Source organism: Mytilus californianus, unplaced genomic scaffold (assembly GCF_021869535.1).
Source record: "Mytilus californianus isolate M0D057914Y unplaced genomic scaffold, xbMytCali1.0.p SCAF_7, whole genome shotgun sequence".
NCBI lineage: Eukaryota > Metazoa > Mollusca > Bivalvia > Mytilida > Mytilidae > Mytilus > Mytilus californianus.
This window is the reverse complement of record NW_026262723.1, coordinates 71649576-71710523: the sequence shown is the minus strand read 5'-3', so window position 1 is coordinate 71710523 and position 60948 is coordinate 71649576. Positions and strand designations below refer to the sequence as shown.

At 32.1% G+C, this 60948-nt stretch overlaps 2 protein-coding genes across 3 annotated transcripts; both read left to right on the top strand.

The window, feature by feature from the left end:
* The first annotated feature begins 691 nt into the window (after positions 1-691).
* LOC127710124 (uncharacterized) lies at positions 692-35797 on the top strand. 2 transcript variants are annotated; one of them, XM_052215873.1, is made up of 11 exons: positions 700-902; positions 4983-5081; positions 5922-6017; positions 9769-10203; positions 13722-13916; positions 20784-21002; positions 22014-22118; positions 25359-25448; positions 31841-31897; positions 32508-32586; positions 34451-35797. In XM_052215873.1, the coding sequence occupies exons 1-11, from the start codon at positions 821-823 to the stop codon at positions 35451-35453; spliced, it is 2460 nt and encodes an 819-aa protein (XP_052071833.1). In that variant the 5' UTR covers positions 700-820; the 3' UTR covers positions 35454-35797. The 2 variants fall into 2 exon arrangements, with proteins under 2 accessions (XP_052071834.1, XP_052071833.1); XM_052215874.1 differs by lacking the exon at positions 32508-32586 and having other exon boundaries at positions 692-902; positions 34451-34509.
* A 7268-nt stretch (positions 35798-43065) lies between these two features.
* LOC127709518 (uncharacterized) lies at positions 43066-48859 on the top strand. Its single transcript, XM_052215123.1, has 6 exons — positions 43066-43137; positions 44238-44349; positions 45535-45632; positions 46782-46850; positions 48002-48137; positions 48825-48859. Exons 1-6 carry the CDS (start codon positions 43066-43068, stop codon positions 48857-48859), a joined length of 522 nt encoding a protein of 173 aa, XP_052071083.1.
* Positions 48860-60948: the final 12089 nt, after the last annotated feature.

The window sequence follows — 60948 nt, the reverse complement described above, 5'->3', positions numbered from 1 at the left end:
TAAAAAGAATATTCACCATAACTGAATATTTCAATTATTTTTTTGCTGTTTGCTTTATGGTTACACAAAGAGGTAACATTCAAATTGAAAGGGATATATGTGTTAGCTTTCCTTATAAACAACTGAGCTTTTCTGTTTATGAAATATTTATGAGGTATATATTTTTGGTAGTAATGTTTATACATTTTTTACGAACAAAATATTTAAGCTCTCTGATTTACAAAATGTGCTCAGAAATTTATTCATGTTTAGAAGGTCGGAAAATCTCGATTAATTTGAGACGTACATCTAGAAGAAAACAAAATTACATGCAACTTTTTCTCTATTACAGCTAAAAGGTTCACTGTCATGTATTCGGAGAGTGATTTGAAAGATCACTTTCTCATAACTCGATCTTCAGAATAGTTCAAAGGTGATAATTTCTGATCTAACCTCATTTCAACATATTCCCACGTTCTGTATCGATAACAAATTTTCCGATTATTTTTTTATTGCTGCAATAACTTTTAATAATTGATTGACTAATTTTTTATTTGTTCTCAACCATAATCTACATAGAAAATTGTCCTTTGACAGTAACAATTTGCTGCCTTATCTAATCATCTTTAAAAAAAACCACGACATAAGTATTGAAGAAAAATTAACATCCTTCAACTTTTAAAACTATTTTTTAAACTTCCTTTACGTCTAGAGAAATACTTATGGCGTGACGAAACTGAATAATAATTTGATCTTTTGTGAATACAATCGTATATATTGCATTGAAATAAGTATTTAAACTTCCGCACATTAGTGGACATGTTTGAAACTTTCCTTAAATATGGCGATATACACGATATTAATTCATTGTTCTCTTCTGTTTATTTGGGAAGCTGCATATTGTTCTGGAATAGAAGAGACGGGTAAGTACTGTAAAATGACACATTTACTAAAGACATGCATGTTAATAACATCTAGTGATAGTTATAAAAACGTTATTACTAAATTTTTGTTGTGTAGAAATGTTTTTTTCTGCCGTAGAAGCGGTAAATGCCAAGATTTGGGAATCTTGTCTGAATACATGAATAATTGAGGAAACGTCTTCAAGTGCAATGGGAAGACACGAAGAATTTTTCTGTCGAAAAACTTATTTGTCAGCATTCTAGAGAAAAAAATAGATCAGATTGTTCTTGTCTACCTTTTAACATTCTTTTCGTGTTTTAGTATTTCATATCATGTATTGTATTTGATTAACCCTTTGAAACACGTGTATTAACGCGAACAAATAATTAGCCTATTGTTGGACAAAAATCTATCGTATTAATATATTATATCGAAAGCAAAGTTCATGAGTTGTCCTGGTCGTATTAAAAGACACTAATTTATTGTAGTTCATGTCTTATAATGGATAAACGCATTAAAGGAACAAGTGATCCAGTTTAATTTGTTATTGAGTCCTTCCTTTTTAGATATGTTTTTGTTACAAAGCTACCGTTTTACTTCCTTATAGCCATTAATAGATCGAAATACCATATGTTCCCAGTTCGAATTTGGTCTTTTGTCATTTGTAATTTGTATTTCGTTATACCTTACATTAGCATTGAAGATACCTTATTTTAATAAGTGTCAAATTTGGGAAATGTTAGTATTGTCTTCTATTAAGGAAAAGATACTACCAATTTCCTTGTATGTTGGTAGTTATAATTTCAGAGTCGTGCCGGTCAGCGAATGATAGAATGGGTTTGAAAATCTAATTGTTTTGTATGTGGTTGATGTATTGTTCCCACATATTTATTCGAAGTACAAATACATTATTTTTAATGAAGATCAAAGAAAGATTAAACCCGAAGTTATTAGTAGAGGAATCTTGGTTCGGTTTAGTTCATCGTTGTAAATTTTGCAGTAATCACTGTTTGATGATGTGGAACAATAAGATGGCAATTATTTAAAACTAACAAGTACACGTGTTTTCCCCATGTTTATTGCATTGTTGTATAATTCGCATACCGTATCTTTGTGGCGTCTATTGAATACCTATATAGCATATGTGTCAACAAAAGCATTATGCTGCTAAGTTTATCAACACTCAATATAGGACCACAGAGTTACAGTGAAACTCTACTGTAAAACGTTATAAATTGAATTACGATAATAAATAATACAAAGATCTCTTAGAATACGTACATGTAATATCAACATTTATATCTTGTACAAAAGTAAAACAGTTGACCTTTCAGGCCTTTACACGCTGAACAATCCTCAAACACAGTTTAAAACATTACTCTATCTATGTTTAAAAAAGGGAATGGTAAATCTAGACAAAAAAGATATTGTTTTTAGCAAAGACAAATCAATCTTTGTTAAAACACTCTTTTTCTAACGATAAATCTCTAAAACTACCACCTTCCCCATATGTAATACATTTGTTGGACGCATTTTTCAATGGATAGTCGATAACCTTAGGAAACCAACTATGCCCGTATTCTTGTTCCTTTATTCGTATAAGGTAGGCTTTATCCATAGCAATTTTAAGAAGAAGTCAACTAACATCCGACAGCAATATCAGTCACATAAGTCGTTTCTTTCAACTGAAAGGATAGCCATGAATTTCTGTAAAGTTAACCATTACTTAGAAAAGCCTGTATATATATAAAATATTACATGTATTTGACCCTGTACAGAGTTGTTGCAACGTTTTTTTTTCTAAAGTCAAAGGGTGTTTACAATCCAAACACGAGGCTTTGGATGCGTTTTATTACATCCAGGACGGCCAAACGAACACACTTCAACCCTGCTCTTACTGCCAGATGGAAGTTAAGATGGCCACATTTTAATACTGATTCATAAAGAAGAAAAAGACACTAAGGTGGCAGTAAAAGATCTTAGAATGAATATAAAACTGACTTAATATGGCCGAAATGAAAAGGAACGAAAGATCAGAAAACACTTAACGGAAAACTAAAGATTAAGGAAACGCTACTCTACAAAAAACCGGAGCAAATTAAGGTGATCTTGACTGGTCAGTAGTTCCTTATACGCTTTAGACGTGTTTCTCTTATTGAAATACGTAAATGAGTCAAATGAGCTGATTATGCATCATAAAATAGCGGATTGGTTAGTGTTTCACGTTTAGACATCAACAAATTCCTAAACCACAAGTTCATCTAAGTTATCTTACCCTTAAACTTGACCGAGTGTGAATGTGAAAGGTTGGAAATAAAGATTCAGGACAAGGATCGACAAAACTGGTATTTGTTTAACAATATTGAAACATAGCATTATATATAACACTAAAAACTATGGCAAAAACAATATGAACCCCTTAAAAACATAGCAAGGGATGAACTAATGTGCACTGTAAGAGTAAGATTGAATATTTCATTATTTGTTTTGGTCCAGATTTATAAATGATCTCTTGCTGAATAGTTCAAAGTTTGGTCACTACCTCTTAATGTTTAAAATGGAAACAACACGTTATACATTTCATGTGTTCGAAGCGCTTTCCTCGACTTATTTTTATCAGGAACGCTCAAAGACAAATATTGTATACGAACCGAAACAGTTGAAGAGCTACAAGACCAAACAGACCTAAAAAAAAAAAAAAAAAAAAAAATAGCCAACTACATCTCAGGTCAACTTTGCCAGAAGGTTTTTTTTTATTATTTTTTATTATTTATCTTAGACAATCTTAGAAAGATTTGTGATAAATCATGTCAGTACCGAAGTTCTGACTACTGAGCTGACGATACCTTCGGGAACTGATAGTTTACCAGCAGAGGTATCAACGCAGTGCTGAATAAAATGAAAAAAAATACGTTATAAATTTCCGAAATAACTTCCCGTTCATAAATTAAGAAATTATAAAGAAACTAAGGTTCCCACTCCTCAATCATTTTTAAGAATCAGTTTTTTGTGTTTATGTTCTTTTTAGGAAGGTAAGGAAATTCCTGTACCAAGTCCATTTTCCATTCGTTTGATGTGTTTGAGATTTTAATTTTGCCATTTGTTAAGTCACTTTCCGTTGGGAATGTTCGTTGGAGTTTGGTATTTTCGTTATTTTAATCTGACCCAATTCTGTCTTCTGTTTCAGAAACATCAGTGAATACGCTTATCATCATATTTTTAATTGTCATGAGCAACATAAAGGCTGCCAAAGGTGGCACAGGGACTGCTTACCATAAGCCAGTATAAGAGTTCCTCCCGGGTATTGGTTGGATTTGTGTTGCTCAATTAACTTCTTAAGTGTTTTGTTGATCATTGCTTGCGTTTTCGTCTTTTTTCTTTCTTTCTTTCTGGCTTGGTTTGGTTTGTATTTTCTTCTACTGACAGATTGTGTTCTTGATATAAACTTACCTTTTATACTCCTTAAATTATTTAGATTAGAATTACTACTGAATTTATACAAAAATTACAGGAAGATAATAACAATCATTGAAACACAACAAATTAGAAAGTGATATTTTAACCATGAAATGAACGAAGTCTAAGAATTGCAAAATTTACTGTGTGCATTTTTTTAAAATCATTTCATTTTGTTCTTTTTGCATCATAAGTAAGATAATGGTAAGATAATTATATCGGCGTGTCAAATACAATATCTTATGTTAATTGTATACATGTAATCAAGGTAACAATAATCAAACAGGTAAAATGTTCAATCAAAAATTCGTTTTTATTTTGTGATTCATTCCCGCATGCAGTGTCTCAAAATACATAAACATAGTAAAATTGCAAATCAATCATTACACTGCAGAGGAAAACAGAATCGAACTTTTCCCAACAGACGATTAGGAATGGTTGGTAAAGATATCGCCATGTCAATTGAATAAGATTAAAATAAGTAATATGGTGGCATATTATCAAGCTAATAAAAATTTCTGTGTATTTGTCTGAAAAAAATATCAGTATATAAATATGCTCATATCTTTTTACATTTCCAATATAAGTTCTGTTGAATACATTTGGAAAAGATTCATTTTGAATTGCTCAGTCTTTTTTCATAGATCCGTCGTGTAGTGTTAAGTGTTTGAATGGTGGAACATGCCTCATTAATTCATGCAACTGTCCTAATGAAAATACAGGAAACATTTGTGAAATCAAAAGTAAGTTTTATTACATTAGAATTATAAATGGCTCATCTTTCTTCGGGGATCTAAATAACATAAATTTTTTAAAAAAAATCAACCTATAAAATACGACGGTTAATTACATTTGTTTTTTTATTACAAGAATATTACAGAATTAATTTTCAAAAGGGTAATGTTCCCTTCATTTCTAAAAAATTAATTTTGGAGAATCGACATGCAAAAAGTCTTTGTGTCACATATTCTCTTTAGCATTGAAACGTAAGTGGTAAGTTAATTTTAACGGCGTGTCAATGAAATATCTTATGTTAACTGTATACTAGTATAAAATAAAATTGAGATTGGAAATGGGGAATGCGTCAAAAAGACAACTACCCGAAAAAAAATCAGAAAACAGCCCAAGACCACCAACGGGTCGGGTCTTCAACACAGCAAGCATATCCCGCACACGGAGGCGGGCTTCATTAGTATGATGTGTTTTTACGGTTACAAAAATCAGGTGTAATGTTCATTCAAAAAGTTCGTTTTTATCTTGTGATTCATTCCCGCATTAAGTTTCTTAAAATACATAAACATAGTAAAATAACATATAAATCATTAAACTGCACAGGGTAACAAAATGGTACTTTCCCCCAATCGACGATTAGAGATGGTAAAGAGATCGTCAAGTCTTTTTGCATGAGATCCAAAAACGAGTATCATGGTGCCCTTTTATCAAGTTAATGAAATATATGTGGATGTGTCGGATAACATTGATCAGTACATAAGTATGCTCATGTTGTTTCACCTAACGAATATCAGTTCTGCAAAATACATTTGGAAAATATTTATTTGTATTGTTCAGTCTTATTTCGATAGATCTATGTAGTGTTCGGTGCTTAAATGGTGGAAAATGCATAATCAACGCATGCATCTGTCCCGATGAATATACAGGAAAATATTGTGAATACGAATGTAAGTTTAATCATGTCAGAATTACACATGACTCACGTGCTTTTCCTTGGTTCTAAATAAAGTTGACAAAAACAACTAGAGAGGTGATCTAGACTACGAAGTCACAGATACCCTTCTAGCAACAACTGCGAGATCACGATTTGGTTTCTATAGCAGCATACTTTAAAGTATATTAATATATTGTAAAAATTTTGCCATAGTTCAAAAGTAGTGTATAGGAATAACATTTGGTCACTATACATTTAAATATTCTTTAGAGCTATGAAGTGCAATTCAATATAAATATGAAAAAATAGTAGGGGTGCAGTAATGACTATAGAAACATTCCTTACTTAAATATTATCTTTTCTTTATCCAATTTCAAGGCATGTGCTCATCTGCATGCTGATGTTTAGACAAACAAACAATATAAACTGCAAATTCTATCGTGATTTCAGTTTTGGAAGGAATGAAAGAGTAAATTCATATAATAAAGAAAGTTTTGTAATTTTTTTCAGCAATCAAGTACCATAAAAAAAGTTTAAAAAAAATACCGAACTCCAAGGTAAATTAAAAAAATGCAAAAAAGAGGAAGTCTATAAAAACTGAAAAAAATAAACGCTATCAATCACCCAAACTTGTAAAAAAAACCAACTACACTGCAATATCCGAAAAAAAAATTGTGAGTTAAACCTAGTTATATAACTAGTTCCATAACTCTGGAACGGTTAAAGCGAAAAAAGAAAATCAAAGTGGACCAGTATTTAGTGGTCCAAAGCATTCTATCAATATTTTAATTAATTTCAAAAAGCTTTCTCTATTTATCATCTGCAAAACAAAAGTGTGACATACGGACAGACAATCAGATGGACATGAAAAGTCCTATATACCCCGACTTTGTAGAAAACAAACATTCTTATATAATATGATTGAGAAGAGAAGTTAATTTGAAATTTGTTTTATTATTGGTATCGAAAAATATAAGTTTCAAACAGGCCATTTTTTCTTTCATTTCTATAGACCATTGTTTCTTTGAGATTCAACATACAAAAGATCTTTGTGCCAAAATATTATTTTTAGCCTCGTAACGTAATTAGTTACTAACTTATAATGGCGTGTCAATACAAAGCAATTCGTTAATGATTCATTCCCGCATTCAGTGTCTCAAAATACATAAACATAGTAAAATTGCAAAAATTAATAATTTCAAACTCTACAGTCAAACAGATATATATATAGATTCAACCACTATATCGAGTGTAATACGATATTTATCCACTCGAGACAGTTAATTTTCAAATTTAAAACGCGAGACTCGCTGAGCGTTTTTTTTATATTTAAAATTCATCTTTTGAGAGTGGATAAATATCGTATTGCACAAGATTTGGTGGTGGAATCTGTTTCTCTAATGATTTTTAAACGATCTATGCAGACAAATTCGATACTTTCTTTCGAATGATCTGCAAAAAGATGTGTTCTTTCTATGTGACGTCATCAGGCATGGTCGCCTTTTTTCATGACGTCACAATAGGAAATTCAGAGGAAAGCAAGAAAATTTGATTTCATAATCAAATTTTGACCAATGCAGAACTGAGATCAAACGAACCACACTTTGATAAATAAAAATAATCAAGAGGTCAGAAAAGGATAAATCGTGTAAGAATTAGAGAAATATTTTTCCACACCGACGATAGGTGATGAACAGAGATCGTCATGTGAACGGAAGAACTCAATATAAAAAAGTTTTGCAACATAGAATCTCATATGATATTAGGAATGAACGGTGCAAATTTCAAGTACATGTAGTCATCACTTGGAATATTTTTTATCTAACAATTTCTTGCTTTTGATGTCTTTTCTTAACTACATGTATAAACCTTTTATTTATGAAATATCTAATTTTATTCACACTTTGGAAAAGTTATTGTTACTAAGTTATTTCATCTTTGAAGCTCGACAAAAGCATTTTTTATTACTTGAGTAAAGCTTTGTAGTCTGTGATCCTCTGAGTGGGATTTGATTTCCACTACTCATTAATTTTTTTAACGACAAAATCTCGAAATCCATCCTAAGCTTTAAATATCAGAATGAGCTGATTAGTATACATAGTTAGTCTATAATTATAAATTATGGGAACAAACGCTTTACCAAACCGAATCTTAAAAGTTAAAGACTTAGGGTTCTTTGTAAACCCTTTAACCCCTTTATATTTTTTTTAAATCGTAATATGAACAACCAAGTACCAAATTGAATATTTAATAGTTTCTGTAAATGTAATGTTTAAAAAATTTTGGAATTATTCGAAGTTTATCTCCACAGGGCTTAGACAGCCTTAGCCGTAGCTGGCACAACGTTTCGGAATATTTGGGTTTCAATGTACTTCAACTTCGTAGTTGATTTGGCCTTCCAACATTTTTGATTCGAGCATCACGGATGAGTTTGATGTTACCGATACACGCTTCTGGCGTACCAAAAGAGGGACGAAAGATACCAGAGGGACAGTCAAACTCATAGATCGAAAACAAACTGACAACGCCATGGCCAAAAATAAAAAGTCAAACAGACAAATAATAGTACAGATGACAAAACATAGAAAACAAAAGACTAAGCAACACGAACCCCACCAAAAACTGGGGGTGATCTCAGGTGCTCCGGAAGGGTAAGCAGATCCTGCTCCACATGTGGCACCCGTCGTGTTGCTTATGTTATTACAAATCCGGTAAATAGTCTAATTCGGTAGGTCACATTCGTGAAAAGGGAAAGGTATTGTAGTTACGACATAAGGAACATATCCGATATCATCTGTGAAACGGTTATTCCATAACGGTCAACCAACTCGTGATGGCGTCCGTAAAATTTACGAAGGGATGATACAATTCTTTTAATTTATCCCTTAAAAATTTGGATATGGAACGTTGCTGTAGGATTTTAACATAATACTGTATCTCCATTTCTGTTGTGATTCTTTTTAATAGAAAAAGAATATCATCTGAGATACCTGCAGAATCAAAAATTCTCTTCTGTATACTTAAATTGTCAACTTCATTGAATACTTTGAAATGATTCTAAAACACTTTCATTAAAGATCGGGACACTTATTTCGTTTGTTAAATACTCTGTTCATCATCTTCCAAAATGCCGCTTGAAACTTTTTGTTGACAATTTGTATTTGTCCTTTTTATTGATCGATCGTAATCTTAACCGTATTTATCGAATGTATTTTTAGTTTCGTTAGTTTTACTATATCTGAATCGACTGCGAGGTAAGCTAAATTCTGTTCGTTGTGATTACATTTTTGACAAACCAGGGGTTCAAGTTTGGATTGCAGTAATTCTTTTACCGTCAATGTTATTCTCAAAGAAGCAATGAACCACGAGTTGTTTTATTGTTAAGTGTAATGGAACTTTATTGGCAGATATGTATGCAAAGTCGGATGTTATATAAGACGCCTAATTGCATAGAGAATAATTGAGAAAAAAAGAAATTTAAATTTGTTTCAAGTATTATTTTCCCAACTAGGTCATTGAAATAGTTCATAGGAATGTATTTTTAAATATACATATACATATATGTGTGTGGGTTTTTTTTGGGGGAATATTTAGATTTGGATAGACAACCATTAAGAGAAATTAAATTTGCTACGGCAAATAGAAATTTGAATTTGTATCAAGTATTATTTTACCCACTAGGTCATTGAAATAGTTCATAGGAATGTATTTTTTAAATATACATATACATATATGTGTGTGTTTTTTGTTGTTGGAATATTTAGATTTGGATAGACAACCATTAAGAGAAATTAAATTTACTACAGCAAATGAGACTAGTAATTTTAGTGTACCGTACTTCAAAAAAGTTGTCAACAAAGACTCTCTGTATCTTACCGTCTCTAAAGGATGTCCACGTAATGTAACACTTTTGCAAAAAATAGTCAACCGTACAATTGAACTCATAATGGAAACTAGAAATACCACTGATACAATAATTAATATAAATGATTCAAGTATGTTCAGGATCAGTGTGAGTTGCCTTCACTTTCACAACATTTCTATCAGCTGGAAAGGAGGTGTTTTTAAATTTGGAACAATACATTTGTTTGATAACAAACTTTTGCGAAAAACAGTACAAAATTATTCACAAAAGGGAACTATGTATCAAGCAATATTTTCTTCTGGAGTAAATACAGAATGGACATTATACGAAGCAGGTAAGTCATGTAATTATTAAGATAATTTGTCGGTTTTCTATGAATTAAGAGTCGAGCGATTACCTGCTCCTCTATTTTACTGCAATTGACTCGTTAAAATATGTTCCTTGAATAGAGAACACGATTAAATTCTGGCTCGAAGGTCAAGTAATCTTAACCTCTTACTTTAACAGAAAGGTCAACATTTGTTAGATCTTCATTTAATGCAATACATGTTTTTTTTTCAAAACCATTCTGATAAGACGATGTTAACTGAAATCGTATGGTTACTGTTGTCTTTGGTACTATAAGAGCGTACTATCCTGTGTACTTTGCATATTTGGAAAAGAATTTTTTTTTTAAATTACCCAGATTAACGCTCGATCTTGAAAGCGAACCAGGAAAAAATGTCGCGCATTTACTTTCTGAATCATTCAATATGTTGATGATGCTAAACCCGCACTCGATGCCCTTGCATCTTCGTCATCCTGGCCGTCTTAACAAAAGTAGATGAAACTGATTTAAAGACATACCTGGAATAAATAGAAACTTATAAAGACGACAAAATTATACGAAAAGGAAGAGATGTGAAATGAAGGTAAATGTTCACAAAGGAGAATGAGTTTTCCTTACTGACACGTTCACCCTTAAAGATGACATCAAGACAATGGAGGGAAATGCTGCCATGTACGAAAATGTGGCGGATACGGGAAATGTATGGATACGATGGACAATTTGAATTAAAACATTATCAATAAAATATTCAAAACTTTCTAAATAAAAAGGTTACCCTGTTCATTAACATTTGAAAGGTGGCAGGAGCATAATTATTCAATTGCTTAAGACATGACTTTATTGAGTTTATACTGATACAATCATAATGGTGTTATAAATATTTTTTTTTATCTTTTTTAGTAAAAGGAACTTAAAATTTTAATAGATCACATTTACTATCATAATTGGAATGGCCCTTTTTTTTTATCTATCTAATCATAAATTTTAGGACAGCTAAGGTTGCAACTGGCTTTTTAGTGCAGTCTTTTCCCTCTCAAAATATGCTTTTTAGCATATATATGGCGTTTTGTTGATTTTGTTTTCGCCAAATGGCGTTCTAACTAGTCTTGAACTCAACTTCATATGGACCCTAATATATGGCTTGGAAAGAATGACCAGGGCAATAGTACCAAAACTTTATCACTGGGGCAGAATGATACTCTACCTGATATTTCTGTCATACCTCTGTTTCGTTTTGCACCAAAGGACAGCATAAAAAGCACGCATATTTTTGAAAGAAAAAAAAAAAAACGTTTGACTTTCAGGAAAAACAAATTTTGGGACCAAAATAGCAATAACATGGCCTCCGTTCCGTATTCAACAAAGTTGTTGTCGTACGTTGGCTGCTCTAAAACCAACGGGCCAAACAAAATGCAAAGATATCAATTTGTCTATAATACCTTCTCTATTAAGGAGTTCATTTTCCTTTGTTTAATTTCAACTGGATGCCTGATTATATTTTAATGGCTAAATTATTCAGATAACGAACTTCCAACAAAGTTAAATTATAACTTATCAAGTTGTATCATATATGTTTGTATAGAAAATCAATGAGTAAATTTGCTAAGTTTCCAAGGAGGACAGAAAACTTATTATAAGGCAAATCATTACTAGAATTGGTAATCCAAAAACAAGTGAACATTTTATAATTTCTTACAGAACTTTACCTTCAGGTCTGGAGTTGCCATCCCTGGCTTAATAAACAATTATTATATCATAATAAAAAAAATCTTATTCTGGCATAATACACGTAGGACAAGTATCAACAGGTAAACAATTAAAGTTGAATCAATAACAACTTCATCGAATCGAATTGCGTATGATACAATAGCAATGACCAGTCGATATTTTGTTAACTCTAAGCAGCCATTAAAAAACGCCTAAATGAAGGCGCACTAGAACGATATTCCAGAGAAGCCATATATCCCAGTGAGCGAATACTCTAGACGGTCGGACCACAATCCCGATGGCTTCGGTCGTATGAAAGTCCTTATAATTGACCAGAGTAATCACTGCTTTGATACTCAAAAATTGGATAAAGGAACTCAACGTTCTCCACCAAGATAAGCTGTATTCTTGAGTTAGTATTGATGGAATTGATGGGATGTTCATTGGGACATTAAGATACACAATCAATGTGTATAAATTGTGCTATACGTCAATGAGACTGTGTACCAATTATTGAAATAAATTAACAAACGCCATCAAGAGGGTAAAATAAAGCCTTCAACAATAGTTAGGTGTCAAGCTGTAAATCGTTCCTAAGTATGCACACAATTATACAAGAGACAACAAAAACTTTTCATAATGTATCATTTCATTATGCATAGTAAATGGTTATACTTGTATATATTAAGCACATGTTTTAAACTACTAGCACACGAACAAGGCTATAAAAAAGAGCGAATGAAACACTCTGTTCAGGAGTATGATCGTCATAATAAAATGATTGATTATTACAGTTTCTGTTTCTCAAGTAACACTATTTTACCATGACATGGATCCCAAATTTTAAAAATCCTATTCTAATTTTGTCATGCTCCTGGTCTTAAACCTTTCTGAAAGATGACTTGTTTGGCAGTAATGCAGCCAGAACAGGAGATGGGTATTGTATCGGCACACTTTATATAAGAAATTTGTAGATAAAGCGTAGTTTTATAAGAAGATGAAGTAGACCTTTCCATTGGGGAAATAAGAGTCATAAATTTTAATATTATTGCAACATTTTACCGATCATTTTTGAAGATTTTGGAGAAGATCTAAATGATTTTTGAGAATCCACATCTGATGGCACCTTATGTTGAGTATACGTCATTACGTGTACCTCATCACAATACTTTTACCGTATAAAGAACGTTTATAGTATTTTTGAAAGATATTCAAAAATATAGGCGAGCCCGCCATATCGTTCTTTATGTTGATTTATGTGAAGTTTTGGAATAAAAAACCGACAAAAACACGTGCATGCACAATGTAGAGACTAATAGTTATCACAATCAGGCTTCAGATTAACTTTCTTTACTAGGGTGGTGTTAATTAGATGTGAATACTAAAGCTCTGCCCTTTACTTTCTAAATTTGGTAGAGTAAATCCTTTTGTTAAAACATGATAAGGTAGATACAAATATCTTGTTTTCGGCAAAGACAAATCATACTTTGTAAAATAACCACTTTGATTCAAACAAAAACTTCCCTGAAATTAGAGTTAAAAAGATGCTGGATTTTTTTTGTTGACCACGTATAACGTTTGATGGACATATTTCTCAACAAAGAGTTGACATTCCATAGGACAAAACACAAATTATCGGTTGTTATTCATGACCATTAAGAATGACAATCTACTGTAGTTTTTTCCTGTCATCGTTTTGCTTTTTTTGTTAAACGTTTCTTTATATATATCTGGTATGAAAATATTGCATAATACTCTCTACAGATCCATGTGCAGCTTGAAGTATTAAACTATTTCAATTTAAAATTCATTTGTAGATGCTGACAATTCCAGCGTCAGTCTTAAATCCTCCTCGGGTCAAATATATCAAGTTTGTCCAATTTTTGAAGAAAGGAAAGAATTTCGTGTCACTGTTCTCAACATAAGTTCACGGTGCAGACAACAATTGGAGATGGCGACAGAATGCACAAATGACCGCTTAATAGTGAAATCTAATTGTTCTGCTATTAGAGGTATTTACTTGCATTTTTCGATTTTGAACTTTCAAGTAAGTTTGATAACGAATGGCATACATGGCAAACTGGCAACATTCAGATTGGCTGTTTAAATTAAGAGCAGCAATATTGCTAGCATTTAAAAAAAAATATGATAATTTTTAAGTTTACGTGTCTGAGCATTAGAAAAATAAGGAGCAATCAAAGATTAACTTTAAGTAGATCTTTCATCAATAAATATTAACTCAGTAATATGTCTTTTGTATATTGCTAACTATATATTCACGATTATGTAAGGTTTATTTTAAAAATTGTCATAATAAAATGTTATCTAGTTTTCGATGGTCCGTCACTGTACTTTAAATTAGATACTATAATACTATCGATTCCAAACACATTTCGCCGGAGTATTTTAAACACAATTTTTCCATGTCAATCGATACCGTTCACAAACATCTTTCTCAACATATAAAAATAAGAAGATGAGGTATGATTGCCAATGAGACAACTCTCCACAAGAGACCAAATGACACAGATATTAACAACTATAGGTCACCGTACGGCCTTCAACAATGAGAAAAGCCCATACCGCATAGTCAGCTATAAAAGGCCCCGAAATGACAAATGTGAAACAATCCAAACGAAAAAATTAACGGTCCCATTTATGACAACAACAAAAAACAGATACAACAGACAGAGACCAACGACAACCACTGAATTGCATGCTCCTGATTTTGAATAGACACATACATAATTTGGTGGGGTTAAACATGTTTGTGATCCTTCGACCCTCTCCTTACCAATAGTATAACAACACAACATAAGAATATGCCAAAATACAGTTGGAAATGGCTTGACTCATACAATCGGCTGGCGGCAGGAGAATTTTTACCGAATTGACCATTTTTTTCATCTGTTCGTACGCATGCCTATTTGTTTTCGGCGGCTATGCTGCGCGAAAATTTATTTTCACTTTGTACACATTTGAATTCTCAACTAACCTGCATTTCATTTTGCAGAGTATACATTTTCATCCTGACTTGTGCAAAGTCACCTATTTTCAGTTCATACGAGGCCAATTTATCAAGTCATTCATTTTCAAAATCTCCCCCCCCCCCCGCAAATTCGAAATCAAAATGGTCGTCCCCCTACTGAAAGGACATCATCAATAGTTTGAGAAAAGTATGATCATAAACACAATTACCGTAAAAACTAGGATTATACTGGTACATCATGCTTAAATAACTAACTGAATTATGTCGAAAGTCTTAGAGAAAAGGATTATACATTCTTTACATGCCTATCCCAAGTCAGGATCGAGCAGGTATTTGAGTTGCTACCGTTGGTTCATGTCTGTCATATTTTTTTGGTAAACTGTTTTGTTATAAATGAGGCCGTTAGTTATCTCGAATGAATTGTTTCAAATTTTTCATACGGGGTCTTTTATAGCCGACCATACGGTATGAGTTTTTCTCATTGTTGAAAGCTGTACGGTTGCCTATAACTGCTTACTTCCACGTCATTTGAACTTTGATAGACAGTTGTCACATTTGCAATCATACCACTTCTCCTTATTTTTATATAATACAACAAGTATTACGTAAAATGAACATTATCAATTGTCCATGTAAATGAGGTATGGTCAGATGAACTCTGCCACAAAAACATGTACATCTTGCTATTATTCCATACACCAAATATTTATGACCAACTACTTATAGTATCTGATACGGACTTGACCACTGAAACTTAACCTTGTTCATTGATCCATGAAATGAGGTCGAGGACAGGTTAACCATGTCTGACGGAAATGTAGACCTTGCAAAGATACCATATATTAGTATCCAAATTAAGTTATCCTAGAACTCATGATAAGTGAGACTTTCACATGACGAAGACAAGCTATACAGTTTCTAGCAGTCACTGAACCATGAAAATGAGGTCAAGGACAGTGATTATATGACAGACGGGAACTTCGCAACACAATGGTTTTATATACAAAATGTGAATTAACTCCTTTAATATAAAGCTATACAAATGGTTTACTGCGTTGCCGCTGCCACCATCAGATTGTATTATGTATGCCTCTCATTCTGCGACCTGCGTCGAATGCGATTTAAAAAAAAAACTGAAATTAGCTCTCTAGCCCAGACCTGATCGGTTGTCTTTCAACTTAACAGTAGACAATGAAACGTACTAGCTACCAGTTTTTCTACGTTGTATCAATCTGATTAAAATTATGATCTATATTAACTCGCATGCTCGTATATATAAGCTCATAATTATGAGTATAACGAAATCAGAGAACTATATTTTAATTAGATTGATGTTGTTGACTAGTGTTTGTAAAATATATCGATGCTGTACATAACCCTCTTTATGAAGATAATCTTTGACTTCATGTCAATTGTAGGCCAATTTATGATCAATAAGTCATATAAGTGTGTAAGATGGAGTGATTATACTGTTTCTAATTGTCATTTATCAACTTCAACAGACAACCCTCCCCCTTTTTCATCGCTTCCAGTATTTCTGATTTCTATACGGCATAAATTTACTAAGACCTGCTAATTCAATCCATTCTGCGTTAATATTACACCATTTTTTTTTTAACTAAGTACAATTTAATATGTTTCAATACTCATTAAAAGAAAATTGGATATTTACCCAGAAAATCATTACGAACACCGTCTATCAAATGTTGGAAAAAATAACATTTTGGGAGGGCAACTTATAAATGTTAATATCTTAAAAAAAACATCTCTAGAGATCACTTGTATCGAATCTTATGTAAAAATTTCGAATATCAGTATTTCGATGAGGCTTGTTCTCCTCTTTTTAATTATATAAAATACAGCCGTGTGTCATTCCGTTAACCCAAATCGATCAAATTTGTTGACTGAACACCATACTTGTATCTACGTTGGCTATTCTTTTTTATGAAACAAAGCAGTATCAATTCTTTCAATTTGTCTTTTAGTTTGGAATGGGGAATAGGGTAGAAAAGACAAATGTTTTAATACTATTGCAAGAAGAAAGAGACTTAGATTGTATATACTCTAACAGTTCTTTCGAATGTTTAAGTATCCACAATTGATTCACGCCACCCTTAGTAAAGAAGTAGGGCTAATTTTCGATGAATGTGATTTGATGTTTGTGACATTCAAGAAGTTGTTGAGACCTCCTGGAATTCGAATACTAAAGAGTCTATATAAAATACTTCAACCATTTTCAACAACTTTACATATCTAACTAAAAGTAAATATATAATTATTCAGCGCTAAATATTGCTGTAGAGGACAAAACTGTAAAAATTATATGTGTTGTATAGAAAGATATCTTTAATTAAACGAATTCAGTTGAAACATAAAGACAATTTATTAATTTATTTCTAATATAATTTTTGTTTCGGTGAAAACGGCCCTTCTTATATCTTTTTGGACATTAACACACTTTTGCTAAAATCTATCAACATTGCAGTTTTGTGTAAAAAACATTTATTATTTGGTCGAATCTTCGAAATGACGCTAAAAGTTTGTTAAAACCTTGAAGAACACAGATGAATCGAAAACGGTGAATTTGAGTAAAATTAATATTGTTATGAGAGTGGCCATGGTGTGACCTATATTTAGAGAAAACAAAACTCTCCCTATTTTTGAACTTATTATTTGGGGATTGGAAGTAAAACTAGAGCTTATGCCTTAGACGAGAAAAAATCTGATTGATAAATACGACGATTTTGAATAAGTTTTGGAAATTGATATTTTCATAACTTACGCCATTCTTAAGTTTGATTGTTTGCCACAAGTTTATTTAGAGTATTTAACACTTCGCAATTTTGCGATACCTCCGGTGATGGAAATTTTGATTGCTACATGTATAAAAAAAAGAACTATTATGATATTGTATATTTATCATTCTATGTCGTTTAACTTTTTTCTTGTCCCCCTGAAAATACGTACATATGTGTTACCAACGCGGAAATCACTATGTGATCCGTGTAAACTCATCGAACCTTTAAACAAACTTATTAGTAAAGGTTATCTTACCAATGTTGTAATTAGATCTTTGAATATAGTTACATTGGCACAAATATCGATTTTGTCATCAGCAAATTAAAACATAACAAAATTTTTATTCTTTTCAAACGTTTTTTTTTTTATGTATAAATACATATCCACGTTCATTTTCTATATAGAGATTACTATATCTATATATAACATAGTCAGCAGGGTTTAAGAACATCCGTTGTTCGACCTGTTAGTCAAATGCGTTTTGTTTAAATATATTTTTTCACTTTTTTGGTCTTTTGGAAAATGTTGTTTGTGCTGTATTTAGACCCCTCTCCCTAAAAATTTGTTTGACATGCACACGTATAAAAATTGCGGTTTTTATCCAACGCAATCATAGGTTTGAACGTTGTGTTCAATTCAGACTTGTTTATATTTTTTGTTTGGGCTTGTATTATATTTTCCTTCGGGTTTATATGATCCGTTCATCCTATTTCGACTCCTCAAAATTCAAGAGTCTATCCTAAATTGAGGTAAATTATATGGCCTTCCAAATACCGTTTCGATCCCTAACATCACTGAAGAGACATTAATTGGATATGGTGTACAAATACTTGCACCTCATGTTTGTGGTATACCATCTTTTCCGCAAGTTTATTGTTTTCTGTTTGGTATTAAATTAATATTAAGATCCATTTTGTTACATCTGGTGATCAATTTATTTGGCAATCGCCAATGGCAGTCAGCAGGGTTTAAGAACATCCGTTGTTCGACCTGTTAGTCAAATGCGTTTTGTTAGAATATATTTTTTTCACTTTTTTGGTCTTTTGGAAAATGTTTGTGCTGTATTTAGACCCCTCTCCCTAGAAATTTGTTTTACATGCACACGTATAAAAATTGCGGTTTTTTATCCAATGCAATCATAGGTTTGAACGTTGTTTTCAATTTAGACTTTTTAATATTTTTTGTTTGGGCTTGTATTATATTTTCCTTCGGGTTTATATGATCCGTTCATCCTATTTCGACTCCTCAAAATTCAAGAGTCTATCCTAAATTGAGGTAAATTATATGGCCTTCCAAATACCATTTCGATCCCTAACATCACTGAAGAGACATTAATTGTCGATATCCGGATATGGTGTACAAATTTTTGCACCTCATGTTTGTGGTATACCATCTTTTCCGCAAGTTAATTGTTTTCTGTTTGGTATTAAATTAATATTAAGATCCATTTTGTAACATCTGGTCATCAATTTAAGGGTTTAAGAACATCGGTTGTTTGACCTGTTAGTCAAATGCGTTTTGTTAAAATATATTTTTTCACTTTTTTGGTCTTTTGGAAAATGTTGTTTGTGTTGTATTTAGACCCCTCTCCCTAGAAATTTGTTTTATATGCACACGTATAAAAATTGCGGTTTTTATCCAACACAATCATAGGTTTGAACGTTGTTTTCAATTTAGACTTGTATATATAACATAATACATCTTTATTAAAAGGTTAACTCCTAACTATCCTACTGCCTGTCGATACTTTTATTTTGGCATTGCACAAGTCATGTCTTCTAAGACTGTCCATGACGTTAAAACACTAAATCCCTGGTATGTGTTTTAGTCGATTTTAGTCTCTGATGCATGATTTTTTATTATTAATTGTTTTTGGCTTTTAACTAGCTTTCAGTAACTGCGAGTACTCTCAAATCGTACTTTCGTTGTTATTTGACTGTTGGTACAATTTGATATGCATTTTTGTTATTTAATGTTTACTTATGTTGTGTAATCTCGTCTCACTATTTTTAATATATACCACCTTTGGAGTGTTTGGTATTACGATAAATTTTCACTTCTGTTCTCGTACTATGAATAACAAAATTATTTATTTTGTAAAAAATATTTCTGTACTCCATGTATACATTACAACAAAATTATTTTTATTTACCTGTGTACGTTATTTTATTTGGTGGCATTTTATCCAAGGTTATATGTCTTTCTGATATTGTTTTACATCTAACCCCCCCTTTTTTTTTATTAATTTTGTATTTACATTGTGTCATAGATCAAATTTATTCGTTCAGTGTATTTTCACTTGCTTTTGTTAATATGTCTTTTGATTGAGTTAAGCCATTTCAATTGATATTTTATAGTGTGTCTTTCTATGTTGTGATGTTACACTATTGTTTCAGGTTAGGGTGAAGTTTGGCGCCTATCAAAACGTTTAAACCCGCTGCATTTGTTTGCACCTGTCCTAAGTCAGGAACCTGATGTTCAGTGGTTGTCGTTTATTGATGTGGTTCATAAGTGTTTCTCGTTTCTCGTTTTTTATATAGATTAGACCGTTGGTTTTCCCGTTTGAATGGTTTTACACTAGTCATTTTTGAGGCCCTTTATAACTTGCTGTTCGGTGTGAGCCAAGGCTCCGTGTTCAAGGCCGTACTTTGACCTATAATGGTTTACTTTTAAAAAATTGTGACTTGGATGGAGAGTTGTTTCATTGGCACTCATACCACATCTTCTTATATCTATTATGTAGACCATTCTCAATCATTACAAATTGGAACGAAGAACATATTGTTAGCAGAATTGCCGATGACATTTTCAAACATGTGAATACATGAAATGCCCCACCCTCCCAAAACTAAAGTAATACTTTGGTCAAGACACAAAACAAAAAATACATCTTTACACTGTAAGCTTTGCAAAAACTCAATTCTAAAAATACAGGAAAGCTTTATTCGAACGTAAGTCATAAATTCAATACAATTATATAACAAAACAATATACCATTATCCTTATTTTTTTTATATACAATTAAATTGATGATTCACCGTATTCGAATAATGTGCTATTACCTCTGTTGACATCTTACATATTTTTTCAGATAACTGCCATGGTCTACGAGAGATACTTTGGATAACAGTTTGTACAACACCTCAACCGAATTCTTGCAACAGATGTAAAATTAAAAATTTAAGATTTGATCTCACCAAAGCCTGTTCCGTTGCTGCAGACAGTGACATTGTAACTAAAATACGGTTAATTACGTCTAATACTTGTATTGCAGCGACACAGTACATAATTATGTGGAATGAAATTAAAGGTATATATATTTGACAATCAAGATTGTTTAATGTCCTGATGATCTTTTAAAACTATTTGCTGTTTTAATATTTTGTTGTAATCTAAACGTTTCAATATTACCAATTATGTTTAGACGCACCAAGGCAAAATACATCCAGAGAGTTCTTTATCAAGCATTTCACGAAATCCTCAGATATCAAAGTTTTGACACCATCTAGTAGTCTCTTTAAATCTATACAATTAATGTTATTATTAGTTTTGAATTGACCTCTACAGTGTGATTTTCTGCTGTCGTAACATCGTTGACTTTTGGTGAAATAACGGATTCAAACATATTATTCTGCAGACGTTACACAATAGATCACACTCAAAATTTTTTAATGCATGCATATTGTGGTATATTTTTGTGTACACTTGAGTCCTTCTTTCAGTTATAACAAATATTACAGACAAATGGCAAATTTGTTCACTTAGATCCCAACAAAATTGCTAAAACTTGTAAAACATTTAGCACCCTCAAAATATGACTATTCGACTTAACCCATAAATATCAAATAATAGTGCTATAAGTGATAATATTTTCTGTTATAAGAAACCGTCGCGCATAATAATAATATTACAAATTACTTATGTAGAGCTACAAATAGTTCTGTGAGGAATATGTTGTACAAAATAAGACGTTGCCCTCACGTCTTTTTAGGAATTATTTTGAAAATATTTGGGCATATTCAGAAAAGAAATGATGTTTACCATAAACGTTATTCGGAACAAGCTTATCAATTACTAAACATACAACACAGATACAAACTTAAAAATCATTGTTTTAAGTCATTATTGCCTCCTCTTTTGTAAGTTAGTTTCAAATTTATGCAAATGTATCAACATTTTGTTTTTAGGAGGTAACGGTATTTTTGTATAAAATAAGTTGTTGGTCTTATTATTTTATAGCTATATATATATATAGTCATAAGGTCATATCATACATTTCTGCTTATAATTATTGTGTTTTCTTAATTAACTTGTACATTAGTTGAACATGTTGAAGATCAATCGTCGTCAACAAGAAATATACCAACTACATGGCCTTTCACACAAACATCAACATATGGTGAACATGACCTGTTTACATCTTCAGGTAATATTCTAGTCGATTTTAATTTGGTTTTATGAGGGAGAGAAGCGTAGGGGCGGAAATTGCAACCGTTATGGATAAAAAGTAATATTAATGACGTAAATAAACTCATCATAGATACTAAGCTTTTATGTACGCCAGACGCGCGTTTCGGTGACGCTCGAATCAAAAACGTTAAAAAGGCGGCCAACGTAAACAGTTGTAAAACCAGATGGACATTAATTCGTGTATTGTTTGCGATATGTTTACAAAATATTTTCATTTTAGATTATGTAAAGCAAAATATCGTTCCATACTGACTAGGAGTTGTGGAACAATTCGACAATTTGAATTATGTCTAATGATTACTGAAGTTTGCAATTAAGGATTTTATTTACTTTATTCACAATGCTTTTCTCCATAAAAATGGTACCATGCGCTACAAAATTATAGTTTTGGGATATAATTCTACATATTTTGTTAAAAATGAGCCTGAAAATAAACTATGCTACACCGAAGAACAAGTGATCAGTATGCTAGAGTTTCTCATTGACAACATATTTGTTGAATTTGGTGGTCAAACTTTCCAGCAGGTTGTTGACATTCCTATGGAAACCAACTCTGCATCTCTTCTGGCCGACCTTTTCTTGTTTTGATATTAGTCTGTGTTCCTTCTGACACTTGTAAAAAAGCAAGAAGATCAAAGAAGCTAGATCATTTGATTTCACATACAGGTATGATGAAGTTCTTTCCATTAACAACCTAAACTTTACTGATGGGGTCCCATTAATGTATCCTCTTGAGCTAGAGATGATTAAAGAAACCTCAGATATACAGCTTCCTCCGCCTCATTTTTAGACATTTTCCTTGAATTCGACAACAGCGGTCATCTTAGTACAAGAATCTATGACACACGAGACGATTACAATTTTGAAATCATAAATTTTCCACACCTTAGCAGCAATATACCGTTGAGTCGTTTAGAAAATTTCGAATATGGAAGTCTTGGTAACGCAATTTTACTTTGATGTCATTTGATACATTTGTGGGATTTCATATTTAAATTTGATATCTATCCAATTTAACCACAAAAGTAGGTCTATTTCAGGAACATTTCAGGTAAACGTGTAAATCATAAACAAGCGTCACCAAATATGACTTTTTTAAAGAAGTAAACAACACAAACTAACTTTCCCTTTGCCTAGGCCTCCCTTGTTTTTCTGAGTCTTTGGTGCAGGAAGCCTTATATATCAATGAACCTATACTTTCAGCTTTTTAAAACCCTTGATCAGCCAGTAGAGTTACTCTTTAACTTTTGTATGCATGATTCTTCTCGAAATTGTTACAGCTGGGTCTCTTCGAATTTTTGTAACATTGCAATGATAAGTTGAGCCATCTAAGACGGAATGTAGTAGTATAAATTAAGGCAACAGTGGTTTACCAATGTTAAAATCTCATAAATCTTTTAAAAAGACGAACCAAGTTAACAAACAAAAACAGAGGGAATCGGATGAACTCTAAAAGAAGCATGACGGGATGCGTCGACAGGGAAAATAGAGGGGCCTGATGGGTTATTTTCGTTCTTCGTGATCGGCGCATTTTCGCTATCGTGATCCGTTTTTCTACAGATTTTTTTTTTAATATTTTCGTGATCCGTGATCATGGAAATTTATTTTCTGTGAATCGTGATTGACAAAAAAATCAACTCGTGAATCGTGATGAGACCCCCCACCCCCACCCCATCAGGCCTCTCAAAATAAGCTCATCATAGATATCATGATTTAAATTTGATACGCCTGTCGCGTCTACAAAAGACTCATCAATGACGCTTGGATCATAAAAGTTAAAAAGGCCAAATAATAACGAAGTTGAAGAGCATTGAGGACCCACACGTTCGAAAGGTTTTGGCAAATACATCTATGATAATCTATTCATGGGGTAGAACATCCTCAGTATTTTGAAAACTCTAAGTTTTGTAAACAGTTAATTTGGATAAGCGTAACCTGCTATGCATACATTCCCCGCTATGCTAATGCACACTCAGGCAAAATGTCACAATCGAAAATGTAAGAACACAATCGGTCAAGATACAGACCTTTCTGGTTTTTAAATATCTAAGACTGCCAAAAAATGTCTCTAAAGTGTTGAGACATAAACACATCGTATTTGTTGTCGATTTCAGTCGTTTTTTCGGAGCAGTTTTTGCGTGAGGAGCACTTACATGCTTATGAAGTCATGCACAAATGCAACGTATCAATTGAGATATGTAAACACCATACGAAATGGGCAGGGTATATGTTACTGCTGAAAAATGGGAAATTGACGATTGGAAAGTAGAAATCATCAAGTTAGTCCTTCTAGATTGAAGTCGTCCATCTGTGGCAATATCAAGGAAAAGATCAAGATATGTAGCAGAAATTTCAAATTCCGGTATAATCCTTTATTGCAAGATCACTGCAAGCACTCACTGAATTGTGGGTTATTGAGTGACAAGACATCAATACATCTCAAAGTGAAATAAAAAAAAAAAAATTTTCTGTAATTCTTTGGGAAGGCTTGTAGGGGTGCACAATCAGCACTTATTGAAATACCGACTCACTGTTGAAAAATCAATTCACCATGCAAACACAACAAATAAGGCCCGAATTTTGATGATATTATCCTCGGTGTATTTATTTTTGGAATCAGTGCTATGCTTCATAAAGTAAAATTTTTCATGGTTTAATAACAGAACTTTGTATCTACGAACCCAATTTTTTATAGAAAAGACCCTGTTTAATGTGACGATTTATTGCTTGATTTGGTCTTTTAACTTTTTTATTCGGGCGTCATTGATGGGTATATTGTAGACAAAACGCGCGTCTGTTGTACAAAATTGTAACCCAGGATCTATGATGAGTGCTTTTTTTTTAGATCTTTCAATTGATATGATTGAGCATGGTGAATATAAGTGTGATGCGTACAAGAATCAAAAGTTTTGATATAACTGCAAAATTGTAAAGCTTGTGATTGGAAATTGTGCAGTAGTTTTTTTTAATACTTACGAACCCACATCTTATTGACAAGGCTGGTTAAGCATACCTTATCCCATTATGCTGAAGGCCATCTTTTACTGTAGAAAGAAACAATGGTGGTTTGCTTTTTAGAAATATATTTAGTCGAACATCTTGACGACCTATCGACCCTATCATCTTACTACATTTTAATAAGATATTTTTTATCCATTCAACAAATTACTGCAATATTTTTTTGTGTATTTTTTAGTTGAAGGACAGTCGTCATCAACACACTCATTACAAACTACAAGGTCTATAACACCAACATATAGTGAACATGTACCATATACATCTACAGGTAACATTCTATTTTATATAAATACGTGATGTGGCAGAAGGATAACTTTGATAACTGTTTAGATGATAGAGCATTATTTTGGGACGAAATGATAGAAACATGTACTTTCATTAATATAAGACTGTCAGCGTTGGATATAGTATTCTATGTTCGTTTGTCTACCCAACGAAATAGAACCCCTTGCGATTTATCAAGTTTGGTCCAATCTTTATTATGAACTTTTAACATTTTGTTTGTATCTATGAAGTCAATCTCCTTTTGATTTTGGTGTCTTAATTTCACCCTAAGGTAACATTTGACGTCTTTAATTAACTCTTGTTTGCATCATTGGGCCCTGTTGCAGATAAGAAACAATTTGAAGCTCTACAAATACAATATAAAAATAAGAAAATGTGGTATAATTGCCAATAAGAAACCTCTCTACCAGAGACCAAATGACGTAGAAATTAACAGCTTTATAGGTCACCGTACGCCGTTCAACAATGAACAAATCCAATTAGTAAGCTATACAAGGCCCCCAAATAACATAGGTAAAACAATTAAAAAAACGACCTGATTTATGTACAAAATAATAAACGAAAAACAAATATGGTATACAGCAACAAACGCCAACCAATGCATTACAGACTCCTGACTTGGGACAAGCACATACAGAATGTCGCGGGGTTAAGCATGTTTGCTGGCGCCAAAACCTTCCCCTAACCTTGGACAGTGGATTAACAGTACACAATAAGAACTAACAATGAATATCAGTTAAAAAGGGCTTATCTCATCAATTCGATACAAAGCACAAACAAACTAACAAAAATACAAAAGACGCAAAGTGCAGATCTGAGAGTACTCGCAGCTACTGAAAGTTAGGTCAAAGCCAATAACAACAAATAAAACAATTATGTATCTTACTCTAAAATATCCATCAGAACACATCCAACATATAATGGATTTAGTGAAAGACGTCATTAACAGTTAGAGAAAAACATGACATTGTGCAATGCCAAATTATAGGTATCCACAGATTGTATGACCGTGAATGTGCATGTGTGTCTAACAATAATATTTAGTCGGGTTTTAATTTATTGTTAACAAAATCAATATTAATACCGATTAAAAACAAGATTCAAAGATTTGATTACACTGTTGAATTGGTAACCTTTTAGAATAAGTCAATATGACTAAATTTACGAGCTCTGTACACAACAGCACCGTAAAATTTGGGATATTCTATCCCGTCTGTAATAAGTTTTCTGCAGGTACAGCCAAACTTCCTAACCAAATCTTTGTATCAAAGATTATTGCTGAAGGTTTTAAGTAATTTGAGAAAACGAAATTCTTGACTTAACAATTTTCCAGTTATATATAGATTACGTTCATTGCAATCCAAAACGTCACTACAGACAGGAGCATAGTGAAAAAGTTGTGATATATAAACACCCTAAGATGGGTCCAAAGGAACATCATCGTCCAAAAAAAAGGAAAATAAACAATAAGGAACGAAAAACCGTCCCTTTTGTCGTAAATATTTTTGTAGTGTTTCCCGTGTAAAACTGAAATATATAATCTAGGATAGGACAATTATTGCTGTATAAGACTATAATCATGAATTCACAAATCCGAAGGGACGTCTTTGAGTTACCTTCATCAGGAACTGTCAGTGACAAAAATTTGAAAGCCAGGGATGTATAAAAACGTACAAACGTTACCAGCTATAATACAAAAATGACCTAAACGAATAGCCAAATTCATCGAAGGTAAATTTTTAACTGATAGAGTTAGTTTTTTAAACAATTTATTAATAAAGAACGAGGATTTTTAGAAATTTATATTACAAATCATGTCAGTACCGAACAACTGACTACTAAGCTGATGGTACACTCGGTTACTAACAGTCCAACATCAGTAGTATTGACCCACCCAGTGCTAATAAAGACGATAACACTTTAGGAATTGTGCGTCCCATGACATGATATTACATAACAGGATTCCCAAAAAACTTTTTCAACATTTAAACTTGAAATAAGTACATTTTTCTGTGTAACGATAGAGCAGGATCTGCTTACCCTTCCGGAGCACCTGAGATCATCCCAGTTTTTGGTGGGGTTCGTGTTGCTTGGTCTTTAGTTTTCTATGTTGTGTCATCTGTACTATTATTTGTCTGTTTGTCTTTTTATTTTTGACCATGGCGTTGTCAGTTTGTTTTCGATCTATGAGTTTGACTGTCCCTCTGGTATCTTTCGTCCCTCTTTTAATGATTCTTACAAGGCCGGATGACAATCAAAGACCATAAGACGAAAGGAAAAAAAAACAGACAATACCATACAAAAAAAAGAGACAAATAACAATCCAAAACACTAGACAGAAGATATTCGTGTTGCTCATTACAATTCAGTAATAAGTAGCATTTTTTTGTGATCTGACAATCGAGGAATACATGATAAGTCAGTAGCTACGACAAATGGAACATATATGTGGTCATTTGTGCTAACAATATACTTAATTATGATGGCATGCGTAAATCTCTCGAATGGCTGACATCATCTTAACCATTTGGATATTGCTCTTATGAATCCTGAAAAGAAGCTACCCTATAATAAGAAAATAATGAAAAGAAACGCAAGAACTCCATCTGCCGGTGTTGCTAGAATGTTGCTACACAAAAAAAAAGTGCAATGAAAATTTAAATACTTAGTAAATTCTATAAATGTAACAAAAGAGAAGATACCAAGGGGTAATCTAACAATATTTTATGTCTGTTAACTAAATCAAAATGGTGTCAATAACACTTCGAAAGGGTGGCCAACTTTTGTCGTAAAGATTTGTTTTTTACCGACCATCATTGTCAATTTCTAGATGTAAGTCAAGATATGAGGCTGAGTTATCTGTATTTGTTGTATCCTTTATCTCAAGTCCGATGGGATAGATTTGTTCAACATAGTCACCAAATTTTGAATTATTTAGTGAGGGAACATCATCTATATAGCGGAATGTGAAGTTGAAGGATACTGCTAACTTCTTTTTTTTTCTTCTTAAGAAGTTCCTGTATGAAGTCAGCCTCATATGAATTAAGGAACAAGTCGACAAGAAGAGGAGCACAGTTGGTTCCCATAGGAAAGCCGATTTTTTGTTGAAAAAAACGTCTTCCAAACGTAACAAATATGTTGTAAATCAAGAAATCAAGCATCTTGATAAAGTCAGTTTTAGAGAATTTTTTGTTTGAATCAAAGTGATTTTTTACAAAGTACGATTCAGCCCTCCGTAAGATAAGATAAAAGTTGTATCTACTTCGGCCATTCTTTTTTATGAAACAAAGCAGGACCAACTTTTTCAATTTGTCTTCTAGTTTGGAATGGGGAATACTTGTGTAAAGTGTAGAAAAGTCAAATGTTTTAATACTATTGCAAGATGAAAGAGTCTTAGATTGTATGTACTCTAAAAGATCTTTGGATTTTTTTAGTATCCACATCTGATTCACGCCACCTCTGGAATAGGTAGTTTCACAATAACTTTGAAGCCCGGCTTTTACTGCTGATAAAATTGATGTTAATAACTTAGAAAGAGGTTTCGCGGAGCACTTGGAATATCCAGTAAAAACCTCTAACAGGAGGGATTGTGGTTGATTTTCATATGATGAAGACATTATATTTCATTTAGTTTAATTGAGATGTTGAGCTGGCATGTCAGTAACTGCTAGTAGTCCTTTGTTAATTTATATTTATCGTTGTCATTTTGCTAAGTTCTTTTGTTACCTATTCTAACATCGAACTCGGACTTCTTTTAAACTGAGTTTTACTGTGCGCTTTGCTGTGTGTTTTTTTTTATCCAACATTTGCTAGAGGTATAGGGGCAGGGTTGAGGTCCCAGAAAACATGTTTAAGCCCCTTCGCAGTTTTGCCCCGTCACAAGTCAGGAACCTCTAGCCTTGTTAGTATGTTTTTTTTTCATTTTTAGTTCATTTGAACGTTTCGGAGTTTAGTTTGGCGTCCATTACGCTGAACTAATATATATAATTGTTAACGGGCCAGCTAAAGCTCACCTCCGTGTGCGGGATTTTTTTGCTGCGTTGAAGACCCATTGGTGACCTTGTGCTATTTTCTGCTCTTTGGTCGAGTTTTTGCCACTTTGACACATTCCCCGTACCATTCTCTTTCCCTCCGAAATGAATGCCGATCTTCAATTATCTCAAAGCCGCTTTTTTACATCCTGCTATTTGGACCATTTGTTGTTTGTTTCTGTTTGCAAATCTAATTGTTCAAAGGGTCGGGTGTTGGTGGTTGGTTTGGTCTGTTTTGCTGACAAATATTTTTTATCAAAAACAGTTATCATTTCAATATATAACTGCCTCATTTACATTTGCATATTTCACTATCCAAAAGTTGTAGTCTGGCTCTTATTTGTCTAAATAAATAAATGTAATTTGATGCTATCAATCTGACAAAGTAATACGACTTCTGGTCAGGCAAATTAAAAAATATATATTTCAAACCATTATGTAAATTTTTTCTCAAGTTCCTTTCTATAGTCTATAGATCCCCTGAAATGACTGTGCACTTACAAAATGGGAAAATTTTGAATTTTCCTCCAGTGCAAGTTTCTAAATGTTCACTTGGGATGTGTCTGTGTCCCGGTTGTCGTATTTGTTGCTTGTGAATCCTGACTCCGTCGCAAATATTGTTCCCTGTTTGTTAAGTATAATTATCTTTGCAGTTTGGGCAAGTTATGCAATGTAACAAGTTTTCTGACTTGCATACTAATATGTTTGTGTTTATATCGTTTATATTAGTGTTGTCAACAATTAATCGGTTAACCGGTTAACATTTGGAAGGACCGAATATCGAATACCAAAAGCGCTCACCGGTTAACCGGACCTTTTTTCAATTCTAATAGATTTGAAATGAATGTGTATTGAAATCATTAATAAATGTATAAAATGATAGTCTTGCTAATTAATTTGACAGATCAATTGTCCAGTATTTTGATTTCTACTATTAACCCTGAAAACACTCCAATTTTACAAATGTAATTAACACAAAGAAACTTATCTATCTGCTAACGGCAAGATCTCAAGTAAAAATAATTAGCGTACATGTTTTTTCGAACTGTTGTAAGCTGGTTAAATTTTACGATCTACTTCATTATTTCACTTTGATATAATATTGCGTAGACCTACATGTAAATATGCCACCTCCGTCTTCGAAGAAGTGTGTCATACTTTAAACGAAATGCCGACTCAAAAGGGGTAAAACGCAAATTATGTGAACGGAATTAATGTATAATACCGTGTGGTACGAGTAACACGCTTAATCATCTCAAATTGAAACACTCCACATAGTTTTTTGAGACACCAGAGAAAATGAAACAATCACCGGTTTCAGACTTTGTCAATTCGCCGATATCAAAAAGATTTTTATCTTCTAAATCTGAAGTTATAACAAATGCCATAGTTGCTCTGGTAGTATTGGATTATTAAAAATGAAACTCCACCAGCATATACTTCAATTCATCTGATCATAAAACCGTGTATTTATTGTATTATCATTTAATACTTTTTTTCTGGTTCGAATTTGGCTTTTGTTAGATGCTGTTTAATACCTTTAGGATGTCTTCTGCTGTAGATGATGGAATCTTCTTTTTCCAAATTTTTTCATAACGTCCATTTGAAATATAATCGGAAGAGTTAATTTTACTATTTTGAAAGTGTTTGGTAGTGACGTTTCGTGAGTATCTACGAACGATATAAGATCACTGTTGTTTAGATTTTCTGGTGCTCGTAACTGTGTGCCAAAGTGTTAATTTTCTTATCCAAACTTTTTCCAGAGTGATTATCTCCTACTTAGATCAAGCAGCGTTATGGTCAATAGTGGTAATAGTCAGTCGATTGAGATCTGCCCTAATTTGGCCTGATGATCTCAAGTGATGACGGAGGGGAAGGTCTGGCTTAAATTCAGTCACTACGATGGCCGCTCATACGTTTGTGAAATGGCTGTCCTGACTCACCAACATATTGTTTACCACATTTACACTGTAGGAGATTTGTAAATAACATTGCAAAATATTGTGTATTTCGTTCCAGTGTAGTGACTGTTAAAAGTCTAGGTATTCAGTATTTGCTTGCAAGTCACACATCGTTTGTCCCAACAACCCCTGCAAGAGCCCGCTGACGAAAAGCCTGGTTTTGAAGATAAATGGGGTCTCACCAGCAAGTCTTTAAGGCTCTAAGGAAAGCTATTACGTGTGGTTCAGGAAAGATCTTGGATAGTTCCGGATGTTTTATATAATATATATTATTAATATATACCCGTTCTTGTATATAATTAAAGTAGCACAGCAAAGCTTTCAACGTTAGTACAAAGCAGAACAGTAATGACTTTGAATTTTATGATTTCTTTTACTTTTAGCCAGCAATATAAAGGACAAAGATTCTCATTCCATGTCAGACAACCAAAAAGTTATTGGTAAGTCACAAATAAATAAAACATAATTGATAATGACGTTTCATAATATAATATTATATGATTTGTAAGCCTGAATTAAAAGGGGCGATATTAAGATGCAAAACGATGCTTGAAATCAAAAACTCATTAAAGATATAGCCATCGTTTAATTTTGTATGTGAAACTTTCTTTTTCTTTGTAAGTTCAAATCAAATGCGAAAGCGAAAAGTTGTCCTAAATACATGTAAAACAATCAATGCCTAGAGGAAAAATCGTAAAGAGTAAAAGATTTTAGTATCAACATTTATAACACTTTTGTTTGTACATGTTTGTAGTTACTCATTTTAACACTGCAATTTAAATGAGAACAATAAACGTGATTTTTCAAATCATTCTTGCATATGATTAGGAAAAGCGCTACGGTCGCACGAAATTTATCAAGTGTTATTTTCAGTCATTTTATTTTCTGCATTTTACTTCTTTTTATTATATTACTTGAACAAATCGGTGATTTCAGGTGCTCCGAAATTGTGAACAGATTCTAGTCCACATGTGGCACCCGTCGTCTTGCAAAGAATAACAAGGTTGAAACAAATAAGTGTATATACGCTAATAATAGATTTCCATTCAGGTTTGACCATTGGTGCATCTGTTAGTGCTGTAATAATTGTCATTTTACTGATTTGTCTTCTTATAGTTATAAGACGAAGGTAACTATCTTTTTTATCGATTTGTATTTTGTATTACATTGATTTCAATATTACTCGTTACTCAATCTGTTTCTTGAATTTCACAAGGGTTTCGCACTATATATCTTCAGATACGTTTAAGATGTGTTTATTCGTGACGATTCACATAAAAAGTCCCAGTACTCGAATGTAACTATGATCATGCCTGAGTCGGATTTTAGATGAGGTACACGCCTATACAAGTGACTCCATTAAAACACATAATTCTAATTTCGAGCATACAATTCATCGCTCTTTGTCCTAAATTAAGCGTGTTTAGGAGAAAAGCACAAATTCCAAGTTGAAGTCTATTGTTGAATCCGCCATGTATTAACTACAACAACAACTTTCCACGTTAATGACAAGGTCACTACATCAAAATGACAGAAGACTGGCCTGTCAAGGTTACACATTAAAACAGTTGATTAAAAAAGTAAAACTTATTTTTTGAATCATTAACCTCATCAAAGTTTGTTCTTCTACAACGAATTCCATAACAGAGCACATTTACGGTAAGAGTCACACTAAAACTTTTAACGCATGGTTATATTCAAACTTATATTGGTATAATACTTACACACTAGTGGACGAGGATGCATGCGTTACAACTGAACAAAAATATGAAGTTGTTTTATCCTCTTTTAAAGATTTTAAAATCATCTGAATTTGGCGTAACATTGTTTTTTTTTAAATAGACTGTAAGAGAAAGGGTCGCATGCTAAGGAAGCATATGCTTTCTTTTTTTTGTGGAACTCGATATCACTCCTGATATCAAAGAGAGTTCGTTTGGAGAAAGCCACAACAATGCTTTGGATGATCGATGTTGATATGTCTGTCATTTATTGTTAGATAGAAGTCTTTCTATTTTCTTTTAATTTTGCTTTGTTTCCTCATTTCATTTTTGATTGTCCCTTAAAATAGTTTCTTATGCATGTTCTAAATAGTAACCTTTTAAAAATCATTTGTCAATAAAAAAGTAAAAACAAAATTACCAAACTATGTTTATCAAAAAAAAGGGGGAAATTTAAAAAAAACCTGACAAAACCAAATGTTCAACTATATTAACCAACGGAATGATTAAAATCAACTGTCATATTCCAGACTTCGTACATGCATTTTCCAAAGAAAATATTGGCTTGGTGTGATCTTTATTGTATCAAACCAATCTAAAAATAAATCAAATTTAGGGAAAAGTATTAGACAACAGCCCAAACGTGGCTAGAAACACATATTTTAAGGTTGGCACATGGCCTTCACTGGTCGGCAATAACCGTTACAGTACGATTTGGAGTAAAAAAAAATAGATCAAATATAATCGTTTCTACCCTTTTGTTAAAAACTAAATTTTCAATATATTTTTTTTCATAAAAAGACATTTTGGAATAGTAATTTTTAAACAGTATTTACAGCCATGAAATGGAAGGAAGAACACAATAATGACAAAATTGCATACACTATTTAATATTTCACTTGCTCATGCTGAACAAATTCCATAACCCGCACCGAAAAGATATTCAGGAATAAAATGTGGTATATAATTATCTACTCGCAAGCAGACAACTGTTTCGGATGAAACTCTTTGTCCTCTATTGTAATTTCCCAGAATACTCCTAAAAATAGTCTATTAAACGCTATGCTTAAACTTGAAAAAATTAAGTCATCCTACAACTGAAATATACACTGATAACCAATAATATTTTCGGGGAATTTACAAGTTAAAATGAGTTTAAAGATAGCTAATTCTGCATAGAGATGTCAAAACATAAAATTCACTAAATTCCTTTAGTGGACATTTAATTCCTAGCAAAGTTTATCATTTCAACATGTTCAAAGTGTATGCTTTCAGATCATTAGAAAAGAAATCAGACAAAAAGAACCAAACCATACAGAACTCCGAAGATGGAAATGATTACACTAGACGACAGAATATTGCCTTACCTATGCAAGGAGATTTGACAGAATACAATGAATTAGCCATGTGTCGTGATAGTCATCAATACGGAGATTTAAAATCGGTGGGAACAAAACTACACGAGACAACCTATGATTATATCGGCCCTAACATACACAAACAAGAAACAGATATTTGTAAAAATGATGAGATAAACTCTACAAGGAATCCAGGTGTTGAATTAATTCAAGAGTATTCAGTACTAGACCCAAATGAGAAAACATCAAATACAGTTAATGTTATTTTAAATGCTGGAAGGGATTGCGATACATATGCAGTTCTCGATCCTGATGAATCCACCAACCACCTTCGTTCTGGAGCCGTCAACAATGATCGATTAGATATACCCGTGTGTGAATCTAACAATAAGCACATAAAAGAATCAACATGTTCTTATGCTAAAGATGAATCCTATGCAGTTCTTGACCCAAATATTACAGGCTTTGATCGAACTGAAAACGATGAAAAAAACGAATCATCTGAAACTTATACCGTACTCGACCCTAATATAACTGGATTTAATCGTTCTGATCTTACTCATGGATCCGGAGGTATGCCGAACTTGAAGGATCATTTAAATAAAAACGGCTTAATTCAGCCATTTGGGAATGGCAATGATTACGAGTTTGCAAATCCTATAGCTGGTGATCCGTCCTTAAAGTCATGTTTGCCAAGTTACAGAGATCGAACAAATAGTGGAGGAAGCTATGGTACTTATCAAACTGGCAATACTCACCGACGTCAAGACATCCATCAACAGAATCCTGAAGAAAATGTTTACAACCGCACTGTTGATGATGTATATGACTCAGCCTTCCATAAAAGGATGCCAACCTCTAGTGATGATATCTACGATCATTTCTCTGGCGAGAAGATAAATGACTGTGGTAAAACCTAAAAAGACTAAACGTTGATAAAACATAGCATGGAAATGCGAATATGAAACTTATATCTATCAACATATTTCAAAAGTATATAATTGCCTTATGAACTGATATCATAAACACTTTTTTATAACATACCTACTCATTACATTTGTACCAAATTATTATTCCTATAAGCTCATCACAGTTTCATCATCACTGTTCAAAACTTTCCGATATCGCATTTATTAAGTATTTGTGCATATTTTAGTCGTTGCTTTGGAATGATTGTAAAAATTAAACTAACATTTTACAAAACTAAAAGTTCATTCTTATCCATCATCAATAAATGATGCATTTTCTAAAATGCAATTTGTCACTTTTAAGTCTTTCCCAGGTTAAAAAAAATGCATACAAGTATACAAAATATATGTAGTATCCGAGTACCACACACACACACACACACACACACATAATCTAGCACAAATCCATTCAATCAAGTGAGCACCACACACATATGCATCCTAGATTTGTAAATGTTTGTTGACCAACTCTTAGACATTATCAATGTTATGGAAATAGTCTTTAAAAAAAATAAACGTTACCAATAATAACCACAAAGAAATTGAAAACTAAAATTGCACATAAAACTGAAATAAAAGAAACATTACTTTACATTAGTTAAAAATGAAAATAAATAAATAAATAATCAGGAACACAGCTTAGAGCGTCACGGTTGATCTACATGTACATTGTATATATTAAAAACTCATAAAAATACCATTCTTATAATTTGGTTATCCAAACGCGAGTTCTGTCTACTTAAGACTCATTGGTGGAGCTCGAATCAATACAGTTGATAGGTGAAATCAAATACGATGATTGATTGTTGGTTGCTTAGCGTCCAGTGGTAAATATTTCATGCATTTTCAGGACGGTAACACATTAACAATATATACAATAGGTAGGTCCGGTGATAGAGGACGTTTGAGATGAAGGGCGGGGAAATTTGGACTGCCACTGGAAAATGAGGGTAAATTGGATACAGACATTTTGGCTTGCAACAGTCCAACTACGGGTTGCAAGGGTTCTTAATGTACATAGACTATATGGCACTCTCTCGAGGCATCAGCTTTTACGTCCCCATTCTGACTGGACGTGGTTGCGTACTTGTACATCCCACACAGACAAACGGACGCCCCACTTTTGCAAGGGTTTTACTGTCGGCCGAAAGAAGACCAAAGTGACCATATTTCTATTCCTCAGTCACACTTGAGGCCAATTCAAATACGAAGTTGTAGAGCATTGGAGACCAAAAATTCCGAAAAATTGTGCAAAATACGTCTGACATGATATATGCCTTGTGATAGAAACCCTTAACGTTTCGAATATTTAAACATAGTGAATAGGGGAAAGTTCCGTCGATTGAGAGTGCTGCGGTTTCGTCCAGAGAGATGTAAAAAGTTTTTATTTCAAATCTTTATTTTTGCCTTTTTGAAATTTATAAAGAACGAAGAATGAGAAAATTAATGGCAAAATTTGCATCACAACAAGAGCTCTGTAGAATCTTCATGAATTGCATATTAATAATTTCACTGCGGATACATAGATTGTCGGAATATGCATCTAGTGGATTACAATTGGTGCCGTTTAATACGATTAACCTCTCCTGTTGGACAATTTTTATCCATCAAACTTTCGAGATTTTGATTAACTAATTTCTTTTCTTCATGTTTCAAAGATTAAATGAGTCAGTATTGGAATAAAACATTTGAACTGCAAAGTATTTACTATCACGTCTGTGACATTTCCTTTGTTTGCCGAGTGTACGGAAATGTTTAATTCGTTGTATAAATCGTAAGAAATACGTTACCTAAGCCCTAAGGCTTCCCCAACCAGGTCATCGTTCTCCTCATATTATCACCAATCATATTGAACTAAAACAGAAATTGTTGTGCGATGTTTGTCCGCACCAGATTTCTTTTTAATGGTAGTTTATAAGCTATAGCTATACAAAAATTTCAGACCTAGAAACAAAGTGAATTAATATAAATTCCATTAAAAAAACTTTTGAATTATTCAGCATTAATGATTTTATTCGATTTTAGTCACTGATTTTGCTAAGAAATACGTCAGATATCTTTTGTTACCATACCACTTGCAAGCTCCTACTGAAAAAGATATTAGCTTAGAATAAACTAAGGTCGAGAGAGTTGAGACCATAGTTTCTTCATAACTTGACTACTGTGCTGATGATACCCTTAGGCAATGGTAGTCATCCAACAGAGGTATTGACCCACTGCTGTAAAATGTAAACAACACTTTATGAATTTCATTCGCCCGATGCGCTTTTCTGGATTAAACATAACCAGGAACATTCAAAGACGAACATTTGAAAGCCATTAAAGTGTATGGACTAAAACAGTTAAAAAGCTATATGACCAAAATGACCTCGAATAATAGCCAAATCAATCTAAAAAAAAAGAGGCGAATGATACTAAAGTGACATTCAAACTCGCAAGTCGAAAGTTAACTGACACACACCATGGCCAAAACAGAAAAAGATCAAATAAAACACAAACAACAAAACATTACATAGAAAACTAAAGACTAAGCAACACGAACCCCACCAAAAACCGGGGTGATCTCAGATGGAACGAAACGGTAAGCAGATCCTGCTAAAAGAGTGGCATCCTTCATGTTGCTCATGTAAGTACAAACCCGGTGATAAGTCTTATTCGGTAGGTCACATTCGGGGAAAATAGGAAGGGATTGTGGTTACGATAATTGGAACATATCCGTCGTCACCCTTGAAACAGATATTCCATAACAATCAACCAACTCTTGAAAGGATGATTTCAACTTCACCACTTTGAACTCTTGGTATAATGGCTTCCTTGTGAGCAGCAACCTTCTATCAAGCAAATCATGATAGAAAATACAAGGCCTATGAAAAAGTAAAATAAAAAGAAATACCGAACGCCAAGGAAAATTCAAAACGGAAAGTCCCTTATTAAATGGCAAAATCAAAAGCTCAAACACATCAAACGAATGGAAAACTAACTGCCATGTTCTTGACTTGGTACAGGCATTTCCTTATGTAGAAAGTGGTGGATTAAACCTGGTTTTATAGCTAGCTAAACCTCTCAACATATGATGCACACTTAACTGTATTTGTGGTATCGTTGTTTCAAGTTCGATGGCATAGATGCGTTCAATATAGTCACCAAACTTTGAATTATTTAGTGAGAGAATATCATCTATATAGAAGAGTTAAAGGATAATGCTAACTTCTTTTTTTTCTTCATAAGAAGCAAAGCTCAGTTCAACTTTGCCTGAGGGAGTTGAAACCTAAGATTCTTTCATAATTTCTTAATTTATTTTATTAGCAGATTTTACTATATATCTTTGCTATCAGTTCATAGAGTCAAGTGTATGTTCATAAACTTCTATTGTCTCGAATTTTAAAGATAAATGAAATGTATAGTTATAATAGAGATAAGATCTGTTCTGATTAGTTTTAGAATTCTTCAGCAAAGGTAGGATTGTATAATACATGACCAAGTCAACTGTTCTAGAGTAAACTATTACAATACTATCATGTTTTCTTATTTATTTTAAATCATGGAAACATATTTCGAATAATACATAAGAAGGACATCACGATACAGAAGGTAGATACTGCATAGTACACCATACAATTGGTCTCTGAAAACACTGCAAAGGACCTCCTTTGTACACAAAGAAGCACAATGTAGCACAAAGGACCACAAATAAGTTTAATAAGAGCACAAAGGACATACAATTGTTTATATAATGGGGAAAACAGTCAATATTAAGTACTAACACCAGACTTCCCGATCAAGTAACGAGACATCCATGTAAATTAACACCAAACAAACAAAAAAAAAAACAAATATTTTTGTTTGCTGGTAGAAAAGTTAGTAAGTTATTTGGAAAGTTGTTAATTTGGATATTTGACAAAACTAGCCATATAACATTATTTGTAATGAAATCAACACAATCTAGTAGTGTGAATGAAGATCTAGTGTCAAAAGTTTTTTTCATTAGGTGAAATTGCCACAAAAATGTGTTGACTTTTGTTCTAAATGAAAGATTTCAAATAATTTGAAGTACAAATTGAAATGTGAAATATTTTCTCATCTGTTCATTTTCATTCAACCAAAAACAAACAAAGAAAAATCATATTGAGCTTCATGTATCACATCGTGTAAAATATCAACTGAACACACTCAGTATGGCAAAATCTATTTTCATATACAGTTCAATCCTTTACTTTCACAGTGTTTCGTAAAATGACTTCCTTCATAGAGGGTTGCTGCTTACAAACTGAGCGATTGAAACAAGGATTCCAAGACGTGGTAAAGTTGAAGCCATCCCTTCAAAGGTTTCACGGACGCCATCATGAGTTTTTTTACCGTTATGAAATATATATGTGTTGCCACGGATATATGTTCCACATACAATAGTATCTTAATAATTTCTTCATATTTGCAGTCAGACTACAAGACGAAGGAAGTTTAAGATGTTTTTATTATGTAAGTCATTATTTAAATTAAAAATACAAAGCATGAAATTATAAAGAAACAAAAAAATTTAAACAAATAAATAAAAAATTGTTAAACAAAACAAAATCCAACAAAACAAAATCAAATAAAACAAAATCGAACCATTATAAAGTACCAAAAATACCCCAAAAGTTTGAAAAAGAGGAAAATTACTTGAAGTTAACTGCAAAGCAATATAATGTCCAGATTTGGAAAACATAAAAGCATGAATACTAACAAAACCTTAATATCGAATGGTTAATATCGAACCTACGAAACAGTATATGGGATTTATTTAGCCATAAATTAGAAATGATTGAAATGTTCTGAACTAAATGCAGGCCACGTAGTTAGACTGTGCGTAACAAGAATTATAATGCCATACAGTAATGCATTGTTCAAATATTTTATCTGAAATCAGAGGTCCATAAATAATTGTGTACAAATAAAAAATAATAAAATGAAAACTAATGATGACAATTATTTACGAATATATCTTTTACTTTTAATTAATTAGTATTGACTGGACTTGCATTCCATATTACACATCAGTTTGACAAATATTTGCATTCATTGCAAGACCATCATATTTCTGTAGATTAGTTAAACAGATTTTGTACTGTTTACAAAAGTAACAACAACAACAAAACAACAACAACCGCATGGTCAATTTAACCTGATTTGGTACATGCACAAAGTGGCTCGGTTAAGCAATATATGGCTTTAAAACAACTATAAAAAATATGTTGATGTTCGTCTAAATTTATGGGTTATATTGAAATTGAGCTACACATGTACCTGTTGAAAAACAAAGGAAATGGTATGAATTCATTGCTATCAGATATTTTTAATAAAAAGGATTTGCAGAATAAAACTAAGAAAGACAGCAATTTAACAAAACATTAACTGTTAAAGAATGTCTTTATTATTTTGTGTAATCCTATTTATTTACTATACTTCGTGCAAGACCTTTTAAAAAATGCAAGTAAATAAAAATACATATACCTATATCAATATATTTTCTTTGTTTGTCTTGTTTCGTACGTAAGTAAGTCAATTTATATATTTATATTCTGATAGGTATATGGATGTTCGTAGCCCTTTTTAATACTGTATTCGGTAAGTTTCATATATAATGTGATGATTTCAACTTTGTAATTGTCAACTTCATATTTTTCAGCAGAAACATACTCTCTGTTCCATCGTATGGCGACTGCACATACTCTGTCAATAGTGACGCTCGTGCATGTTCACACTATACACACTTCAGTACTCTCAGATCTGTACTTATTGTCGTTTTGTTGTGTGGATGTATAAGTACCCTGCCACGTCCTCTATGTGTTTTTGTCAGATGTATTTCTGCGTTGTATCGATCTGATGAGTTGAGCCCTTTTCAACTGATTTTTATAGTTTGTTCTTATGTTGTACTGTTGCACCACTGTCGTCCCAGGTTAGGGGATGGTTGGTGCGCCTTCAACATAGTTTAACCCAGCCACATTCTGTATGTGCCTATCCCAAGTCAGGAGCCTGTAATTCAGTGGTTGTCGTTTGTTGCTGTATATCATATTTGTTTTTTTCGTTCAATAGTTTGTCAGACCGTTAGTGTTCTCGTTTGAATTGTTTTACATTTGTCATTTTGGGTCCTTATATAGCTGACTATGCGGTATGGGTTTCACTCATTGTTGAAGGCCGTACAGTGACCTATAGTTGTTACTTTCTGTGTCATTTGGTCTCTTGTGGAGAGTTGTCTCATTGGCAATCATACCACATCTTCTTATTTTTATTTTCATTAGCATGGGTGTGCTAGTCACACAAAACTGCTCCAATAGAGAGTTCTATGGTCACTAACACGATATACATGTACTACCGTCACTGTCGTCTTAATTTACTATCCATCGTGACGGACAACCAAGAGATAGAGCCGATTTCTCTCGAATTAATCTCACATAATTTGTATGTTCAAAAAGTCTTTCGATCTTTTAATTAACATAGTCACAGCTGATACATGTAAGTGTTCTTTAAAGTTTCCACGAAGTTTGCAAATTTGATAACATAAGACCAAATTATAAATTATAAATGCCTAAAGAATTTCAGAGCTAAAAACTGCACTGTTGATAGATTTTGGAAATATTTAGTATTATCCTAGAATGAATAGGAAGAACCAAAACAATATCATTCTTAGTAACTTGTCTATGGATATACATAAAGTTGTTAAAACGAATATTATTTAGAGTCTGTAATATACAAATTTCAATATTTTTCAACGACTACCGATTTTGATTCAATAAGTGAAACAAATACAGGGTGAATTGGACGGCCCTAACTTTAAGATATGTTTCCTAATGATTCAAATAAAACAGAGCACATACTATACACACATACTGAAATTAAGTAACATCATTACAAAGTATTTGTCTAAATTTTATAGGTGTTACTTGTTTGTTTTGTAAGAACGCTGTAAACATAACGGACTGTTTAGGCACAACAGCAGTATGCGACGATTCTTCAGAGGTATTTACTATAAAAAACAGTAACATTAAAATAGGAAAATGATATAATATATATATATATATTATATACATATATATATACATTTGATTATGTACATGTTTGATGCTACAAACAAAATATTGAAAATAACTATTTGGAAGATATTTTAAAATCTTAACATCAATGAACGCTGTATAACAATGTAAGGGAAAACACAAATAATTGAAAAAGAAATTTGCTTTCACTTTTGGTAAAAGATACGGGAGCAGGTCTAACTGATTGGTGGCTTACGGTCCAGTTGCAAATATTACATGCATATAAATATACCTTGCTTTTTATTATATATATTAAACAGACACACCGAGTTTGATTATTTATGTGACCGATAACAACCAAACAGTTCTTAGGAAGGTATATCACCAGACACAATAGTCTGACTTAGAAACTTTTGGAACTATTATAGATACCCGTATGTTGCAAGGGAGAGAACCTGACTACGAAATTACATGTTTACTTTTGATGCAACACGAACGCAGAAAACAGCAGTAGATTGTGCTGTTGGTATAAACAATTTTCTTTCTCATTTTAGATGTGCTACCTTGACAAACATGTGAAAGAAGATTTAACGACCGTTTTTACAGCTGGATGTAGATCTAAACAGGTAGATTCAACAAAGTGGTCAGTTGATGTTACTCTTATCTTAGCACATATTTTCCATCCAATGTACAATTCCGCTCCGTTAACGTTTTTTTTAAATTTACAAAGTTTCGCTGCACACATTTTGAAATTATAAATATTGTGTACCCCTCGTGCTTTTTCCTAGGCTAAACATTTATCCCAGTAACCTCTTTCTTGTTAATGTATTTATGTTTTTTTAAATAAACATCTTGTTACACTAATAGTTCGCATCTGCATAAATAAAAAAAAAACCCACATCTAACACTAAGGGGAAGCAACACGAACACAACTAAAACTATAGTTGAAATCTGGTGCTCCAGAAGGGTACGTACTTAAGTTTGCTCCTGTTCCACTAGTCGCAGACGTCGGTGGTTTGTGCAGCAAGCGATCATTTGGTGATGAGTCGCATATGATAGTTTCATACACAAGAAAAGGACCAAGCTGCATGATTTCCATGAGAAGGTGCAAATAGGTAACATTATAATAAGTAAAAATATTGTAAGCCTAGAAAACATATAAAATCTTAAACATATATCATATCAATATATATTTATATTTATAAAAAGCAACAACACTCAACATATAATTTTTAAAAGTCTATTTGTTTTTTAAAGAATTTACACTTTTCAGAGAGGGCAGGCGATGTCATGCAGTTAAAAAAAAAATACATGTTACAATGAGATAAAATCATATTTTGCTTCATTTAAGTGACAGGTGGTACATGTATCAACAATAAATTCAATTTCAGCATCCAATTTGCTCATTTTAATCCCAAAATTTTATACCTATCATTTGCAGCTATTTGCAATAAAAGAAATAATTTAGATCCTTGACATACCTAGCTCCACCAAAAACCGTTGAATAACCTGGGTAATCCGGAATGGTAGGCTGTTTTGTTCGGATAGTGACACATGCTTGTATTTTCTTGTGCGATTATCAATTTTTAGGTCCTTTTATAAACCAAAAAAAAATATTTTTAGATGTTACTAAATAAATTTTCTCGATAATATATCTCAAGTGATATGATAAACACAAGGCTAACTTTAGACATAATTGTGAATTCTATATATTTGAATTTCGTAGGTATGTCATCTCATATCAGGTGTAGCCGGTAAAAGAGATTCACTGGTATCTTGTGCACAGTGCTGTAATGCTGCAACAAAAATACCATGTAACGGATACTTGTGTAACCAAAGTGAGATTTTTAAACTTTTTTATATTCCTGTTATTTTTAGGATGTATGATAAACCAAAGGCATAATCGTGTCAACATCAAAATTGTCCTTTCACTTTAAAATGTTTACCTTCAAATTTGATCAATTTTTGTATTGATTGAATACAAACAATATTGTAACAGTTGTCTATTTATTTCATTTCAGAATTTCAAAATTCATTTAGAGTGGTTCAATCGTTTCATGATTAAATCACACACACGTTTCGAATGAGGCATTACGCAGCATGAAGAAAAAAAGTTACCTTGTGCAATTTCGTACATGATTAGACACGTCTTTGCATCGAAATAATTGTATTGCTGTCGTATTGAACGGCGAAGAAAATTTATACCTATTAGAGGAAACTTCCAAATACGATAATTAACAACCTGTTCGTTCTTAATTATATCTCTTAGTTTGAGCCACGTGAATTCCTGAAAAAGTCATTGGCGACTTTTCACACTTCTCCGATTTTTATCTTCGAGAAGTCCATTAAGGTTGTCATATTTTCATTACAACCATGAATTGCAAGATTGAACTCCAGTGTACACAATTCAGCTTGGGCAGTTCTAAAAAATATAGACGTCATATTGGATTTTAAGGAATGGCTGTTGTAATAACGACTCCAGGCGGGATGTGGGGCGAATGGGTTAAGGAACTGCTATGTATTACAAACCTATCGTGTATTTTAATTCTTTATCCACCTCTTTATGAATATATATTTTAAAAAAGAGAGTAAGGGAACTTTGAAAAGTGTGCATGATCATTTTCAAAATACGACTTTTTATTTCCCCCATTTACCTTGACCAATCCCCCTTTCTTTGATTATGGCTAAGATCAACATAAACATGCAAAAAATATTACCTTTGACAAATAAGTGATGCTGACTATCGTCTTCGGTTAATCTTCAATGTTTCTTAAATGGGTATTTAGATATGCGTAACATTCAAGATTTTCATTAAGGTTTTGCTTATATTTAAAATCTCTTTAATAGAGACAGCCAACCAAAATAAAAATAAAATTGTTATTGGTAAAAGAAAGGGATACACAGCATTTCTAGTTTACTCATACCAATTAATATAATACTCAATTGATTTCAAGTTGATTAAAACAGTACCTTTAGGGTATTATATTATCTTATTTCAATATAAATCATGATATATCAAATAGTGCCTGGTGGATCAAGTGTTAAAAACGAGTGTGGACAGTGTGACAGAGTGGAATACCCTACACTTTGCCAGACTTTTTCAGCATGTCGACCTGATGAGGTAAGGACAATTTGATTCAGTAATTTAGCAAGACACCTAAGTTCAGATAAAAAACGCAGTATATTTTTGTCATTAATTGTAATTAAAATAATATTAGATTTACATATTGAACATCGGTAAAATTATTTTTATCTATAAATAAAAAAAAAATAAAAGATTGAATATGGAAAATATCAAATATCAGTTGTATAATGACTTATATATATTTTAATTTAACTTGTATAAGTCCAAACAAAGATCGTGTTTAACCGTGATTAAGAAATTTTTATCAATATTTTTTAAGACTCATCATTGTTTGGGATTTAACATACATGTGCCTTCTCAGTACGTATCTAGAATTTATGAACAGTCATCATAAAGTTTTCAAATAAAATGACTTAAAACGCAAGAGAACTTCAAACTTTGAGGCTTGTTAAAGGGTAAAAGATACATATGATTTGTGGCTGAAAATGTCACAGGTTTGGATGAGGATGAACACTTGGCATCAAAGTAATTGTTCCAGCGGTAGTCATATCTTATTTAAAATTTCTGCTTAATATTGTAATTGTGACGTCTACAGTTTTTACCTCAACTGTCATTGATTGATATCAACAATTTCCACACTGGTCTGCAAAACAGGAATATTACTGAATAGTGGCATTATGCGAAAGACTAGTCGTTTATATTTTGTTTAGGTGAATGTTGAAACAGAATATCCCTATTCAAAAACAGTAATTGAACTAAAATGTAATTGATGTCCGCACTGTTCTTAGGCATAAAATAACTGACAGTGGGATGGGCAGTTCCTTTTAATTTCTTGTGACTGTTTATTTGACAGTTGATCGGATGTTTTTTCGTTGTATTGGTAGATGGATTGCGGAAACATTTAAGAACATAAGGTCGCTTTATCGGTGCTTACAAATCGGTTTTCTTGCTTCAATCGAAATTTGTCGTATAATTCTTGATTTTTTCATCATTTTTCTTTGTTTTTTCTGCTCTTTGTTTAATGACTTATGTTCCGAAGCTAACCAATAACTCGGATGTATATATGGGAAATATTTAAGAATGGCATTTGCACACATGGGAAGCCTATGATTAGACCTCCAAACATTTATTGTCTATAAGTGAAAGTCATTTTTTGTACTAAAATCAATTGGTTGTATATTACAGGTGTGTCAACTAAAAGAATTTTTCTATCGAAACCAAGTATATTTTCAACTTCGATGTAGACAGACATCTGTAAGTTTGTCAGGATTTTTTTTTATATGTAAATGGTATTCTAGAGGTTTCATATTTATACATATCATGTTACTATAAATAAGAGGTGTTAAATTTGAATATACAATATACAAACCAAGATAAAGACTGGAGGAATCGCGTAAATCTAAACGGACAGGGTTTGCGTTTTCTGCACTTTTCTGCATGCATCACCTGGCAGGCAAATACAGACTTAGTCCAGCTGTCACGAAAAAACATAGGACACCACAGGTAATTTACAGATCAGACGACCATTCTGGTATCTTATCATCTAAGACCGCGAAAACAGATCTCTTGTAAGTTTAAAGAATTTTCGCATTTTCTATTGTTCTTAATATTCTCAACATCTTACATAACAAGTGTAAGCAACACATGCATTTTGTAAAAACGGCAGACATAGACAAGAAATGTTCTGTATGACGTATTTACGGTGGTGCTGGTTACTAGTTTTTGTCAGAATTATTATAATCATACAGTGTGTTTGTCCTTGACCATCAAGCCTTACTCTTCTAATTTGTTTTCTATACAGGGGATTTGACAAAAATTGCTTGACGAAATGATGCTTGCACAACAGGAGAAGCTTAACCCGTTATCTTACTCTTTCACTCAAATAAATGCGCATTTTATATGTGCAGAGAATAAATTGACTATTACTGTAAAATTCCAGAACGTTTTTCTATGACTGATAGAAAAACATTACAGACTTCTGACAGCCCATAGTTGTATGGATGTATTATATATAATAGAACAATCTTGTAGTAGAAATTGGCTGGTCTGGAACATGAAAATTCGACGAGTCACAATAATTATTTTAATAGCGAAAACTTTCGTTCCACTACGAAAGGGAGTTTCTTTTACATTTTCCATGTACATTCATGAATGTGTAGTTCCTTGGCATAAATTAAACAAGATTTCTTTATATATAAAATATAGTGCAACATTTTGAAAGTACAAGATAGTACAGACAATTTAATTGATATCTTTTTCTATGATATATTTTTGTTAAAAAATCAAATGGTCACCTGTCTTCCCTTTTTAATGGATGGTAGTGTCCATTGAAATGTAAGTTATATGAATTTCTTTTATATTTAAAAACAAATTATAGACTTATGATATACTGCATTCCGTTTTAGTTATGTGATGCTGACTTAAAAGCATACAAAGCTAGCCACAATCCTGCTGTTGGTAAAAGAGCAGCAGTACAAGTGTGTTCAGCATGCTGTGAAGGAAATCGATGCAACCAAGGAGGATGTCAGGTGCTAGTTAAAAGTATGTTTTGTCCATATTTTTTATAATAAGATAAATTAGGTGCGGTAAGCCTTCAAATAAAATAAACAAAAGAAGGTACAAAGATGATAAGCAAAAAACAACGCTGAAAAAGAACAAATCGCCATGGCTAAAACAAGACGACTAAACGAAAAAAATTGTAACACATCATACAGAAAACTAAAGATTGAGTAACACTTACTTCCTAAAAATAGGGCATGATCGCAGCTGCTTTCGGAGAGCTAACGATTGCTAAGCAATTAGAGCGCCCATCATTGATAATGACGTTAACGAGGAAAGGAGGACGGAATTTGAGACTACGATAAAATGTTTGTTGCTACTTTGTGGCACCTTTAATTCAATAGTGAATGCTGACAACTTATACACCAAGGCGACCGAAACAATTGTGACTTTACCATGACACAATCATTGGTTAATTTTATATCATGTAAGTTTTATTATAATTTATCCGCTTCTCATAACGTGATTGGAGTACTTAAACATAAATGCTATTTTATGACAATTAATGTGCACATGAATAATCGTACTATTAGTAAATTGTTTAACAATTTAAATCATCGTTAATTCTAATATAGATACATTTTATATCCACACTAGTGCATATTTATTGCAAGCATATTTCACTAATATTATTACATCTTTTCTACTTTTGTGATATATTCTTTTCAGATCAAACATGTTATGACAAGGCCATCTGTGGATAACCATTGGATGTCTCCAAATGATACAAAAGATAATAAAACTCCTCATGATACAAACATTTTGTACGCGATACGTGCATTTCGTATACAAAAGACTCATCATTGACGCTCGAATCAAAAATACAAAAATATCTTTGTACAGTTTTTTTTCTTTAGTACATTTCATTTAAATCTAAAATTTTAAAAACAAAACATATTGAAACTATTTATTTGATATCTTTGTCGTTCTATACTTAGGTATAATTCTTTATTTTATTCATATTATCAGTAGGTTTCGATTAAAATGTACACGAGACAAAACCCTATGAAATCTGGAAAATAACCAATATATAAAACAATGTATTTAGTCTTGACCCTAAATGGGCATCAGCTACGATATATAAAAAAAAAATAAATATGATTTTTTATTGTTCAAACATTAATGAAAGTGAAATAGTGAAATAATATTCGCTTTTAGCACCCAGTTTTAGTTCAATTTTGTCAAAATAAGCTATGAAACATCGCTGTTGAATTATTCACTTGCAAGTGAATAATTCGACCTCATTGAATCTGTATTCATGTGACCTTCAAAACCCCTTAGCTAGAGACTGGTTACGCATGTACAAGGCATGTTCAGCCATTAAAAGGAAAAGAATGTTAACATTAAAAATGAACAAAGGTGAACCATTTCGTTGACTGATTCGATCTACTAACAATCATTCTTATACAGATAAAAACGATGATTAAGTTATTTTTTAAAAACATAAAATGAAATCAAACAGACAAAGAAAAATCAAATTACACGTGGTCGCTATCTATTTATATTTATGTTTATGTTGATATCGGGTTATGTGAACGTCGGCAGTCTTCGGAGGTCATCTCGATGGTTAATTAGATGGCGTTTTGACTAAAATATATCTCGGTTTCCAGTTGGTCAATCTTCTTAATTTCATATGTAAAGTCCAGTCTGAATGGCATTGATAGAATGAGAAAAATTTAGTTTAAATATAGAACTTACACATAAGAAATACCTCAAATAACACTTATAGATTTTGTATCACAGAATCTTTTAAACATTTACTATATGGATAATAAGTTCTATTCAGAAAAAAAATAATCTGTTTTTTGTGAAAAAAAACTTTTTATAATTAATTATTAACTGCGATGTCAAACATTGTCATTTCGCTGTGAGAAGACAAAAGCGAACAACACATTGCCCATCAGGTTGACTTGGTACATACACGCTATGTGATCGGGTAAACCAGTGTCCGCTCACATTAGAACGTTTTAATCTATGCAACCATAAACTAACAAAAATTACAAGGCTAATACAAGTTAGAATTACAGAAAAACGAAAGCAACGTGCGAGTTTGAAGAAAAATGTCGCAACGATAAATACAATAAGCGAACTACAGAAAAAAATTGCATATGATCAGCATAAAATATAACGTCCTTACTATATCAAGATACATATTACATATAAATTCAAGTAATTTCTTAAATTAGATATTAGTGGTATATCTTGTGACATCTTGAACTTAGTACATTTTAGATACTGCGAAAGGATTATTTATGTTGTTATACATAATGTGCAAGTACTTTATAAGAATGCATAAAAACTAAGTGTTTAAAAAAGAATACTTAACCTTTTGTTTATTATAATTATATAAATAGTGATTGTTGACTTTTCCTATTGTCGGCGAATGCTGAATTATGATTCAACGTCATCAATAGACAATCAGATCGTATAAGTTCATGGTGAATTTGAATTAGAAACATTAGTAAACACACCCTTTAAAGGTTCAAACATATACACGCTCATAATATCCCCAAATGCATGGGAATACTATATATTAAATGTTAATAATAATTGAGTTGTTCTTCCGTAGGCTTGTCTCTTTTCCGTTTCTTAGTAGGGCGTTTGCTTATTGTAGTAGAAATACCTCCTTAACTGAACGGATGCTTAATTATTTTTCATTTCTTGTGATAACTTTAAGGGCAAGTGGAAGTAAAAAAGAGGTGTCTACGAAAATAAAACTTGGGTATCCTGAGATACATGTAATTATAACCAAAATGGTAATCATGTTCGTTATCAATCAACAAGCAATAAAAATTAAGATTTTTATACGCCAGTCTATAAAGAATATAATATGGTAATAATATTCTCTAAAGCACAACTTCAGATAAATGTTTATCGAATATATTTATATGTGCCGTATAGTTTTCTGGGAACTGACATATTTTATCCAGGTCAACAGGATATCTGATGATTTAAATATGTTCTGATATACCCATGCTTCTTTGGTAACCCGTGATCTCTTAGTGTAACATGTTTTGACTGAAAATGCTTTACTAATTTTTATCGTGTAAAAGTTCCTAAATCGTACAATAATTGGAAGACGTCAAATAGACTTGATTGATCGTCAGATGGCGGTAAGTTACTTCGACTTGACCCAAATCTATGGCCTTTCAGTTTAATAGGACTTGTATTGTTCCACAAATTCTCATTGGAAAATAGGCATTATTCATGATTATTCAGATCATCTTCTTCTTGTCTTTTGCATTCATGTGTAAACTGAACGTTTTATAAATCAATTAAACTCTACAAAAAACTCCATGAAGTGTTTTCAATCAACATCTCCCGTGTATGGAAATTGGATTCTGGCCTTTTCTAATTCTATTTTGTGATTTCAATTAAATCGCTGATGCTTTTTGGAGTCAGCTTTGATCAGTGTTCCTCTCAATTACGTGCGACTCTTTTTTTGTTATGTCGTTTGAGGTTGTTCTTGTACTTGGTTATGTTAACCATCGACATTTAGTAATAATATTATTGTTCTACATCAACATTCGTCGTAAGTATACATCGTGCTATTTGGTTTTTTAATTCAAATGTCTGAATTGACAACTTTCAAGATTCAAGTAATTATAGAGCTGATTCTGTTATCTTTCTTTCAAATTGCTGCATACAGCTTTTAAAAATTAATCATATTTATGGTTAAAAAAAATGTTTTCCTTTTATGGAAATTAAATATTTCTGAAAATAAACTCAACATTTGACTATTATGATGATAAACAAATTTCCGGTTATCATTCAATACTTGTATTGATTTCAACGAGGTGACATTTCACTGGATATTAAAACAAAAAAAAAACTACAATTAAGTATTGTTATGATGTTAATAATACACTTAATGGAGTTTTCGTTACTTTTTGTGATACATACAGGTATTTATTCATTTATTTCTAGCTTTTTATGTACTTCAAATTAGAAAATAATTTAATATTATTTAATCAAACAGAAATTTGATATACATTATTTCTTAAGAACCAAGAATCTTGCAATTTCATTGGTTATTTACCCAAGTGTTTATAACACCCCACCCCAGCAAAACTATTTACACCCGGGTATAGCATTTGCCGCAATTCAAAAATATTACATTTAACATTGGATATATGGTCAGTACATTTTACTGTTTCGAAAACAGAAACAAACAAAAGGAAGTTCAGTGTATGCTTAGATCGTCGAAAACAAAGTCAAAAGACAATAGTTTAATCCGATTTATAACAATTTATAATTTATAATTTATAACAGGGAAGAGTCCTTTGATCCGAATTTCATGGACTCGTTGATGAAGATTTATTTTGGGAAATGCTGCTGAGTTCTAATGATAATCTTCAATTTGTTTTGTAAATTTACCCTTTCTTTCGTTTCTTATTTTCGTTTTATCATTTGTTTTATTTGAATTTTGTGTTCGTATGTAAACACTTGCATTGAATGGCATTTATCAGCAGCATGTCTTAATTTTTATCTGAAAAACAATACATAGCTTTACTTCTAATAAATTGTTTTGTTTAGTTAAACAGTCCTTTTCTATTTTTTTTTTTATTAATTTATATAATGCTAAAGCCTCAATCTTTCAAAATTGTTATATTTTACAATTTAAGTTTTTTTTTGTTATTATGGCATATTGTATAAGCACTTTGAAGTTGGCATGCTGTATCATTGACTTGTACCATTTATCTCCCCTTATTTACATTGAAAGATTTTAGAACTTTTCCAAACTGAAATTTATCAATATGTAATATTATGTTTCTATTTACGACATAACAATGGATGGTAGGGTGGGAAACATCCTTAATGATTATTTTCTTTACGATAATCATTATAATAACTAGACAGGATGCAGATAAAGACAATACGCTTTTTTGAGTATTAAATCGTTCATGGTATCTGTCACCCTCTAAATAAACTCATCATAGATACCAGGATTAGAATTTGAACGCCAGACGCTCATTATTTTTACTAAAGACTCATCAGTGACACTCGAATAAAAAAGGTAAAACAGGCCAAATAAAGTACGAAGTTGGAGACCATTGAGGACCCAAATTTCCGAAAGGTTAAGTATCTATTCCTGGATTAGAATATAAGAGTAACTTTTGTGTTAGTGCGAGGCTACGCTCATTGAAGTCAGCTCCGTTAAAGTCTTTGTCTTTTTATTTTAGGCCATGGCGTTGTCAGTTTGTTTTCGATCTATGAGTTTAACTGTCCCTCTGGTATCTATCGTCTTTCTTTTAAAATATTAGACAAACAAAACGTACACGTTTTGAAATGTACACGTCATAGGATCATCCATAAAATGCGACAAGAGAAACATCGCCATCTACAAAAGGGAAGTTTATTATGTCAAAGTTTAAATCATCTCTTTTGTCGTATATATCAGTTTAAAATTTTCCATTTTGTACCAAATCAAAAGGTACAGTTATGTCTAAAAATGGACAAAATTGACTATAACTATTAGCTTATTGAGCAGCTGGAGTTCTTTTGGATTAAAAAAAATATGTTCAGCATGTAAAAAACTGAACATTGTCAACTGTGTGTAATAATTTACTCATAGGCATTTAGAATTTGATTTACGTAAAATACTGTTACAGGCTCAAAGTACAGACATGAAACCATGATATAGTGCTTGATTGCTTAATTATTACCCATTTCGAAAAGGTCTTCCAATTAGTTCAAGGGAAAATTCCTCTGTTTTCCTTCATTATAGTGGATATATTACTTAACATTTTAGCTGCTGATTAAACTTTTTTCTTGTAAATCTAACCTTTTTATTATAAACTTTAACCAAACATTTTCTTAATAAATAAATAAATAAACCTATAAAAATCCTTTTATCATTTTGGAGATTAAAGGAAAAGACACAAACACAAACACATAATGTCAAAAAGTGTTAAGTTATTTTTGAAGTATATTATGTTATCTGAAGCACGTAAGACGATTCAAATTGCATTACTAAGTAAAATGCTGACATGCACATAGTACTAGGTTAGCTTCTTCAAACGAATTAATTTTTGCTGCTTATTGACAAAAAATCTTTTAAAAAATGCATTGGTTTTAAATGACAATATTTTCAGATTGACATAAATAAACATCAAAATCACAAGTTCAAGTTAAACAATAGTTAACTAGAGCTACTGTGAGAAAGACTCACAAAATGATTCCCCTTGCAAAGTCCATGCATTGATAAGGGAAACCTATAAAATGATGTGGATCAAATACAAAATAAGAGGTGCACAATATGGGTAACAGATACAAAATGACTATCACCAAATAAGGCAATGGCAATGTACATGTTTTGGTATAGGAAATCCAAAAAATAGTTCGTATATATAAAAAATAGGAGATTTACAACAGACCTGGGGTTATTAAAAATGTATTTGTAATTAGCTTTAATTAATTACAAATTTGAAAGTAATACAATGCAATGTACAATTGAGCATATTTTCAATTACATGTAAAAAGTAAAATAACAAAACTACCGAACTCCAAGGAAAATTCAAATAGAAAAGTCACTTATCAAATAGCAAAATCAAAAGTTCAAACACATCAAACGAATGGAAAACAACTGTCATATTTCTGACTTGGTACAGGGATTTCCGTATGTAGGAAATGATGGATTAAACCTGGTTGAAAGTAATTATAACATTGCCTTTTTTGTTGAAAAAGTATAACATTTCTAAATAATAACACTTCATTAATCATTATAGCAGTTTATATAATCCTTATTTGTATTTAATTCATTAATCAATTTTTCTAAAAATTATAAACAATTACAATTTATTGGCATGGTTGACATACAATTTGAAATATGTTGTTCTAACAATTAACAGTAATCTTAGCCTCATGATATTTTCTTTTACTTCACTCATTTTACAACAAAGTCAGTAGATAGAAATGCCAAAGGCAATTTTTCTTTTAAACTACATATTAATATGTCAAAATCTGTTCAGATGATTATTATTTAAACACATTCTACAAAATTTTAAATATTGCAGTCAAAACATATGATACAAGAATGGAGTCAAATATATTTGACAATTTTTACTTGCCAAAAGACAAGTTTGGAAATTTAACGAAAGCAAAATTTTATCATTGTTCTTTTGTACTAAATGAAAGCTTGAAAGTTACTTTAAATTTTTTGACTCACATGAGATAAATAAGAAAATATTTAAAAAAAATCTAAATAAACATTTTTTAGTAGAAATTTTAAGTTTTAAAATAAAAAATGTATTCATTTGTATCTTAATACATATATATATATCTTTACAACACGTTTTTTCCATAAAAAAAGACATACAATCAAATAATCAATATTGAAAGTCAATGATGATTAAATGTAACAATGACGTTTTAAATTTGAACTTTTATAAATGTTTTTCCCTGTTAAAAGTTTCATTCTAGTTTATATTTTATGATTTTATCTCATATAACATAACTCTAACATTTCTTTGGAAAAAGTAATTAACAAGTAATTGTAATGTAATCAATTAAATTTGAAAATCAGTGTAGTTGTGATGTAATTAATTGCATTTAAAATTCAAGTTTATTTCAAATGTAGTCAATTACATTGACATGTAATTGGCCGCAGGTCTGATTAACAATACCGTTTGACATTTTGACTGAGTGTGGATTCGTTTGGCGTCTAATGCAAGATTAGCAGGGGTGCTTACCTGGAAAGCTACTTTTACATAAACTCAGTACGATTGTCACTGATATTCGATTCCATATAATTCACAATCTTTAACAAGTTTTCTATTGTTTTTAAAATATATTATCTCCAATTAATGGCGGCTATGATATATAAATATAGTTACTTTGATACATATCTGCGCCTTGTGAAAACCAGAAAAAGGGGCTGCCGTACAGATGGGTGATATATATAAGAATAAGAAGCTACATCCGTTGACAACCAATAATTTATCATGTATTAAGAAATATTGAACTTTTCTCTATGATTATATTTAGGTCTAAATCTGACGATCAGCAAAGAACAGATCGAAGCGTTTGTAAGTTTTGATCTATACTGTAAATTGTACACTCTGCAAACCGCTAAAGAATTAAACGGCGGAAATGACTCATTTGATGGTTCGTTTTTACAGACACCATGGATGGACTACAAAGGCAAGTTTGCTTTTATAAAATATTGAAATCATTTAAAATACAAGCAATTAAGTATCTCCCTTATGCACAACTCTGATTCATTGTCCAAATTTGGCTTTACTTACTGATAAACCGAAAAGGGTCCTTTTCGGTTTATCAGCTCTCAACGTTTGATTATGTTTTGGAATTACAAAATATTTTGGCCTCGAGCATTACTGATGAGACATTGATAGTCGAAATGCGTATTTGGTACAGTACTTGGTACCATTAATGTTATTACATCCCTTGAGTCGAAAATATTTATATCCTTGAAGCAAGTACTTTGGTACTGGCATGCAAATACAGATGTTGTTTTATATAAATTTGCTGTTAAACATTCTAAATTACAGAATTCATCTCCTTCATGTATATATTTGATTCCTTGTCAGGTTTGACTTTACTTTAAAAGTATTATCTTTTATGTTATAACGCATATCTTCTGATTTCTAAAAATTATAGTCAAACACATAGCTGTAATTAGCGAAACCTTTCGGAATTTTGGATACTCAATGCTTTTTGATTAGGGACTTTCCGTTTTAAATTTTCCTCTGTATTTTTGTTATTTTACTTTTTTCAACTTTATACACTATTTAGCCTTTTTAACCTTTTTTAATTCAAGCATCACTCATGAGTCTTTTGTAAACGAAACGCGGCGTTCAAAATTTTAATCCTTGTATCTATGACTAGTTTATGTACATATCCATATAAAATCTGTAATACGCTAAAGCAGAAATTTAGAATGCGGCATTAGAAAGATTAAATAAATGATATAGTCAGCGGTTTAAAAGTAAGAACGTACCAAATCAGACAATAAAAGTCATAAATCAAAGAAATACTGATAGCACTATGACTTGTTAAAAAAAGATAAAACGACAAACCACAGTTTAAAACCTTACACAGGCAATTATAAACTGGGAAACACAAATGAAACCTAACAAAAAAATGGGTCTTTTGACCAATATAATTTATCCGGAGTAAAACGTTCAACAAATATCTTGTAAGGTCTACTAGGTCATGACAGGATACCTTTCGAAGAAATGAGTCAACTTTTCCACAAGGAAATATATGTGCTGTTACTTTCTTCGTTACAGAAATCCATCATCAAAAAGATGTTTGTAAGTGAGAAGAAATAACAATATGTGTGATTACATGCAATATTTTCATTAAAAGTTGCTAGTTACGGACTACCGTCCTTAAGCAGTTGCTTCGAAACAAAGTACTGCAGATGTAAAGGAGAAATATTCTTTCTATACAATACTTTCACTTGAGTTCACCATAAGATTTTACTTTTTTTTTTGGTGCATTGACCTTTGATTTTTGTGTCAATTTTGTGATGTCTAACTTTAAATGTCTCTTTTTCGATTTTCACGATATTTTCTCTCCGTATCCTTAAAAACGATTCGTATTTACAATCTACAATTTTAATGTTGAGGAATTTTCAGGTATCATTATTTTTCTTATATCATAACAGTATAACGAAAATATCGAACTCCAAGGCAAATTCAAAAAGGGGAAGTTCGTAAAAACTGACAAAATCAATCGCTATCAATCAACGGAACGAGCGAACAACAACTGCCATATTCCTGACTTGGTACAGGCCTTTTCCGAAGAAAATGGTGGGTTATACCTGAATTTATAACTAGCTAAACCTCCTTCTAGTATGATAGTTGTTATATTGAAAAAAAAAAAATGGATGAGCAACCAAAACAGACATAAAAGGTTGTATTTGTAAATAGTTTTAAATTTTCTTCGTGAAAAACACCAGAACCTAGCCAGGAATATGACAGTTGTTTTGAAATCATTGTGTTGCATGCTTTTGATTGATATAGCCAAACGTTTGATTTTGTCAATTTATTTTTCAAACATCCCCCTTTTTGTATTTAAGATTTCGGTGTTTTGTTATTATATTTTTTATTTCCGAATTTTGCAATGGAAAGATACGTCATGGTATGAAGACTTATATCGACTATGACTCGTAGCATATTTTATTGTTTTGAAAAATGCAATTGACTTCGCTAGTGGGGATGAAAAGCTAATCATGAAAGCTAGAAAACTGACTATTACATTGCCAAGTTTAAAGACAATGGTACTAATCTTCGCAGTTGGTCTAGCACTTTCCAGCTCCAAATGTTTTAAATATTTAATGACTGAATACCACTGTATTATTTCAAATCTGAATCTTTTAACTGCAAACTTGTACAATTCTGATATCAAATACCTAACAACCACTAGTTTAACAAAAAATCTTAATTCATCAGGAGTAACCTACCGAATAAGACTTATCACCGGGTTTGTACTTACATGAGCAACACAACGGTTGTCAATAGCGGAGAAGGATCCGCGTACCATTACGGAGCACAAGACATCACCTCGATCTGTGTTGGGGTTTGTGTTACTCAGTTTTTAGTTTTCTGTGTTGGTTGTCATTTTGTTGTTTTTCGTTTTTTGCCATGGCATTGTCAGTTGTTTGTTTTTTACTTATGAGTTTGAATATCCCTTTAGTACCTTTCACCTCTCTTTTAGCCTGTGTCAATAGTGTTATGCGAGGTAATGATTTTGAAAGGGCTATCGACATGCATAAAAAAATCATAGTGATTGGATTCATTTACGTAAAAAAAACATATCCTTGATTATTTCCTGGTGTCCAAATGTACGAAATTTCATACCTGATAAAGTGTATCTATTTGTTTGTATCAGTATAAATACTTTTTTTCTTCTGTGCCTCACATCAACATTTGCAAGCTGGGCCCTCCTTGTCATGTAAGTTTTCTAGTACCATGGATAACGTTTAAGTTGCTTCATATCTTGACTTATAACAAGAAATGGAAAATGAGAATCAATTAAAAACTGAACTATCCATTTCACTGTAGGAAAATACCAGAAGCATTTGCTTTTGAAGTATAAATCTTCTTGGTTTTCCTGTCATGATTCCTGATAACTTCTGCAAGGGAACTCTTGAGTGAACAGATACTTTAAAGCAATATTTCTGTAGCTTGATTTGTATCTTCTTAATAGATTAATGAGCTTTGATAATCGGAAAACTACTATTTCTGTAAGTAAAGTCACCATTTCGTAGTTTTACGAACTTGATCATGATATGGTCCGGGATCACAGTTATCGTCACTTGATTTTCGTTGTCTACAAATCTAGTCCCTAGTGTAGACATTGTGTTAATTGCCTTTTTTTTTATACCCTTTCGAAATTTATTTCTTCAGTTTTAAGCATAAAATAGCTTGTAGGGGGATAAAATTACACTGTAACAAAATTTGGGTCATGAATTTTAAAGTAAAATAGTGATTGCGTCCAGATAAAAAAGGTTAAAAATTAGTATTTCGGAAGCTGTCAAAAGAATTCAAGACCCCCTTAACATAAAATTGTCCATTTTGAGTTAGAGCTGATGAAGTTTTCTATAATTTTGATATAATTTGTCCCAAAAGTAGTACACCACACTGTAAAAATATTATTGAGAAAGTGCAGGTGGGATTTTTTTTATTTTCATTTATTGTCTAAAAGAAATGCACTACGAAATAATTGTGTTCTCGGGCCATATGGTTAACCGTAAATAAATATCTTTGTCGCACAATTTCAAGTAGTAAATTCATCGCGTCCTCTTTTAAAAGTTTATGAAATTCGCGAATAGTACATGTATACATGTAGTATCTGATTTTATTGACACGAGCAACACGACGGTGCTATTAGTTGAACATTTTATCCGTTCTGCAACACCCGTTTTTGTTTTGTTTTAAAGAGATGCCTGGGGATTTTGCTTTAATTCCGGTGTTGTCATAAGAATATTCTGCTATAATTTTTACATGAAAGTTTTTTAAAACGAATTTGCATAAATTGCTTATTTATGAATTTTTGTTATGTTAAGGCAAGAGACAATAAGCAATCCGTTTAAATGGTGCTTTCATCAGATATGAGTCATCAAAATATTCAAACAGGAGTTTTACAGTGGGAGTTAATAGTTAAAATGGGACTACTTTCTGTCCTTTCCGGACAAGCTGGGTGCATCTCTTTTTTTGCTCGGTATATGTTGCTCAATGTTTTATGTATTTTGTTTGACTGTTCGTCGTATTTTTTTCTTTTAGTATGGTGCCTTTCTTTAACTTATGGTATATTATAATAATAACACAATGGGTAAAGGCTGTTCTGATAAGAAAGATGCGGAAGACTTAATACATTCAATACTTATGGCGAAAAGAAGCTGTAAACGTAATGGCAATAAAAAACGAAACACAGCAAAAAGACAAAATAAGTTCAACAAACACTACACTGACTTTCAGTCAAGTTTAGCGTTTGATACTTCATTGATTACCTTTAGGCGTATCACAAACAAACAACTTGTAACGCCCCATTTCATTGGCCAGAAGATTCAAATACAACAACAATCGTAGAGTGCACTTGATTATTGACACAGGTGACTGACAATGGAATGTACTATGTTACTATGAACGTAGAGAGAATTGAATAAATGTTTTTGCAATGGTGTGTCGTTGTCTGATTTTCCAATAATGGGTTCGAAATATTATACTTGTGATATTCTTTTTATTTAGTATGTCGTGGTTACATGTAATAAGGATCTCATAATAATAATAATTCATGATGGGTTACACGTTTCTCTTTTGCTATC

Coding starts and splice junctions, on each gene's coding strand:
- LOC127710124 (XM_052215873.1), top strand. CDS start 821: ATGGCGATATACACGATATTAATTCATTGTTCTCTTCTGTTTATTTGG. Junction 13,917..20,783: donor TAATTGTTCTGCTATTAGAG/GTATTTACTTGC, acceptor ATATTTTTTCAG/ATAACTGCCATGGTCTACGA. Junction 21,003..22,013: donor TATGTGGAATGAAATTAAAG/GTATATATATTT, acceptor CTTGTACATTAG/TTGAACATGTTGAAGATCAA.
- LOC127709518 (XM_052215123.1), top strand. CDS start 43,066: ATGTGCTACCTTGACAAACATGTGAAAGAAGATTTAACGACCGTTTTT. Junction 43,138..44,237: donor CTGGATGTAGATCTAAACAG/GTAGATTCAACA, acceptor TGAATTTCGTAG/GTATGTCATCTCATATCAGG. Junction 44,350..45,534: donor CGGATACTTGTGTAACCAAA/GTGAGATTTTTA, acceptor TATATCAAATAG/TGCCTGGTGGATCAAGTGTT.